This window comes from Jaculus jaculus, chromosome 1 (genome assembly GCF_020740685.1).
Source record: "Jaculus jaculus isolate mJacJac1 chromosome 1, mJacJac1.mat.Y.cur, whole genome shotgun sequence".
NCBI lineage: Eukaryota > Metazoa > Chordata > Mammalia > Rodentia > Dipodidae > Jaculus > Jaculus jaculus.
The window spans coordinates 327,594,776-327,651,113 of NC_059102.1; the positions used below are offsets into that span (position 1 = coordinate 327,594,776).

At 45.7% G+C, this 56,338-nt stretch overlaps 1 pseudogene; it reads right to left on the reverse strand.

The window, feature by feature from the left end:
- Positions 1 to 23,679: 23,679 nt before the first annotated feature.
- Positions 23,680 to 31,385, reverse strand: LOC101600027 (annotated as a pseudogene).
- Between the last annotated feature and the right edge of the window lie 24,953 nt (positions 31,386 to 56,338).

Sequence of the window (56,338 nt, forward strand, 5' to 3'; positions counted from 1 at the left end):
AGTGTGTGTGGTGGGCGGGGGCGGGGAATAGCCTGCAGGGGTATTTCCAGCGGAAGGTGCAAGGGAGGGAGGTGGTGATTGGGAGGGTGGTCAAGGTGACAGAGTGAGTCTTCTGGCTTGGGGACTGGAGAATGGGGCCCTTCAAGGACAGAACTGTGACCCATAAGTTCTGGTGTTCCAGAAGATCAGGGTGGTGGTGTGTAGGGGATAGTGGTCCTGTGTTGAAAACCATCTGTGTGCAGTCTTAGGTCAGGCTTTTACTCCCAGGGCTTCCTCTTAGAAGTCACATGACCATAGGTGAGCCACGAAGCTTTCAGCACCTCAGTTTGCATGCCTGCAAAATGGCACCAACACCTGTCTTCTCTCAGGGAAACATGAGGATCAAATAAAATCTGTTTCAGTGTTTTGAAAAGCACAGGAGCAAGGAGAAGGGCCCCCAGGAAAGGCTACACAGCTGACCAGCCCTCTGGGCCACTCCTGAGCCAGCCTTGTTTTCAGTGTTCCTCAAAGAACCTTCTGGACTGTTGTTGAGGCCTTACTGAGACACGGATCATTCAGACTGTCCTTCTGCAACACAGGACAGGCCAAGTCTGATGGGATTCTTATGGATGGAGGTGACACAATCTTCTGCTGTAGCTACCTTCACATTGCTGGGACAAAACACCCCACCAAAACAAACTGCTGGGAGGAAAGGTTTTATTTGGGCCTATAGTCTTGAAGGGCGGCTTCCTGATAGCGGGGAAGAGATGGTGGAGCAGAGGCCAGGCAACATCCCCGCTATCAAGTGGAAAACAGCAGCAAGAGAGTAAGCTCAGTTCTGGAGAGGGGGAAGCTGGGCCCTGACACCCCCATCCCCATGCCCAGCAACAGAACTCCTCCCGCAAGTTTCCACCTTCCAAATGGCCACCAGCTGGGGACCAGGCATTAAGAACACATGAGTTTGTAGGGGGACCTCTGACTCAGGCTACCACACCTTCCCTCTATTCATCTCCCTGGCTTGCTCGGTCTTAGTAGTTTGTCAGTTGGTGATCAGTGGGTTCTGGATGATTGGGGTGTCTGTCCAGGGCTTTGCCACAGCCATGGGGATGTGGACCCTCTGGGTTTGTCACCCTCCCTTACCTTTAGACCGTCTATTTGCACATATCTATGAACATCCACATTTCCTCCCTTGAGCTACAAAAAAAAAAAAAAATGCTAAGCAAATATTTAAGGATCAAGGGCTGTATAATGATAACAGTAAACACTGAGAAATACCAGCTACTATGGAACATAAATGTTTTCTTTAAAAAAAAAATCAAAAAGAAAAATAAATGGAGGAATGCTGCCCAGGACTACTTAGTCCACTTTCTACAATCACCAAACTGGTTCACAGCTCCCAGGCCAGACCTGCAGGAAGCTCTTGAAGAACCCGGATGCCAAGGCTGCTTCTTGATCATGTGAAGACACCTTCTACCTCCTCCTAGATCCTCAGAAAAAGTAGGGCAGAGAGCTCGGCTGGGCTTTAACCGGTATAGGGCTTAGGCTGCTCCCTTGAGAGAAAGATGGGGTGACATACCAAGAAGAAAATTGGGCCACCCCTGGCAGCCAGCGAGACTTCACCATGCAGAGGAAGCCCATGCAGATGCGAGCGGTTGCCATTTGGGAAGGGGACTTCACTCTTCCCATGTCCCAGTTCGCACATCCACTGACCCCTCAGATGCCGAGGCTCAAAGAAGGCTGTTTGAAGGAGTCTGTCTGGTAGGCCATTTGGGCCTATTTCTGCAGCTTTTATGTTTGCGACTACCACTGCCCTTCTAATTTCTGGTATTTGCCACTAAGACCGATACAATATATTTCTCTATAATCTTACTTTTTTTTTTTAATTAAAGTAAGATTGGTAGACAGTGAAACACACAGATACTTACTGTATAATTCAGGGTTCTGGTTTTCAATTGCTGATAACAAATCCCTCTGGGACTTAGGGACTGAGTGGGGATGCCACTCAACAGAAAAGCACTTGTTTCACGTCAACCTCCTTTTCCAATACCTCTGATGAAAGCTTACTTGCCTCTGGACTGGAGAGATGGCTTAGTGGTCAAGGCACTTGCCTGCAAAGCCTAATAACTTAGGTTTGAATTTCCAGATCCCACATAGCTGGAAACACAGTGACGCAAGTATGCAATGTCGCACATGCGCGTAAGGTGGCACACGTATCTGGAGTTCATTCACAGCCGCTGAAGGCCCTGGTGTGCCCATTCTCTCTCTCTCTCTGCCTCTTTTTCTCTCACTCAAAAAAAAAAAAAAATCTCAAAAAAAGGCTTACTGGCTTCCAACAGCATTTTATCAGGTCTCTTTGTTCTGAGCTGACTTTACCTGGAAGTTCTCTATGAAGGACCCTCCACGGATCCTGCTACACGTCACCTGAGGATTTAGGCACTTAAGGCTTGCTTGACTTAGACATCCCAACAGCTCACTCAGGACTGGCAGTTTTTGCTTTCTGTCTTCTGGAATTCAGGCTGAGGACTATTGAGCCTATCATGTCTCTTGGTGTGACATTGCTTTCTCACAGCAAGGTGGCCGACTTCTGAATGTCCCATCTGGAGGCATAATTGATAATAAAACAGTGCACACAATTAAATGTGTACAATTTGATGACTTTTGTTATCATCACCACAGTGAATTTCAGAAATATATCAAGCTCCTCCAACTGTTTCTTGGGGCACGTTTCTGTCCTTGTGTGTTAAGAACACTCCCCAGGAGATTGGCCCTCTCAGTACATTAGTAAGCACACACACACACACACACACACACACACACACACCTTACTGCCAAGGGTGGGCAGTAACTGCATCACAGATGGGGTTGTTTGAATCAGGTATTCCCCATATGCTCATGTGTTCTATGCCCAGAGGATGGCAGTTTGGGAGGTGGAGCCTTGCTGGAGGAGGCGTGCTGCTGCAGTTGGGTGGACCTTGAGGAATATTAGCCCCTAGTTCGCCAGTGTCAGTAGGCTCACTCTCCTGCTGTAGCATTCCACCTGCTATGACAGAGGTGATGTCCAACCTCCCCTCATGCCTGATTTTTCCTGCCATCAGGGAGTTTCCCCTCCAGACTGTAAGCCAAAAAAATAAACACTTTTCTCCCATAAGCTGATGGTTGTTAGGTGCTTCGCGTCAGCCACGCAAAGATCACTACAACAAAGATTTTTGGGAACATACTCATTTTGCGTGACTGTGACTTTGCTCCTGGAACCATTACCCTCATGTATCCTTACTCTGCATTCAGTCTCTTCTATGAGCATGTCATGTAGCAGGTGGACAGCTGGGGTCCAGTCCCGATGCCGCTGGCTGTCAGTCCCAGTGACTTACCTTCTGTGAACCTTGGCTTCCTCCCTCATCTATACAGTGAGAAACTTCTTTTCTTTCTTTCTTTCTTTTTCTTTTTTTCCCTGAGGTAGCGTTTCACTCTAGCCCAGACCTGGAATTCACTATGTAGTCTCAGGGTCGCCTTGAAGTCATGGCGATCCTCCTACCTCTGCCTCCCAAGTGCTGGGATTAAAGGTGTGCACCACCGTGCCTGGCTACAGTGAGAAACTTCTAGAGAACCTCTTCACTCATGGGGTAGGGAGGGTTAGTTGAGACACATATATCAGCCACTCTTCCCTGCCCTCCTTCCCTCCTTTCCCCCGGCTTTGAGCCCTCTACTGGGTGCTGATGGCCTTTGTGATGGCTGATACTGATTGTTAACTTGGACAGGGTCTAGAATCCTCTGGGCATGAGTTAGAAAATTTCTGGGAATATCTGTGAGGAAGTTTTTAAATTGGGTTAATTGAGGTGAGAAAATCCATTTTGTAGAAGCGCCATTCCTTGGAGTGGGGTCTTGGATTCAATAAAAAGGGAAAGACATGGACACTGCTCTCACTGCTAGCCTGACAACCAGTTCCAGTGTGGTGGCAACAGACACAGTGATCAATCAAAACCCATCAAAGCAAAAATCCAGAGGCTACAAAGAATTCAGCCCTAAACCAGACTTCCAACAGGCCTGCCATGGCTCAGGGATCATTTCAGAAGAGGAGGTGGAAAGATTGTAAGAGGCACAGAGTGCGTAGGAGCACCCGGAGGCACAGTCAAGTGCTGACTGAGGCGTGCATGGCCCCACAGTGAATACCATAACCCCACTGAGGAGGGCTGCCAGGGTAATGAGCTCTAGGGTGAAGGGGGTATGACCTGTTATAATTTATATAAAGTTCAATAAAATTAAATTTAAAAGAGAGAGCACACAAGCTAAGCAGCAGCATCCATCACTGTGCTTTCTGTGGATGCAGTGTGAGCAGCAGACTCCTGCTGCCATGATGGTAGGCCAAACAGTAAACCAAAATAAATCCTTCCTTCCTAAATTGCTTTGGTCAGGTATTTTCTCATAGCAACAAGAAAGGTAACTAATATAGCCTTGTTATTACCTAAGGTAGTCGTATTGACACATGGGCTCCTGACTCACCCCAAGACTCCCTGGGCTACCAATTTGGCTGGGCCTCTTTCCAAGCTGCTTGCTTGGCACCCCACACAATGCAGAAAGGTTAATGGCTTCCAGGGGGTCTCTTCGCCTCCCACAGAAGCTATCGCTCTGTGGAACAGTCTTAGGCACGATACACTTCATTAGCTTCTGGAGCTGGAAGGGACCTTTAGAAGCCATTTGCTGCACCACGGGCCTCTCCAGGAGAGGCTGACTCCAGACGGGCCATCAGCTCGTCACAGGAGCTTGCGTGCCGGGGAGTAGATGCTGTGTCACTCCGGAAGGGAAGGATGTGCCTCGCATGACATTTACTGATTTAGGAAGGCCTGGTGTGCTATCTCTGGGGGCAGATTTAGCTCTAACTAAAGGTGATGGAAATTTCTGGGCTGTTGGGTCTCTGCCTTCCTTGAGAGGTTTGATCTTGCGGGAAAGGGAAGGCTGGGTACAGAGGTTGGAGTTCACCGTAGAAGTGCAGAGAGAGCCTTTTCAAAACCCACATTGCTGCCTACCCTCCCCCCAACATGCCACAATACTTCAGAATCTTGACTTTGAGGGGAGAGTGATGACAGATGTCCCCAGAGACTCCAGCGTATGTTCCTGCCTCTGGCTGAGAAGCACAGGCCAAAGCTGAGGGACAGTGTGCTATGTGGCTGCAGCTGTTAAACCAGGTCGTGGAAAATAACTCTTCCCTGGCATCTTTATAGTTCATAACCTCACGTGGGCATCACTTCATTTTGAGTTCCAGCGTATGCTATGATGGTCAAGGTCAGGCTGCCTATCTCCATTGTTCAAGTCAAGGCCCAAGTAGCATAAATGCATACGGCAAAAGGTGAAGGATCCAGCCCTTCTGAAGTCTCAGTCTATGCTGACGGTATGAGCAGGGGAACTGTGGACAGCATCCAGGTACTTATCAGAGCACATTAAAAAATATATTTACAGGGATGGAGGGATGGCTTAGTGGTTGAGGTGCTTCCCTGCAAAGCCAAAGGACCCAGGTTCAATTCCCCAGGACCCACGTTAGCCAGATGCACAAGGGGGAGCATGTGACTGGAGTTCATTTGCAGTGGCTGGAGGTCCTGGCACGCCTATTCTCTCTCTCTCCCTCCCTCCCTCTCTCTCTCTCCCCTGATCTCCCTCTTTCTCTGCCAAATAAATAAAAATAAAATAGTAACATAAAATGTATTTATAGCCGGGCATGGTGGCGCACGCCTCAAATCCCAGAACTCGGGAGGCAGAGGTAGGAGGATCCCTGTGAGTTTGAGGCCCCCCTGAGACTACATAGTGATTTCCAGGTCAGCCTGGGCTAGTGTGAGACCCTACCTTAAAAAAATGTATTTATTCCTTCTCTCCCTTTGTTGCATTCACCGTGACAGAGTCCCATTTTCTTTGTTTGATTCTTTGTTTGCTTTGGGATGCATTGTCATTCTCTTACCATAGCTTCGTGGTGGGCAGCCTCTGGTTGTGGTGGATGTAAGGCATCTTTTCAACTCCCTAGCAAGTTTCTGGCAGTAGAATGCCTTGGTTGAGATTCCATTGCATCTCAGCTCTTCCCTCTGCATCCCTCCCTCACCCACCCAAGAACAGTGTCCAAGGGCTGGCCTCTTGCTAGGTGCCACCTCCCACAGTCCGCTTCCCAGAGATCCAAAGGAGGGCCACTCACCTTTGCCTCACGCCATCGCCCCCTGGTGGGAGGCTGGACGGTGACCAGAGTCAGAAATCTGCCGACCTGAGCCTCCATGTGCCCTGGCATGAGCGCTCCTTCAGAGCCTTGAAGGAGATATTGATAGAGTGAGTCTCCAGAGAGAGCCCTTCAGATACAGGAACCTGTTTTCTGTGTGTTCCTACCCCCAGGGTGGGGATGGGATTTGGGAAAAATAGACAGATTTGAATTGGGTGTCAGACACTATGGACTCTTTATCAACCCAGATGCCCACTGCATCCCAAGGATGAGCCGCGCTTGTAGAAGATTAGGGACACGTGGAGTGGAGGTGGAGGGAATAAGTTGGGGAGCGGTGACACAACATGTTCTCAGAGTTTGTAACTGAGTGACCTCACAGGGTGAACTCTAACTGGAGAAACATGTAGCTGAAAGAGGAGCTCGCCTTTCATTAGGGGGGAAAGTAGATGTGTTTACTCTCAAGGCTCTAGGTTGAAAGTTCAAGTGGTAGGGAAGTCAATAAGGATCTTGAAGAAAACGCATATGGAGATTATTTATGAACACTAACCATCAAAGGAGTTTATACATGAATGTCAGGACAGACTTACTCTGTGTAGGCAAAAAGCACAGAGGAGTTGCTGATTTTGAATATGAAGGCGGCAGAGCTTGGGGCTGATGTGTCTGTGTTTTAAACAGAACAGAACTGTAGAGAATAAATAAAGGCAGTATATAAATAAGATTGATGAAATGTGTCTACTCCTGGGGATTAGCGAGGTGCCAGCAAGGCAGGGCAGAGTGGATTAAAAGCTCAACCTTGAATCCCAACGCACATTAGTCTTATTTCTAGCCAGACATCAAGTTTTAGAAAGATTTTCCTATGGTTCTGCCCACTGGTGAGTCAAGTTCTCCATACAAGCAGTCAATAAACAGGATGCTGATAAGAGAGGGGATATTTATTTACTTGATAAAGGAAATGAGAGAGAGAGAGAGAGAGAAAGGGGGGGGGAGAGGGAAAGGAAGAGGGAGAGAGAATAGGTGCACCAGGACCTCCAGCCACTGCAAACGAATTCCAGATGAATCTGGCTTACGTGGGTCCTGGGGAATCAAACCTGGGTCCTTTGGCTTTGCAGGCAAGTGCCTTAACCACTAAGCCATCTCTCCAGCCCAAGAGAGGGGATTTACTCACATGGTAGCAGAAGCTGCTGAAAAGTCTAAAGTTTGCAGATTCTACTGACCGGCTGGGAGCCAGAGAAGAGTGAGCAACGCAGAGCAGTGGGTTTGAAGGCCACCTGTGGACAGAGGCTTTTCTTGCTCTAGGGAGGTCTGACTTCTGGTAAGACCTTTTAATGACTGGATGGAACCTACTCATCACATGGAAGTGTCTTCACCCCTTTTACATTGCTATGATGAGATCATTGACACAGGCTAACTTTATAAGGAAAGGAGGCTTGCTTTGATCCCCCGTTCTGAAGGTGCCACATTAGTATAATCCCGAGAATGATGCTTTCCATGGTAAGAGACAGAGAATACCCAGGGGCTTCTACGTCTGGTCTCATTCCATTTTCAACCCTGGGGGTTCTCACGATCTAATCCTAACCACTCCACACACCTCACCTCTAAACGCCACAGTCAGATTAAGTTTCCACCCTCCCCATAGCTTACCATGTTTTCCATGTCTACACATGATGTCGTGAGGGACACTAAGCAAACCACAGCAGGAGGGTGAGCTGACAACATCCAGAGTTGACCGAGTACCTGGATGTAAGGCCCAGTGTAGTAGAGACAGCATTGACCATTATACCCTCTTCCTGGTACAACCGCCAGTTCACTTCAGTCTGGGGAAAGTTCCACGCTCACGACCTTAACTCCACTGCCATCCATGGGAAGCAGGCAGGGCCCAGCCGAGCCTGTACAGGTGAGTTCATCTGTAACTGAAAATGGGTGTTTGTTTTCAGGGATTCTCGGTCTTTATTTTTACTTCTCTCTCGGTCTCTTTGCTTTTCTTGTTTGTTTGTTTGTTTATTTATTTATTTGAGAGCATCAGAGAAAAAAGAGGCGGGGGGGGGGGAAGAGAAAGAGAGGGAATGGCATGCCAGGACCTCCAGCCACTGCAAACGAACTCCAGACATGTGCGCCCCCTTGTGCATTTGGCTAACGGGTCCTGGGGAATTGAGCCTCGAACCAGGATTCTTAGGCTTCACAGGCAAGCGCCTAACCACTAAGCAATCTCTCCAGCCCTCTCTTTGCTTTTTTTGAGGTAGTGTCTCACTTGAGCCCAGGCTGACCTGCATCACCATGCCCTGCCAGGTCTTCCTTTGTTTCTTGTAAACCTGGTACATGTTCTGATCTACAGCACTTCCACCCACCGGAGGCTGGGATACTTATTGTGGAAAGTACAAAAGGATAAATATGTAAGACTGCATATTCATGGATATCTCCCCAGCACATTATTCTTCATCTTATAATCCTTAAAAAATACAAAAGCAGATGCTAGTTTGCTGCACATACAGAGATAGGCTGAGGGCTAGATTGGCCTGCAGGACACAGTTTGACAACCACTCATTTAAGCTGATCTTTGAGGCCCACCTGGATGCTTGGCATTCCCGGGCCACTGCAAATCTGTAAGTGCATGCCTCCAGTTGACTATGAGGCCCAGTTGTGCAACAGGAACGTAAATAGCATGAGTGCCAGGCGGCCCACAGGAAGAAAAGGGCGTGTCTCTCTCCCTGTGTGCTGAGCACCTGGTTGCCCTGAAGATGCTCCAAACACTTGCTTGAGGAAGGAAAAATGAACTGTGACCTGCTCATCACCAAAGCTTAATACCAGCCGGGCATGGTGGCGCACGCCTTCCATCCCAGCACTCAGGAGGCAGAGGTAGGAGGATCGCCGTGAGTTCAAGGCCATCCTGAGGCTACACAGTGAATTCTAGGTCAGCCTGGGCTAGAGTAACACCCTACCTTGAAAAACCAAAGCCAACCAAGCGAACAAAAGCTTAATGCCATGAGAACTAAGGGTGAATAAAGACCGCCATGGGCAGACAACATGCCATCCACCCTTCCTTCACCCAGCTGGTGGCTTGTCATAGCCACCTCTGATTCTGCACTCGGTTTTGGGTTCTCTGCACAAAGCGATACTGAGAGGAGCCTCCGAGGCTGCCCACAGCCAGGCAGGGAGAAGGAGAGCTGCCTGTGGCTGTGGCTGGGGCCACTGTCCTCTATCCTGGGAAAGAGCCACATCGGGCCAGAGCACCATCCACTGCTGAGGGCCACGGGGTGACCAAACCTTGCTCTCTAGTATATATTTGCAGGAAGGGGGCTGGCAAGGGTGAGAGCTTGATGGACCATGCTGAGAAGTGGCTGCATTGTACCATCTTATTGGGTGAAGACTTTGTGCAAACACGAGCTCTTTTGAAGATGGGTGATGGTTCAGCTTGTGTATGTTTCCCTCTCCCCCAAGAACTAAAGGAAGGGTTTTGGGGAGATGGCCCACCAGTCTGCCGCCAAATCTGTGGGTTATAGAGACCACAGAGTTGTGGGGACCTGCTGATCGATAGCAGTTCTGGGTTGAGGAAGACATCCTGTCTCAAGAAAATATGTGCTTGAGTGATAGAGAAGGCTACCAGACGTTCTCCTCTGTCTTCTGAACACACATGCACACTGCATGTGTCAGTGCACACATGTTCATATGTCATATATCACATAACACCACACACTGTATGCTCACATACAAGTGCCCCCCAAAAAAATAACAGAAGAAGAGTGAGACAGCTCTGTTCCCCACACCTCTGCTTCTGTATCTGATCTTTGGTTATGCAGAACTCTCTTCATGCAAATTGGATATTTCATTCTTGAGATTGTTTTTTCTTCTCTCATCTCTCTCTCCCTCCTTCCTCAATTGCCTTTCCCCTCCTTAACTTTCCTTCCACTATGTGTCTGCCACTACAGATGCTATAAGCCACCTGATTTTTTTTTCTTTTTTATTAATTTTGTACTCAGTGAATACAGTCAAGTTGGGACCATTGTTAGCCTCCTTCTTGACCACCCCCCCTTGCAGGGACCCTCCTTATTGGGGAATATGGGTCGTGCATTGTGGGGTTAGCCTTCAGTTTCAGGTAGGAGAAATGTCTCTGTGTATCATGCATGACCCAACGTGTGGCTATGACATTCTTTCCTCCCCCTCTTCTGCAAATTTCCCTGAGTCATGTTGGGTTCATTTTAGTTTTGCCTCAGTGATGAGGTCTTGGGAGCCTCTGTGTCTCTGTACACAGAAGCCACCTGATATTAACCCTGTCCTCAGGTAGCTCGAGGGAGAGCATGCATGTCTTCATCCATACAAAAGGCTCTTTGCATTTGCAGTCTTTCTCACTCGCCCAAAGGATTATTTCAGTGGTGCTAGCCACACAGAAGAGCTAAGCAAGAGTACTTAGCAGTGTCAGAGTTTGCAGCCCAGAGCTGAAAACTCTGGGTACGCGGTAGACTCCACCCCTAGGACCCACCACGGTGAACTGCCCTGGAACCAAAGGTCAGAAACTCAAGCTTGCCAAGCATAGAATGCTGAACAATAATAGGTAGGGCAGAATTAGGAATATTCCTTCCAGAACTCTGTTTGAGTCCCCTCATGATATCACTTTGGACTAATTTCCAGAAAGTGAAATCACATAGTTCAGGTGAATGCATTGGGTGTTTTATTTAAATAATGATTATTTCTCCTTAACTTTGCCTATATATTCTATTAGCAATGTATACTGTCCCAGATACAGCTGTTGGATCAATTGGAAGGAAACTTTAGCCCAGAGACTCTCTAAGTCTGTTTAGGGTCCCACAGTTGTCTGTGGGCCACCCTTCTGCAGGGCATTAAGGAGTCTCCCACAAATCCCTTGTGATCATTTGAGAAGCTGTCCTTCAGCCCTCACTGACACAAAAAGACGTTTTGCAGTTGTCCCACTTTATGGCTTTTTCTTTGTAAAGTAGGACATTCAAACTGGATCCTCTTATTGTAAGTCATCCGAAGCCAGCTAAAGCTCACAAGAGAAGCGGGTGCTCCGAAAGCCACTGACTGTGCCGCCAGAACTTGCTGCACAGAGGGACATTATTTTAATTTCTGAGCAACAGGCTCCACTCATGAGAACAATGACTCTCTGAAGACAGGCTCTGGATCGCAAAACTGTTTTCATCCTTTATGAAGTGCTTCAGGAACCTACTGCTTTAATCTACTCCCTCCCTCTCCCCCCACACTCTCTCCACATATATATATATATTCCTCTGACTTTTTAAGCAAGGTTTTATAATTCAGGAAAGTAAGTCATCTCTGCGTGGTAGAAAGGTGGGAAAAAATGGCCTTGTCACTTACTCACACACTCATCTCATTTACTTCTTCATTTTTCTTTTAGATCAGCAAAACCAAAAGAAGAATAAATACATTTTTTAAATTAGGTTGTGGACATTCTTAACTGAAATAAAACTTGCAGACTGTCCAGTAGGGCACATGCCGTGCAGAATCTAGCTGGCTTTCTGGTGTGAAGCTGGAGGGCGGGGGTAGGGATTGTGAACACGTTCTCTGGGACCCCGGAGGTGGGGAGGGTTTAACCCTGATGAGGCTTTTGACGTCTCACTGCAAAAGGACCACGATGTTACCAGGTAGAATCAGCTTTCCACTTCATATTCTAGCCCAAACACCACCCAACTGAGCTTTTCCTGATCCCCGGTCCTGTGCGGACTTGGCCTCTGCCTTCCAAGTCCCATAGCATTTGTTTGGCATCGCTGGCCGGGTGCTGCTGGTCACCTAGCTGTGAAATCCAGAAAGCAGGACGGGGCCAGTAAGCTCTCCTGCTGCGCTTGGCTGAGCAGAGCCAAGATTACACAGCCCTGGCTGACTCTAAAGCTTACCATACTGACTACCACTTATTGCAGCTTTTCCTGTGTGGCGAGCCTTCAGCCCAGATTTTTCTTTTGTCATTCTCATGATGAAGGACCCAGAAACTAGACTGACGCCATGACAGGCTTCAAAAGGGCGCTGCCCTGGCTAGGCCTGAGTTTTAAGCCAGCCCCTAGACATGCCCAGGACATGCCTGAGACTTACCCAGAACCTGTCCCTTCTGCCTTTCTGCCCCAGCCAATCAGAAGCACACAAATGTTACCGCTGCTTTCTTGGAAGTGCTCTCCTCATTTCTCCTTTCCAGAAATGTCCTTAGCCTCCGATATATGCCCAGGCCTCTTTCCCCTGACCTGACCCTGAGAATACCCCCACTCAGGATCCTTGCAGCATTCCGCCCACGTGGTTCTCTGGGTGGGGAATTTGCCATCAGCCACCCCCCAGGTTTCCACCTTCTTTTCCTGAGTCTTCTCAAGGCCAGGAGCCAGAGTTCCAGAATCACAGGCATCAGAGTGACTCTAAGCTTCTCCCTTACCCTGGCAGTAATCACAAGCAAGTAGTTTTCTCCCTTAGAATCTCAGTTTTGGACTGGAGAGATGGCTTAGCAGCCAAGGCACTTGCCTGCAAAGCCTAAGGACCCAGGTTCAATTCTCCAGATCCCGTATAAGTCAGATGTAAAAGGTGGCACATGCATCTGGAATTTGTTTACAGTGACTAGAAGCCCTGGTTCACCCATTCTCTCTGTCTCTCTAATAAATAAATTACAAAACTTAAAAAAATATTTTTAAAAAAGAAACTCAACTTCCTCATCTGTAAAAGGGTATGCCTCCTTACTCATGAGGCTATTGTGAGGATGTTAGGAAATGATGTAAGGGGAAACAGCTGTCATGGAGTGTGACATTTAGTTAGCAGTCAGTAAAGGGCTCTCTCTCTCCTAACCTTTCCCTTTGTCTCAGAAACCCCACCATCACATTAGAGCACTCCTGTGTGTATGCAGGAAAGAATCAGGAGAAATGGATCTGGGCTAAATTAGAGAAAGCCGTGAATACCACGTGAGGAATTGGGACTTTAAGCCATTACTATTGGGCAGCTGCTATTATAGGATGACTTGTGTCCCTTTAATGTTCATGCGTGGAAGACCCTCAGTTCCCCAGGATATGATCATAAATGGACTGGGCTGTTGTCAATGCTATTATTCAAGTTGGGTCGAGGTCATATGTAAGCAGGATAGGCCTAATCCAATATGATAGGCATTATGGCTTGAATATGAAACCCCCAAAGTCTCATGCCTTGAGGGTTTGATCCCTGATGTAAGAGTATTCAGAGCTGGAACTTTCGGAAAGAGATTGGGTCAGGAGAGCTCTGCTTTGGTTGACGAGTTCCCAGCTTGAACAGACTGTGAGGAGGTGGGCCTAATGGGAGGAAGTTTACTGGAAGGCTTGCCTTTGAAGAGTATCTTGCCCTGGCTTCTTTCTCTATCATCTGTCTATCTGTCTGTCAGTCTTTCGGCCTCTCTCTTTCACAGCCTTCATGATGTGGGAAGCCTCCTCCTCCACACACCCCTCCCCGATGCCATTCTGCCTCATCTCAGGTCCACGGTAATGAAGTTACATGTCCCCTTGGTCCTGAACTAAATCCACTGAGTCTATGAGCCCAGATCAATCTTTCCTTTTTTTATTTCATTTCTCCCAGGCATTTTGTCACAGTGATAAAAAGTCTAATGCACTGACGATTAAAAAGGAATTTGAGGGCTGGAGGGATGGCTTAGCAGTTAAGGCATTTGTCTGCAAAGCCAAAGGAGCCAGGTTCTATTCCTCAGGACCTATGTAAGCCAGATGCACAAGGAGACACATGTGTCTGGAGTTCATTTGCAGTAGCTGGAGGCTCTGGTGCACCCATTCTCTCTCTTTCTCCTCTTTCTCACTGCCAAATAAATAAAAATAAAATATTTTAAAAATGAAAAATGGAACTTGAAGGCAGAAATACACACACACACACACACACACACACACACACACACGCCATTGAAGACTTCAGCTTCCAGAACTGGGACAGCAAATGCCGGCGGTTTGGGCTTCTAGTCTATGGCCGGCCTATCACCACAACTCTAGTGCACTGTAAATAGTAAAGGGCAATGGGGTCAAAGAAATAGGCAGAGTGGGCCACAACAGGGAGCAAGAGGCTCAGGCACCACAGCCAGGCGGTGACGGGGGGCCAGGGGATAAAGGCATCAAAGGGCTACTGACAGATGGGCAGATAGATGGAAGCAGGGGAGGCAGGTGAAAACTCTGCGGCTGGGCCTGACAGGCTTTCACCAGCCCTGTGACAGCTTGTGGGGATCTCAAGGCCTGCCTAGGCAGCCTTGGGCTTCGCCTCCCCCTCCTCTGATGAAGGCCTCTCCTCAGAGGCCCCCAGGTCTGCCTTTGATGTGGCCCGCAGGGAGCCCTGCACCTGGCAGGGAGGAAGGTGCTTCTGTGAAACCCCCTGCCAAAGGAGACAGGTGAGCTGCAGAGGAGTCAAACCAGGTGTGACAGGGAGAAGGGTCCAGGGGGACAGTCATAATGAATCATCTCATGTTCCTCCAGCTTCAAGTGTCCTAGGGCCTGGCAGCCCTTTCCAAACGACAGTGATGGAGAACATCACCTTGTAATTAATCATCGCCGTCATCTTTGCAACGTAAAAGTGCTGGTTCTCCTTGCAGCCTGATCAGCTGGTGGGTAGGGCACCTGGTGCACAGGAAGGGGACAGCCTCTCCTCATGCAGGACATGTGCTCCTCCCCTGTACTTCCAGCTGGACCTAATTTCCTTTTTTTTTAAAAAAAAAAAATATTTTTGGGCTGGAGAGATGGCTTAGCGGTTAAGCGCTTGCCTGTGAAGCCTAAGGACCCCGGTTCGAGGCTCGGTTCCCCAGGTCCCACGTTAGCCAGATGCACAAGGGGGCGCACGCATCTGGAGTTCGTTTGCAGAGGCTGGAGGCCCTGGCGCGCCCATTCTCTCTCTCTCTTCCTCTATCTGTCTTTCTCTCTGTGTCTGTCGCATTTATTTATTTGAGAGACAGAAAGAGGCAGAGTGAGAGAGAGAGAATGAGTGCAAGCAGCTGCTTTCTGTTTTTTGTTTTTTGTTTTTTTTTTTTTTTTTTTTTTTTTTTTGGTTTTCTGAGACATGGTATTGCTACTTAGCCCTGGACAGTCTGGAATTCATTATGCACACCAGACTGCCCTCACATGTACAGTGAGCCTCCTGCCTCTGTCTCCCAAGTGCTGGGATCACAGATGGGTGCCATCACTCCAGGCCTGAGAGGACTGTCTGTTAACTTTCAGGCTCTGTGTAAGCCTGTGATCTTTGGCGGGGCCACCAGCACTGGTGGAGGTGAGGCCGATGCCCCGAGCATGAGCCTGAATATAAGGGTGGACGTAGTGCCAATGTGAGCATGCGTGTGACCCGGTCAGGCAGTGTGTCTCCTTCGTGGCGCCCTCCAGTGAGGCAAAAAGACAGTTATAAGAAGGCTAGCTCTCAGGCTGGAGAGATGGCTTAGCGGTTAAGCGCTTGCCTGTGAAGCCTAAGGACCCCGGTTCGAGGCTCGGTTCCCCAGGTCCCACGTTAGCCAGATGCACAAGGGGGCGCACGCGTCTGGAGTTCGTTTGCAGAGGCTGGAAGCCCTGGCGCGCCCATTCTCTCTCTCTCCCTCTATCTGTCTTTCTCTCTGTGTCTGTCGCTCTCAAATAAATAAATAAATAAATAATTTTTTTTTTTTTTAAAAAAGAAGGCTAGCTCTGGGATCCAGCAACTGAGAAAGACCATTTCTTAGACTACTCAGACACTCCAAAAATAGTACAGACCCCGACAGACAAAGAAAGACACCTATGGTAGCCTCAGACAGACCCACCCCTCCAGAGCGCCCCACGCTACCCTCCTGGACTACCGCACTCCTGGATGCAAGAAATGGGGCTCCTGAGGCCCTGCTCACTGAGCCTGCTCCCCTCTTCGTGGAGTGTACAGATGATTTCCTTCATGCTTCAATCAACCATGCTCTCACTACGGTTCTCATTCAATTCTTTGCCTGAGACTCAAAGAACCTGGACACAGAAGACCCTCAAGCCCCCCCCCCCCCCCGCCACAGCCTGCCACACAAGGAACATTTTGGCCACTCTGAGCCAGCTCGTACCCTTGGGAGCACCTGTCTGAGCCAGCACCTGCACAGGTGTGAGGCAGCCTCCCAGCACGACAGGGCTGTGAGGTCCTGTTTCTAGACCCATCTCTTCCCTGGAGGCTGCAGCTTGCTGCAAACAGGACTTAAGTGTGGAGAGCCAAGGGCGCTCCGGGCACTGCGAGGTTCAGGGAAGCAGTCTCATTAGTGTCACTGACATTTGTCATCATCAAAACACACTTATTAAGCATCTAACTGGGCCTGATCCTGGGCTTCTGCTTTATTTTTTTTTTTTTCTGAGTTCTTAAGGACTAAACAATGTACAAATGAGCAAAACAAATATCCACATAAGGCAAGTTATTTGTATCATTCATTTTCCTCTTTTTTTTTCCTCCTCTAGCTCAGAAGATGTGACTAATTCCAAATGACTCACACAGAAAATGTCAGCATGGAGCTGATGTTGAGCCCCTGTAAAAACCACCCCACATACGCCATGCCCCCTACCCAACACACACTCCCACACACTTTATTTCTAGTTATTTTTAATGAGACACAGCAAAAGCGACAGAGAGAGAATTGACATGTCAGGGCCTCCGGCCACTGCAATAAAACCCCAGATGTGTGCACCATCTTGTGCGCGTGTGCAACCCTGCACGCTTGCGTCACCTCGTGCGTCTGGCTCACATGGGATCTGGAGAGTTGAACATGGGTCCTTGGGCTTTGCAAGCAAGCATCTTTACCACTAAGCCATCTCTCCAGCCCGCCCCTACACACTTTTAACGCCTGAACACACACACATACCAGCTTCTACCATGCACATCCCAACACTTACACACATATTCACAAACATAGCATGTGATTACACACACTCCCAGAGCACACAGTCATATAGACCTCACGCTGCACATGTACGGTGTATTCATAGACACTAACACGCCACACCCATTCATTCTTCAAGGTGGGTGGAGGTGACTGCTCCTGTCGAGTGAGCTGTGGAGGAAATCGAGTATTAGCTGTGTGGAGTCAGAGGTGAAGGGAAAAGGGGCATCAGGACAGCTAAGGGCTGGTCAGCAGGAAAATAAAGAGTCCCTGCAAGGCTGCCTCATGAGTTAGGATCCCTCACGGACCTCACCTCCTCTTCACAGCACTTCATGCCCTGGCTCTGATTCTCGCTGGGCCAGTGCTCTGGGGCTGCTAAGGGCCTTAGGAGGGGAAGAGGGAACAGGCAGAGTGTGGCTGCTGTCCCCGTGCCTCTCTCTGAGGCTCATCCCCACCTCTGTCACTCTATCTATGTCCTCTTGCCTCCACCCCAGAGGCAGATTGAGATGGTGAGAAGGTACTTGGCTTTGTTGATCTGGGGTTCAGGGAAGTCATCAGCTGTACGTTGGAGAGTCAGTAGCCGAGAGTTCAGAGTTCTGACTCTGGAAATGCTCCATGGGGAGGAGACGATGGGCAAAGACAGACAAGAAGGCTAGGGATGGAGCCCAGGGGCTGCTCAGTGGGGAGGAGACTCTGGATAAAGCAGATAAGAAAGAGCTGGAAAGATGGCTTAGTGGTTAAGGTGCTTGCCTGCAAAGTCAAAGGACCCAGGTTTGAGTCTCCAGGACCCATGTAAGCCAGATACACATGTGTCTGGAGTTTGTTTACAGTGGTTAGAGGCCCTGGTGTGCGCATTCTCTCTCTCTCTCTCTCTCTCTGTTGCTCTCAAATAAATAAATAAAAATAAACAAAAACATTTAAAATCAAATGTAGGAAAATGGACTCCCCGTTGTTTGGTGGGAAGCGGTGTAAAATCGCTTGGGGCAGGGAGGGCATGCAGGAGGGCACACAGGAGGGCACACAGGGATGCACGGAGATTGGCACTGCTAGAGCAAAGCAGCCCCTTGTCGGGAGGCGCACTGCTTCCAGAAGGATGGAGCGCACCGTGTCGTGTCCCGAGAGGTCAAGGAGGAGGCACGTGGAAACTGAACTGCTGGGGTGTGTCAGCGGACTCTGGAGACCTTGATGCAGCGCATAGGCCCAGCAGAGAAGGAAGGAGGAGGGGTCTGGAAAGTGCACACAGCGACCACCAGGCAGTTCAAGTTCTCTGTGAGAAGCTGAAGGGCAGAGGTGTGGCTTCCCCTCTCCCCCCCCTCCCCTTCACTTCTTCCTCCTTCCCCTCTTCTTCCTCCTGTTCCTCCTCCTCTTCTTTCTCCTTTCCTTCCTTTCCCATGCTGCCTTCATGACCCCAGGAGTCAATATTAATAACTCTAAGTCAATATTACCCCAGAGTTCAGTGGTATGGATTAAATGAGACTCTCCAAGGTTTGCTATAGTAAGCACATCATTATTCAAAAGAGAAATTGTATCCCCGGTAACCAACAGTCAACTTATAAAGACACGCACTTTTAATTTGGAATTGTAATGTAGTGTGTAAATGTCTTAGAGGGGAGAAGGGAGAGGGGAGCGTAGTTCTGGGCTAGGCTGAGGGGTCCCCAGTACCAGGGGCTTTTCTCTGGTGTATCTGACAACAACGTGGAGGAAACCCTGTGATTGCCCATTTGTTTATGGTTTAGGGGTCCGAAGTGGGGGAGAGGATGAGAATGCTGAAGAGAAAAGAGCAAGCCAGGCCTGGGAGTGCAGCAAGCATCTTGGAGATTGTGCCTTCAGCTTAGTCCCAAGAGCTTCTTCTAGCTGAGGGGAGGAGCAGGAGAGAGAGAGAGAGAGAGGGAGGGAGGGAGGGAGGGAGGGAGGGGAGAAGAGAAGAGAGAGAGAGGAGAGAAGAGAGAGAGAAAAGAGAGATGAGAGAGAGAGGAGAGGAGAGAGAGAGAGAGAGGGAGGGAGGGAGGGAGGGAGGGAGGGGAGAAGAGAAGAGAAGAGAGAGAGAGGAGAGAAGAGAGAGAGAAAGGAGAGATGAGAGAGAGAGGAGAGGAGAGAGAGAGACAGAGGGAGGGAGGGAGGGAGGGAGGGAGGGGAGAAGAGAAGAGAGAGAGATGAGAGAGAGAGGAGAGAAGAGAGAGAGGGAGGGAAGGAGGGAGGGAGGGAGGGAGGGAGGGGAGAAGAGAAGAGAAGAGAAGAGAGAGAGAGGAGAGAAGAGAGAGAGAAAGGAGAGATGAGAGAGAGAGGAGAGGAGAGAGAGAGAGAGAGGGAGGGAGGGAGGGAGGGAGGGGAGAAGAGAAGAGAGAGAGATGAGAGAGAGAGGAGAGAAGAGAGAGAGAGGAGAGAAGAGAGAGAGAGAGAAAGAGAGAGAGGGAGGGAGGGAGGGAGAGAGAGAAGAAAAGAGAAGAGAAGAGAGAGAGGAGAGAAGAGAGAGAGAGAGAGGAGAGAAGAGAGAGAGAGGAGAAAGAGAGAGAGAGAGAGGAGAGAGAGAGAGAGAGAGGGAGGGAGGGAGGGAGAAGAGAAGAGAAGAGAGAGAGATGAGAGAGAGAGGAGAGAAGAGAGAGAGAGGAGAGAAGAGAGAGAGAGAGAAAGAGAGAGAGGGAGGGAGGGAGGGAGAGAGAGAGAAGAAAAGAGAAGAGAGAGAGGAGAGAAGAGAGAGAGAGAGGAGAGAAGAGAGAGAGGAGAAAGAGAGAGAGAGATGGGAGAAGAGAGAGAGAGAGAGAGAGAGAGAGAGAGAGAGAGAGAGAGAGAGAGAATATCTGAGGCACTTGGCACAGTGCAGGCTCCTGGGCTGAGGTGACAGAGTCAAGGAGGGCTTATATGAGGGCAATGACATCTGAGTTATGTGTGGCATGTACCACCCTTGTAAGCTGGCTTATACACATGGAAAATGAAACCTGCCCTTCACCTGTCCTTGTGCTCATCGTACAGTTGTTCCTGAGTTCTTTGTAAACTATAAAACTTATGTGTGTATATAATATATAATATATAGGCTATGTTCAATGTATCTTTGTTTGCATACCTGTGTAGGTTCACACACACACACACACACACACACACACACACACACACTTTGGTTCTAGGCTACCTTGTCCATTTCTCTAGCAATTCTAAATTTAAATAATCGAGTTTATCCCCTTACCTTAGAATGTCTCCAGCCTCACATCTACCACATGGAATCTCACCTGTCTTCTTTGACCCCATTGTTGAATGGTCCACTGCTCCTTGTGTGATCTTTCCTTCATCCTATGAACTTGTACAACTCTTTGCAACTTCCTGTGCGCATTCAGCTTCCAGTTCCTTGGCGGCTCTCTCCCGCCCCTGTGACTTAAGTCAGTATTTTCCGAGTAAATGAGTTCAGTGGGGATGCTGTGTTTATTTAGCAGACGCAGAAGGAGCACAGATTACACCTCAACAACGTGGACACAAGCTGGAGACGTGAAGCTTGGCGGACACGGCTCTGCCCCTAGGGGTTTATAATTTATTGGAGGCTCCAGTGAGTTGGTAACCACTCCGCTCTCTGGGACCCTGCAAAGGCCTGTATGTTCGGGGTTCTGGGTTAAGTTAGACCTTGTACTTTGCTGACCCTAGGCTGCCAGGGCAGCGGTTTAGAATCTGTGGATATAATCCAAAGAGGCCAGGCAACTGTGGACCCATGTAATCCAGCAGAAGGCCTTTGGGCTCATGCCTAGCCCAGCGCCAATCTCCTTTCCCGATGTCCCACATGCTCAGACCAATTTTCACCCCTTCTTTCCTTATACAGCCACAATTTTATCTCCATAAGCTTTCCCAGCTGGAACAGCACACTGCATTAAGGCTCTGCCTTCAACACATCACCTCCCTAATTCATCACAGAGCTCCAAAGGCTGGAGGCGCAGAGCCCCCAGAAATCACCCAGCACTTCTGGGCTCATGGCCTGATGAATGTAGAATTTGGGGAGCTCGTTCTTTGTCTCCCCACTTTTGAAAGACTCTTTGGGAGGAAAGACATTTACCCACATTGCAGTGTAGGGGTGGAACAGGGATAGGAAAGGGTGGAATTCAACTCTCGGTTTTCCAGATCTTCTTCCCCCCCTTTTTGTCTTTCTTCCTTTTCTCTTCTTCTAATGATTACATACGGAGCTCACACTACGCATCACTGCAAATACACCTGAAGTCCCAGGTACCAAAGGCCGAGCTCACGAACGCTGTCCTTATGTGTGCGCACCAGCCTGCAAGCACTGGCCACTGTTGTCCCCAAAAGCACTGGCCACTGTTGTCCCTGTTGGAGCGCAGCCTATGTAACTCACAGCGGTGGGAATGGGTAGACCAGCAAAACCTTCGTACCCAGTGGGTTTCTAAGAGGCTCAGCGGAGGAATAAATTGTGGATGGCTGAGACGAGGAGCTCTGGATGGATCAGCACAGTGTCTGTGTACTTCAGGGGTGTGTGTGTGGCGGGGCCGGGGGGGGGGGGGCATCGCTGACCAGTAAGAGTCTGGCTCTGGTAGACTGGAAGGGGCTCTGAAAACATGCTTTGTCAACTTTCCAGTCGTCTTTTCAGCCAGCTGGCCAACAATCCAATTTTGCACAGAGGAGTTTGGCCAAGTCACTTACTTCTTTGGGCCCCAATTTCCATCTTCATAACATGAGGAAGTCCTAAATGATCCTGCCTAAGAGAATTAATGGAAGACTATGCACAGCAACTCAGCTGCCAGGATGCACATTATTGAAAGTCATCTCGATGTCCAACAACACTGGAAAACCAATGAATTACATGGTGGTGCTCTGTATGATGATAGGCACAGGATGGATAAAATGAAGTCTTAAACCATGTGGCGACTCTCTAGATATGTCTATTATTCTGTCTATCTACCTACCTATCTACCTCTCTAACAATGTACCATCTATCTATCTGAGAAAGGGATAGGGCGTTACAGTGATACTATACATGATAAAAAAAAAAAGCTTAAAATAGTTTACATACTACTACATGATGCATTTTCCATCTTGTTTGCAAATATTGATGCATCTATGTAAGTATCTACTTTTATTTATTTATTTATTAGAGACAGAGAGAGAATGGGCATGCTAGGGCCTCTAGCCATTGCATGAACTCCAGATGCATGTGCCACTATGTGCATCTGGCTCACATGGGACCTGGAGAATCGAACCTAGGCTTTGCAGGCAAGTGCCTTAACCACTAAGCCATCTCTCCAGCCCTCTGTGTAGATATCTAGAAGACAAAGACAGCAGAAAAAGCTGGAATGTTCGGAAGGTAAACACTGACTATTCATAGTGGTTTTCCCTCCATAAGGAGCTAAGGGTTATTTTGGCTTGCTCTTTTAGACATACCATCTTGTAATTTTCCAACAACACTGTCGTTACCTATGCGATGAGGACAAACTCATAAGCCAATGTGTCTAACAGCTCTATTCACAAGAGCAGAGAGCGGACGTAATCCGACCATCCATCCACAGGTGAATGAATAAACAAAGCGTAGCGCATGCACGCAGCCTTAGGAAGGAAAAATGCTGGTGTTTTCTATCACATAGATGAACCCCCGAGGCAAGATTCTAAGAGAAATAAGCCATTTGCAAAAAGACAGATGCTGTGTGACTCCCCCTGTGTGAGATAGCTAGAATAGGAAGCTTCATAGTGCCGGCAAGCAGAATGGTGGCTATCAAGGACCAGGGCGACAGAAGGGCTGGAGTTTCAGGAAAGAGTAATGGGGACTTATTAATGAGCACAGAAACTCTGTTTAGGAAGGTGAAGGAGTTCTGGAGATGGGAACGGCTGGACAGCAAAGTGAATGTCCTTAATGCCACTGACCTATGACTTAAAAATGGAGAGATGGGTAAAGCTGGACTGAAGAAGCAGCTTGGTGGTAGAGGCCTGACCTGCTTGTGCCCACCTCTGGGTTTGAAACTCAGCATCTTCCCCATGCCCACAAAAGGGTAAAATTTATGTTGGATATATATATATATATATATATATATATATATATATATATATACACACACACATACATATATATACACACATATATATATATATGATAAAAATAATTTATAACATACTTGTGATACAGAAAATATTTAAACAAATCACACAACTGTGCCCCTTGTCCTTCACAAATACGGTTAAGCAGATGAAGACAGTAACACATTCAGGAGAGATAAAGTGGCTTGTCTCCCAGCGAGTGAGGGGAGCTCACAGTGACTGTTCTCTGAGAATTGTCAGCACTACTGGAGAAACACAGGAGACCACAATGTAGACACTTCTTTTTTTATATATACGGATTTTTAAATTTTTTTTTTGTTCATTTTTATTTATTTGAGAGTGGCAGAGAGAGAGGCCGATAGCGAGTGAGAGAGAGAATGGGCGCGCCAGGGCCTCCAGCCACTGCAAACGAACTCCAGACGCGTGTGCCCCTTGTGCATCTGGCTAACGTGGGACCTGGGGAACCAAGCCTTGAACCGGGGTCCTTAGGTTTCATAGTCATGCACTTAACTGCTAAGCCATCTCTCCAGCCCCAGACACTTCCTTTATCGAAGACAATGCCTAACATTGAGTGGTTCTCCTATTCCAGATAAGCCCGACTGGACTTTGTCCCTCTGGTGTTTTTGGAGAACTTCTGCTTCATATGTGGGCAACGAAAGCTCCTCTTGTGACAGCATCACTTGCAGGTCTTGCTGAGACTAGAGAAGCCTACGCCCACACAGTCATCAGTACTTTGTCCCCACCCTTGAGTTTTTCTACCACACGGCTGGCTTTCTATTTGAAACATAATCTGGAAAAGGCTCTTCAAATGCCATAGAAACTCTATTGTGTAGGGAGAGAGTGGTCCTAAGAGGATTTTGGAAACATCCTGCTGTCCCAGGGTCATGAGCAGCACAGCTGGACTTTGATTGGTCAAGTGCCCACCTCCAGCCCTGTAGATTTCTTCGAGCAGCAGCCGGGCACCATTCCTGCCCAGGTCCTCAGGAAGCACTGCTGCTCCCTGGCCCTGTGGGCTGGAGGCCAGCTCAGCACTAAGGAAGGTAGGTGCCTTTGGCGGTCTCAGCAACAAGCGAAAGCCCAAGGCCAGGAGACTTTCCAGAGCTGATGCCTTTTATGAGGTCTGTGTAGATATGGATATCTGGAATGAACTTGCTGAGAAGACTCCTTGCAGAATCCATGATCCAGAAGATGGTGGCGTAGGTACCAAGCCAAAGCAGCCTAGGGGGGAAAAAGACCCAAAAAAATTCAGCAAAATACACACTTTTATTAAAAAGTGAGGTGTATAAAAAATTGAAATGGCAGCGGAGAAGTAGGAGAGATCCAGAGCATCCAGAGCCTGCACAGGCAGGCAGAAGTGGCCCCAGAAGGTCTCCTGACCACAGTGGCGGTGCACCAGAAAGCCGCCAAGCTTGATTCGAGCCACAGGAAAAGCCAGGTGCAGGGAGCTTCTACTCACACTGGAGCACTCCGCAAACTCTAGAAACGTGAAGGGAGAGCAGCAGTGAGCAAAGGAGGAGCAGATCACAAGGTAGAAGAACACGTGGAACAGCGAGAGAACTAGAGCAGTATTGGCTCCCTCCCCTCCCCCACCACCTGAACCCAGCTCCAGTGAACAGAGCAGCGGCCCGGGACCCGGCCACGCCAACTTGAGCCAACAGTGGGACCCAAACAGGAGCAGAGTTCGGCAGCAACATCAGTGGCTCTGGCACCGGCAACAGTGCCCCCAGCAGCAGCAGATCCAGTAGTGGCAGCTTCAGAAGCAGCAGCAGCTTCAGAGGCAACAGTGGCAGATCCAGCAGCAGCAGCTTCAGCAGCAGCAGCAACAGACCCAGCAGCGGCAGCATTAGCAGCAGTAGTGACAGATCCAGCAGCGGCACCTTCAGCAGCAGCAGTAGCGGTTCCAGCAGTGGGGGTGCCTAATTGCAGGGCTACAGTTTCCAGGCTCAGTTTGCCCCACAGGAAAAGCCAGTGCCCAGCTCCAGAAATCAGAACAGCAGCCCAACGACCCAGCCAGCAATTTGACTGAGACCAAAATCATCCAAGATAACTAGGATTGCACCAGGGAAGGGTCTCACTTGGTCACAAGCTGACTTGGATCCCTCAACAGACCGGAAATATTAACCTCTTTGTTGATAGAGGATCTGGTTGTTATAATAACTACTCTTGCATAAGTACTTGGTGCTGTTTTTGATTGAATGTGTACAGTGTTTAGTTAAATTTTAGAATCTACCTATATTTTATTCCACTCAGCCTACTTGAATACTCCCATAGCAGGAAAACTCAACCCCTAGGAACACCTTTGTAGATACTCTTGAGAGTCTTAATAGCCACACCTAACACCTTAAGCTCCTACCCTGAAAATATATTACATCAAATCAATTGATACAGCTAAGAATACCCAGCTAGCAAGAAAATCCAAGCATTAACTTAATCCAAGATGCAAAAATCTATACATAATAACACAAGAAACACTAAAAAGCAAGACAATATAAATCCACCTAAAAGTATTAATGCATCAGAGATGACCTCCAGTGAGAACAAGTTAGAGGAAATGCCTGAGAAAGATTTCAAAAGAATGATTGTAAATATGTTCAAAGAAGTCAAAGATCAAATAAAAGGAATCAAAGAGGAAATGAAAGAAGATGCAGGACACCAATTTAATGAAATAAAGAAGGCAATACAAGACATAAATAAGGAAATAGAAATAATAAAGAAAAACCAGTCAGAATTACTAGCAATGAAGAACACAGTTAATGAAATAAAAAACTCTGTAGAAAATCTCACCAGTAAATGGATGAAGGAGAGGACAGAATATCTAAGCTAGATGACCAGGTGGCAGATCTAATACAGGCCAACAAAGAGAAAGACAAACTAATAGAAAAGTATGAGTGGGAATTTCAAGATATTCGGGACACTATGAAAAGATCAAATATAAGAATTCAGGGCGTAGTAGAAGGAGAAGAATTCCACTCCAAAGGCATAGTAGGCATCCTCAACAAAATCATAGAAGAAAACTTCCCCCAAATTGGGAAAGAGGTGCCAATGAAGATACTGGAAGCCTTTAGAACCCCAGCCAGACAAAACCTGGAAAGAACCTCTCCTCGCCATATTATAATCAAACTACGAAACACACAAACCAAAGAAAAAATATTGAAAGCAGTCATAGAGAAAAATAAAATTACCTACAAAGGCAAGCCCATCAGGATTACAGCAGATTATTCAACACAAACTTTGAAAGCCAAAAGAGCTTGGAGTGATATATTCCAAGTTCTGAAAGATAACAACTGTCAACCAAGGTTAATTTATCCTACAAAGCTATCCATTCAAATAGACGAAGAAATAAGGACATTCCCTGACAAAAGCAGGTTAAAGGAGTAGTTGAAGACAAAACAAGCTCTACAGAAAATACTTGATAGAATCCTCCATGCTAAAAAAAAGGAAAAGCACACATATAAGGGACCTGGAAAAAACAAGCAATACTCAAATGCTAGTTAACACAAGAGAGTAAAGGTAGAACCGGTACCACACACACACAAAAAAAATGGCAAACATAAATACACAGCTTTCAATAATATCTTTTAATATCAACAGCCTCAATGCCCCAACCAAAAGACATAGGTTTGCAGACTGGGTTACAAAGCAGGATCCTACAATTTGTTGTCTCCAAGAAACTCACCTTTCTACAAAGGATAGACATTATCTTAGGGTGAAAGGTTGGAAAACGGTGTTTCAAGCAAATGGGCCTAGAAAACAAGCAGGGATGGCTATCCTAATATCTGACAAGGTAGACTTCAGTCCAACGTTAGTCAAGAAAGACAAGGAAGGTCACTTTATGTTGATTAAGGGCACACTCCAACAGGAGGACATTACAATCCTAAACATATATGCACCTAACATGGGGGCTCCCAAATTCATCAAACAAGCACTATTAGAACTAAGGTCACAGATAACATCAAACACAGTGGTGGTGGGTGACTTTAACACCCCACTGTCATTAATTGACAGGTCATCCCAGGAAAAAATAAACAGAGAGGCATCTGGACTAAATGAGGTCATAGAAGGAATGGACCTAACAGATATATACAGGACATTTCATCCAAAGGCTGCAGAATATACATTCTTTTCAGCAGTACATGGAACATTCTCTAAAATAAACCATATATTAGGACACAAAGCAAGTCTTAACAAATTCATGAAAATTGAAATAATTCCTTGCATTCTATCTGACCACAATGGAATTAAACTACAAATTAGTATCAAGAAAGGCTATAGAGCATACAGAAAATCATGGAAACGAAACAATACACTACTAAATGATGAGTGGGTCAATGAAGAAATCAAAAATTTATAGAGTCAAACAATAATGAGAACACAACATACCAAAATCTCTGGGACACAATGAAGGCATTTCTAAGAGGTAAGTTTATAGCCTTAAGTGCCTATATTAAGAAATTAGAAAGGTTGCAAGTAAATGACCTAATGCTTCACCTTAAAGCCTTGGAAAAAGAAGAACCAGGCAAACCAAAAATCCGTAGATGGGAAGAAATAATAAAGATTAGGGCAGAAATTAATGAAATACAAACAAACAAAAAAAAAACAATCCAAAGAGTTAATGAAACAAAGACTTGGTTCTTTGAAAGGATAAACAAGATTGACAAACCCTTAGCAAATCTGACCAAAAGAAAGAGAGAAGAGACACAAATTAATAAAATCAGAGATGAAAAAGGTAACATCACAAGAGATTCCAGAGAAATTCAAAAAATCATAGGGACATAGGAACATATACTCCACAAAGGATGAAAATCTAAAAGAAATGGATGATTTCCTTGATTTATATGACTTACCTAAATTAAATCAAGATGAGATTAATCACTTAAGTAGACTCATAACAAACATGGAGATCCAAACAGTTATCAATAATCTCCCAACTAAAAAAAGCCCAGGCACAGATAGATTCACTGCTGAATTTTACCAGACCTTCAAGAAAGAGCTAACACCATTGCTTCTTAAGCTTTTCCAGGAAATAGAAAAAGAAGGAATTCTACCAAACTCTTTCTATGAAGCCAGCATCACCCTGATACCAAAACCAGGCAAAGATAGAACAAAAAAAGAAAATTACAGACCAATCTCCCTCATGAACATAGATGCAAAAATTCTCAACAAAATATTGGCAAACAGAATCCAAGAATGTATCAAAAAGATCATTCACCCTGACCAAGTAGTCTTTATCCCAGAGATGCAGGGATTGTTCAATATACGCAAATCTATAAATGTAATACATTATATAAATGGGTTGAAAGACAAAAATCACATGATCATCTCATTAGACACAGAGGAAGCATTCGACAAAATCCAACATCCCTTCATGATAAAAGTCCTACAGAGACTGAGAATAGAAGGGACATATCTCAATATAATAAAGGCTATTTATGACAAACCTATAGCCAACATATTACTAAATGGGGAAAAACTGGAAGCTTTTCCACTAAAATCAGGAACCAGACAAGGGTGTCCACTATCCCCACTTTTATTTAATATAGTACTGGAAGTCTTAGCCATAACAATAAGGCAAGAGACACACATAAAAGGGATACAAATTGGGAAGGAAGAGATCAAGTTACCATTATTTGCAGATGACATGATTCTATACATAAAGGACCCTAAAGATCTACTAGCAAACTGTTAGAGCTGATAAAAGCCTACAGCAATGTAGCAGGATACAAAATAAATACACAGAAATCAGTAGCCTTCATATATGCTAACAACAAACACACAGAGGATGAACTCAGAGAATCACTCCCATTCACAATTGCATCAAAAAAATAATAATAAAATAAAGTACCTTGGAATAAACCTAACCAAGGAAGTAAAGTATCTCTACAATGAGAACTTTAAAACACTCAAGCGAGAAATTGCAGAAGACACTAGAAAGTGGAGAAACATCCCTTGTTCCTGGATTGGAAGAACAATATTGTGAAAATGGCAATCTTACCAAAAGCAATCTACACATTTAATGCAATCCCTATCAAAATTCCAAAGGCATTCTTCATGGAAATAGAAAAAAAAAATCCAAAAATTTATTTGGAATCACAAAAACCTCAAATATCTAAAATAATACTGAGCAACAAAAATAAGGCTGGTGGTATCACCATACCTGATTTTAACCTATACTACAGAGCCATAGTAACAAAAACAGCATGGTACTGGCACAAAAACAGACATGTAAATCAGTGGAACAGAATAGAGGACCCAGATGTATGTCCAGGCAGCTATAGCCACCTGATATTTGATAAAAATGCCAAAAATACTCATTGGAGAAAAGACAGCCTCTTCAGCAAATGAGAAAGTTGGGGAAACTGGATATATATCTGTAGGATGAAAATAGATTCTTCTCTCTGTCCATGCACAAGAATTAAGTCCAAATGGATTAAAGACCTTAACATCAGACCGGAAACTTTGAAACTGCTAGAGGAAAAAGAAGGGGAAACCTTTCAACATATTGGTCTTGGCAAAGACTTTCTGAATACAACCCAATTGCTCAGGCAATAAAACCACAGATTAATCACTGCGACCTCATGAAATTACAAAGATTTTGCACTGCAAAGGACACAGTGAAAACAGCAAAGAGGCAACCTATAGAATGGGAAAAAATCTTCGCCAGCTATATATCTGATAGAAGATTAATATCTAGGATATACAAAGAACTCAATAAGTTAAATAATAAGGAATCAAACAAGCCAATCAAAAATGGGCTATGGAGCCAAATAGAGCATTCTCAAAGGAAGAAATACAAATGGCATATAAGCATCTAAAAAAATGATCTACTTCACTAGTCATTAGGGAAATGCAGATTAAAACTACATTGAGATTCCATCTCACTCCTGTCAGATTGGCCACCATCATGAAAACAAATGATCATAAATGTTGGCGGGGATGTGGAAAAAAAGGAACCCTTCTACACTGTTGATGGGAATGAAATCTGGTCCAGCCATTGTGGAAATCAGTGTGGAGGTTCCTAAAACAGCTAAAGATTGATCTACCATATGACCCAGGCATAGCACTCCTAGGCATATATCCTAAGGACTCATCTCATTTCCTTAGAAGTATGTGCTCAGCCATGTTTATTGCTGCTCAATTTATAATAGCTGGGAAATGGAACCAGCCTAGATATCCCTCAACTGATGAGTTGATAATGAAGATGTGGCACATTTATACAATGGAGTTCTACTAAGTGGTAAAGAAAAATGAAGTTATGAAATTTGCAGAAAAATGGACGGATCTGGACAGGATTATACTAAGTGAGGTAACCCAGGCCCAGAAAGCCAAGCGCCACATGTTCTCCCTCATATGTGGATCCTAGCTACAGATGATTGAGCTTCTGCGTGAGAAGGAAAATACTTAGTAGCAGAGGCCAGTAAGTTAAAAAGGAGATATAAAGGGAAGAGAAAGGAAGGGAGGAGGGTACTTAATAGGTTGGTATTTATATATGTAACTACAATGATTGAGATGGGGAGGTAATATGATAGAGAATGGAATTTCAAAGGGGAAATTGCGGGGGGCGGAGGGAGTGTATTACCATGGGATATTTTTTATAATCATGGAAAATGTTAGTAAAAATTGTGAAAACAAAACAACAAAAAAGAATCCACAATCCGATTTGCCACCTGAGGCGATGCATGAACAGAGGACGCCATTCCTGGGATGTGCCTGATTCTCCCTGGGTCAGTGAGCTGGACAGGCTTCGGCACCTTCCTCACAGGACACGAGAAAAGCATGTCACATCTGCCTCCTGGAGGCATTCCCTGTTGCAAAATCTTTAGCTCAAATGATTCTCCATTAATCCCCTAATGTTTCCATAGAGGTAGTGTGGTTGCCTTAGGAATATCAGCTGAAGGATCAACTGGGTCACTGGTCACTCCTTTTTATTTTTTAATTTTTATTAACATTTTCCATGATTATAAAATATATCCCATGGTAATTCCCTCCCTCCCCAGTCGCAGGACTATTTTTAAAGAGTGCCTCATGAATGGTGCCAGGCAAAGAAGGGCCTCCGGGTAATATCCAATGTTACGAAGAATACTGCAGTCATGTTCGAAAGACCCACCATACAGGGGGCCGGGCCGGTAATATAAGGTCGTTCCTGTTTGGTTTATTTCAGTTCGTGAACCATTAGTTATTTTGTCCAGAAGCGTTTATGAAGCTAGCTTCAAAGTCTCGAAGGCCCAGGTTGTCTCTGGCCCGGATCTTCCAGATCTTGACCGGGCATCCGCTCAGGGTGGAGAGGACCAGTCTCTGGCGCAAGAAGTTGCCCCCAGAGTAGCTGAGGCAGCGCGCCCGCCAGCCGGGCACCGGGATTGCAAGTCCAGCCACGGGGGCGTCCATGTGGTTTGGAGCAGGAAAACAGAGAGACTAGACACTGGGTCAGAGGGGAGCGAGGCAGGGCCGCCTCTCCACCTGCCTGGGTGGGTGGGGGGCTTGAATATATTTTTATCACAATAAAGATAGATGCATAGACAGACAAGCAAATGATTAATCAATGATGTGCGTGGAAAGTAGATGTTATATGATAGACAGTCATAGATGATAGATTATGGTAGATAGGATGATAATTGATAGATACATAGATGATAGTAGATGAATGGATAGATAGGTGATAGGAGATAGATAGATAGATAGATAGATAGATAGATAGATAGATAGATGGAATCACACCCACGTGCCTCTATTAGATGTCTCCCAGTGGTCTCTCTAGGCTTGGCTCTGTGACTGCTCACCTGCGACAGTGTGATCAGCTCAGCACACATCCCCTGGAGCAAAAGTGGCAGCAGGGCTCAAGGGACCAGCTCCTGTTTTCAGCGTGCAGGGGCTCTTGACTCTGTCTGGGAAGCTGAGTGCCTGGCTACCTAGTAAAGAGACCTGGAAGCTGGAGCAGAAGCGAGGAACATTGTCTCCGCAAGGCTAATTAACCAAATGCGTTTTCCTCCACCGTGTCTGTGTTTCGCGTTAGTTTTTTTTCTACTACAAAGAGGTTATTAAAGCTAATTAGATTCATAGCTTTGGACAGATCTCTGAATAACCAATAAGCTGTTTCTTATGGGAACATACTAGTTGGCATTAGTGTCCTGTACCTTAGCTCACATGTCCCTGTGGCTCATGGCGCACCAAGGCTTCATGGTTAGGAACTTTCTCTCTCTCACATAAATAAATAAATAAATAAGGCTATCTTAAAAGAAGACTTAATGGCCAGACCTGGGCATCAGGGTCCCAAGAGCTCCAAATACCAAGTTCGTCACCGCTGCCCCTAGGATGGGAGAAGCCTGCTGTCTATGCCCTTCCTGGCATTTCTTACCTTCTTGCCAGTCTGGCTCAGGAGACAGCTTGCTCACATTCTCTGCAAATCACCAGTAGCTGTGGCCTCATGGGAAGAATAGAAATGCCCCAGGGAAGTGGGCACCAAGTGTGTGGAGACACGGAGCGATGGCTGACCACTGGCCACACCTCTGAGGCGTGGTCCAGTGGAGGAAGCAAAGAGCAAACATCTTCTGCTCCAGAGCTGCTGAGGGCCACGTGCACGTCAGAGAGGGCCTGACGGGCCTGGAGATGGAGCCAGTGAATCTGGGGAACGTTCTAGAAGGATATGATTGATTTCAGAGTACATCCTGGAGACATCCTGGGTGAACAAAGGGATCCAACCTCCACATAACCTGACAGTGGCTGCAAGGGCCCTGTGCAGAGTGTACCAAAGTAGACCAGAACTGGTCCCTGGGAGGCTCCCTGAGGGACACTGTGGAAACAGCTGATTGGCTGCAGCTCAATATGGAGAGAAGGTGTGACTGCCATATGATGCACTGACCACTGACAGGGAGAAAAAGACAGGAAGCTGAAGTCAGCTATGGACCAGGGCACTGGGTATGTCGGAACCAGACCTCTCCAGGACCAGAGTGATTGACTGCAGGATGTCAGCGATGGGACCAGGACTGAGTAGAGGGAAGAAACAATACCAGGGCCTGAGTAATGTTTAGCAGTGACCTAGGATAAGATGAAGAGCTGGGAGAACTGGACTTCTAAGACACTCTAGGACAGCATTTAGTCCTCCTTTGATGATAGTGATGGGTTCCCGGCAGTCGTTCTGTATAGAAATGACCCACTGGCCCACTGACTCTCTCAGGAGCTCTCACCCTCTGCAGTCTGATCTGGAGAATCCTTCCTTGAACATTTGGGATGGACTCTGGTGATTCCCACTTCTGTCTGGGTCATCTCCTTGAACAGAACGATTGTAACTTAAATACCAGAACTGTTGGGTCAAGTGGAAAGTCTGTTTAGTCATCTCTTTCCAAGGCAGCTGTGCCATTTTACGTTTTCACCTGCCATGCATGCGGAAGGCTGAGTTTTCACCTTCTTGCCAGCACTTGCTTTTTGCAGATGTGAGCTTTCTTAGTAGGGATGCAATGGTACCTCAGCACAGCTTTGCTCCAGGGCAGTTTTCAGGTAAGAGAGGGTAGCGGGGCGGGGGGAGGGTGCTGACTGTGCCAGAATACTCGCGGGTGGGCAGAGAATACCTACTGCATAACTGCAAGTGGTCTGTCCCTTGTGGGCAAGTGCTTAGCCAGGGTGGAGGGACTAGGAAATTCTGTCACCTTCCACAAGAGAGGTGGAAAGGACTTGGGGCTCCAGTGAGGTAGGCTAGGGATCACACTGGACATTAGAATTGGGAACGAATCAAAGTTTATTTTTACTTTTTAGGTAAATGGAGGTAGGAACTTCATGGAATGGATGGCAAACACGTAGCATACAGACCATCCCTTCCCCTCTGCTGCTCTCAAGGCAGGCATTACTAACTGATTATATATATTTTTTATTTTTATCCAAGAAACAATCTCAGCACTACATTCGAGCCACCTCCCACCATGGATAAGGGCTGGCATAAGATATAACACGTACTTGTCGTTCCAAGACCAGGAGTAAGAAGGAGGAGGCAGTGACACGTGATGCTTTTGGGGCTCAGACCTGGTGTCTGGGCCAGTGGGACCCCACTGGAGAGAAGGACAAGGTTTCTAACGGACACCTTGTCCTGCTCAGAGTGCTGCAGACCTGGTCACCCCAGCCAAGCACAGGCGGAGGACAAGGAGGAAGGAGGTGGGTCATTCTGCTAAATCCCTAAGGATGAAGTGGGAAGGAGGCTAGGAATGAAAACAGGACATGATGCTCCTACCAAGAGCACTGCTGGACTGATGGCACCGTCTGGCCTAGTCCTTGGTGCATAAGACGCTCTTGGTGGGCATGGGTGTCTCTTGGCCATAAGGGGCACCACTGATGCCAAGAGCACAGTAATCCCCAGGGCCAAAAGCGATGGGCAGAGCAGGGCAAGTAAAGGCATTGTGAGGTCAAGAGTCAGGTGACAGGTGTTAGCAATGGGCCAGGCAGGTCAGGTACAGGGCTCAGATGTCAACTGAGTATCCAAGATCAGATGATCACAAGGAACCAAAGCGAGGTGCTGGGGAGGACTGGAACTAATGCCCAGAAATGCAGGTACCCCGGCAGCTCCAGGGAAAAAGATGTGGGTGAGATGTGGGGATCCTGCCAGTCTTAGATTGGGGCATCAGGAGCCTGGCATAGAGTCAGCAGGTAGAACGCGGGAGAGGGGTTGTGTGTGAGGAACTGCCCAATTCCCGAGAGACAAGCAGAGCTAATTTGGGGACAAGGAAGGTACCAGCAGAGAGAGGGAAGTTTCCCAAACACAAACCATCAGTAGCTCGCAAAGCACTATTCACAAAGCGAATTTCTGGTCAGGGAAGGCCAGAGATGAGGCCCACCTATGCTCTGAGCTGGCACCCATGGAACAATGCCTGAGGATTCAAATCTCTGGGTCTTTGAGCTAAAATGGCAATGAGGGAAGGGACATGGTGACCAGCCACTCTTTTCTCTGTACCATTGTTTTCCCCTCTGGGTGACCCTGTGTTGACCACAGGAACATGTTTGATAGGTATTCTACCAATGCTCTAATAGAACTCACTGGACCTCAACCCAATCAGGGTTTTCTTACTACACTGTAGTCTCTCTTATCTGAAAAAAAAAATTTTTTTTTCAAAAATCAAAATTGAGAGCGAGAATTCTTGCCTTTGTATTCATTTCTCCAGCGAGCATTTGCCAAAGTGCCAGCCAGGGATCTTAGAGGAGAGCTGGCCCTCAGCAAATACTGAGAAATAAAATAACAAAATGAAATCCCACTCAAGTTCCGCACTAAGTGAAAACTGCAACAAGCAGAGAGAGATGTCAAAGCCCGCAGTACTCTTGGAGACCGGAGGCAAGGCACAGTTCAGAGACTTGGAGCAACAGCAAATGGGCCTGGTGACCACTCAGCATTGAAAGTGCTGCCGTGGGCCTACTTCCTACCAGAGCAGAGCTGGCACATACCAGTGGGCACCCTGGCTACCCAGAAGAAAAGAGGAGCGTGCCCAGCTCACTTTTAAATAAAGTCACATGTCCTTGTCTAGAGTTAAACGAGTTGAAAGGAGAGGGGAGAGTGATGGATGTCCCACATTTCCAGATGACAGAAACCTTCAGGAACAGATGCGAATAATAAAAGCAGCTGACCTCTACTGAGAAATCAACATACGCTTGGCAGTGTCAGTCAGCTTTTGCTACTGTGACAAAGTACCTGCAACGATCAGCTTGGAGGAGGAAAGGGTTATTTTGGCTTCCAGCTTCGCTTTCAATCCATGGCTGGTTGGCCCCTTGCTTTGGGGCCCATGGTGAGTCAGGGCATCACATTCATGGTTGCGATGGGACAAAGCTGCTAACCCTAATGGGGGGGGGAGCGAAGAGAGAGAGAGAGATAGAAAGGGCCTGGGGTCCACATAACTCCCTTGGAGAGCATACCCCGCTAACTTCCTCCCGTTCCCATCAGCACCGCAGGCTGGGGAACAAGCCTTCACACACACCTTGTGGGAAGCTGACTTCACCTCCAGCTCTAGCACCAGGCACTATTCCAAACCCTTTCGTGGCTGTCATACAATTCAGTCTTTAAAAGGGTCTCACAGGGAGTATATGTTTAATGGCCGCATTTTACTGAGGTCACACCGCTTAAAGAGGGTGCGCCCCTCTTAGGCTCTAATAAACAAAACACACGTCTTTGAGGAGACAATACTGGCTCATAAGTAGCCATGACATGAGCTGGGAGGTAAGAAGTGTAGACAAAATGTTATAGATGAGGACTGGAGACATGGCTCAGCAGTTTAAGGCACTTTCTGGCAAAGCCTGATGGTGTGGGTTCAATTCTCCAGTACTCACATAAAGCCAGATGCACCCAGTGGTACGTGCATCTGGAATTTGTTTGTGGCAGCCGGCGGCCCTGGTGTTCTCTCTCTCTCTCATAAATAAATAAACACGTATTTTTAAAGCTATCAGTGAGCCTGAGGAGATGGCCCCACAGTTAAGAGGGCTGGCTGCACAGGCATGAGGACATGAGTTTGATTGATCCCCGGAACCCAGATGAAAAGCGAGGCTGGCCACACACACCTGTGATGTCAGTGCTTGTCAAAAGGGGCTCTGTTTTTCAGGTAGTGGGTGGCCATGACTCTGGATCCTGAGCTCAACTTGGAGTCTTGCATATGTTCAAAGTTCAAAAGAAATTGTCTTAGAAGGTGATATTAAGTATGATGGGTACTGAGTTCAAGCACACAGCAGTATAATATAACCTAGACATCAAAATGACCTACATACAACCCCTCTTAAGGACTTGCCTACTTCAATATTCCATCAAAACACAGGATTGCTCCCTACAGAGTTTCTTGGGTTATCAATTTGACAGGATCTAGACTCACCTGTGAGGACTATGTAGGTTAGGTTAGGCTGTGAGCATGTCCAGGAGGATTATCTGGATTAGGTGAATTGAAGTGGGAAGACCCACCTTAACTGTGGGGGCACCCCTACGCCCATGGGCTGAGGTCCCAGACTGTGTAACAAGGAGAGAGCTGGCTGAGCACTGGCATTTGAGGTGAGCAGCTGTCTCAAGCTCCAGCCGTCCTGCGGACCTCCCAATGATGGACTGTGACCAGGAACCAAACGCTGAGAGAAAGCCCCCTTCCTTTGAACTGAGTTTTGTCAGGTATTTTGTCCCAGCAATATGACAGGATTTGAGGTGCACACTGGAAAGTTTGCATTTTCACAAGGAAATCTGGCACAGGTAGGGCAGACATGGGAACTTTTTTTTTTTTTTTTTAACTAAGACTTAAATGGCATTTAGTCACTATATATCCCAATGTGCTTTTTGAAGCTGTCACTATAAAGTGGGAACATCTGACCTCTCTGGCTGTGTAGAAGATGAGCTTGGCGCCTGAGACACACTTTCAGACCTAATTGGAACCATTTGTATTCCAAATTTGAGTTCCGACTGACTTAGCCTGCAGGGGCCCTTGAGTGGCTAAGCATTCACGTGGCCCAGCCACCATCCCCAAAGAAATAGCAAGGTTTTGCTGGGGGAAACCAGCAAGCGGTTCCAGTACTAAATTGGGGACAGAGAGGCATGAATGGCTGAGCTGACTGACTGCCTTTTGGGCCATGGGAGAGCCAACCAGTACCTAGATTTCTCACTATGATAATAATGATTGAAGAGCTATTGATTTCACTGTCTTTTATCCTCCCCCCCCCCCCTTTGGATAACAGCAAAATATAGGATTTGAAATATACGCTACCCAGGGTAGCATTGACACAAATAAACTAGGCAAGGCTAATGCTCTGTGGTGACTTTTCAGGTAAGGAAGATGGAATAAAGAACAGTGAATGCTAATTAGCTTACATTAATCAAAATTGCCTTCATTTCCTTTCTTTTCTTTTCTTTTTTCTTTTCAGAGACCTTAAGTGTGCAGAAGCAGGTTATTCAAATTTCACCCCTGTTTTTCAGAAATTAATAAGGGCCATATATTAGTGTAACATTCTGCCTGCTTCATAGAATATATTAGTAAAGGGTTTAATTACTGAAATTATACAGTCATAAAAGATGATTTAATGAAAGCAATCGTATCATTTGCATTCCGAGCCTGCCTGCACACAGACACCGTGAGAAGCAGAAAATTACACCGAAGTGCCGTGAATAATCACCAGCATTGTAATCCTGCCCCAGGACCCTGAGCTCAAATGCCTTTACATTCCAAGGAAATACCTGTCCGCAGACAAGAAAACCAGCTTCGTTTGAGAAGAGGGATTAGCCATGACAATGGAGTCCCCAAATCTCTTTTCTTTTCCAAAACCCAGAGCCTATCTTTCCCAGAGGAACCCATCATGACCTGGGCTCAGATAAGGGAAAATTAATTGTCAAGCTCTCTTGTTGAAGAGGGGTTTTGTGCCGGTTAAGATAATTAGAGTGGAGTCTGGAAATGACAGCCTGGAGGTACAAATGACAGATGACTATATTCACGTGTGGCAAGACCACAGGTGAGCCAGTGAACCTGCTCAAGGCAGGGTTATGTCAATGGGTTGGCAAAAGGAGACCCTAAGTGTGGACAGGTGCAGAGAGGTCTGCCCCACATCATCCTGAGCTGTCACTATGCAGGGGCCCAGAGCTGGGGAGAAGGCTCAGTGTGGTTAAAGGCATTTGCTTGCCAAGTCAGCTGGCTCAATTCACAGCCACCTATGTAAAGCCAGATGGGCATTCGTTTGCAGCAACAACCATTAGCAGCAACAAGAGACCCCAGTGTATACACACACACACACACACACACACACACACACACACACACACACCCCTAACTTATATCAGACTGACTTCTACTTGTGCAAACAATTATCAAAGTGGGACAAAAATATACTGATTAATGACACCGGACAGGACATGATACAGACAGACTTGAGCTACCACGATCACCAAGAGCAAGCCAGTGCCATATTCAGCTGAGCTCTCCTGTTTTATGTTTTGAGACAAGATGCCATCGTATAGTCCAGAACTTGCAACACTCCTGCCTCAAGCCCCCACCACGAGTGCTAGACATCTAGTTACTCTGCTCTTTCCAAAGAGATTAGAGCTCTTACAGAGTTTGACACCTGACCAAGTAGAGGAACAAGAGGTCAGAATTCCCAAAGTGGTTGAGACTTAAGAGTAAAACACCAGGAGAGTAGAGAACTGCAGAGGAAGCCCCAAGGGTTTGCCTCAAAATTCTCCTGGAGCCTTTGGTGACTTCTAAGCAGACATAGTGACTGAGAGGATAAAAAGGTGGAACAGAGGGCTGGAGAGATGGCTTAGCGGTTAAGCACTTGCCTGTGAAGCCTAAGGACCCCGGTTCGAGGCTCGGTTCCCCAGGTCCCACGTTAGCCAGATGCACAAGGGGGCGCACGCATCTGGAGTTCGTTTGCAGAGGCTGGAAGCCCTGGCGCGCCCATTCTCTCTCTCCCTCTATCTGTCTTTCTCTCTGTGTCGCTCTCAAATAAATAAATAAATAAAAATTTTTTTAAAAAAAGGTGGAACAGAGGTTCCAGCTTTTGTGGGTACTGGGACAACAAAGGCTGGAGTTCAAGTTCTGCCAAAGTGAAGGACCTTGGTATGTAACCCCCCCCCCCCGCAGCTTCCTGTTGAGATTCTGGAAGGATTGCCTTTAGAAGGAAGGATTGTGCATTAAGAATTGGGAAAATGTCTTGTTTGTGAAATGGACATAGTGGTTCTAAAGTTTATGAAATTTTTTTAAAAAATCAAGACCTGTCAAGGTGCATCTTAAAGAAGAACAAGGCTAGAGGATTGATGCTTCTAGTTATTGAGATTTCTGCCATGGCACTGGCATGAATAGGCAAATAGACCAATGGAACAGGACTAAGAATTAGGAGACAAACTTATATATATGTCACCTGACTTAAGTCAAAACAATATGGGAATTCTATATAGGGGAAGGCTTTTCCATGAATGGTGCTGGGTCAATGGGATGGCAACATGCATGCATATATACAAATGGATCTTGATCCTTACCTCACACTATACAGAATGTAATTTGAGATAAATCATATATATAAACATGAATTAAAAACCAATGAAGTTTTTAAAAAATATTATTCATTTGTAAGGAGGGAGAGAAAGAGAGAGAGAAAGAGAGAAAAGATGGGTGTGCTAGAGCCTCTAGCTTCTTTAAACGAACTCCAGATGCATGCACCACTTTACGCATCTGGTTTTAGGTGGGTACTGGGGAATTGAACCTAGGCTGTTAAGCTTTTCAAGCAAGCTCCTCAACAGCTGAGCCATCTCCTTAGCCCCAAACCAATGAAGTTCTTAGAAGAACAATGAAAGATTATCCTCATAATCCTGGGGGAGATATACAGGGTGACTTTTTTCTGAGGTAGCTCTCACTGTAGCCCAGGCTGCACTAGAACTCACTCTGTAGCCCAGGCTGCCCTGGAACTCACAGTAGTCCCCCTATTTCAACCTCCCAAGTGCCAGGATTAAAGGCATGTGCTTGATAAACAAGATTTTAAAAACTCACTGTATTAACCATTTAAAGTAGATTTATATCAAAAGACTTATATTCTTCAAAACATGCTATTAATAAAGCAAAATTCTGCCATAGAGATCAGAAGATGGTATCTTTAAAGTAGGTATCTAGGAATTCATATGTAGAATATTTTAAGAACATCTGTGATCAAAAGAAAAGTCAGATAACCCAATGTAACTTTTGAAAGAAGTAAATAAAAGACTTGAACAGGTACTTCATAAAGGAGCATCTAATGGTCACTAGCAGAAGGAAACGTGCTTAGCACCATTACTTATCAAAGAAATGCCAGTCATACTCACAAGGCTCTACTGTGCCGAGCGGGAGAGCTACGACTAAAGATGAGAAATGTAGATGTTAGTGTGCTTGCAGAGCCATTGGGACTCTCCTGAATAGTTGCAGCCACACTGGTTAGCTATTGACAGCCACAACTAAAACTAAATACAGATAAAATCTATAACTCAGGGCTGGAGAGATGGCTTAGCGGTTAAGCGCTTGCCTGTGAAGCCTAAGGACCCCGGTTCGAGGCTCGGTTCCCCAGGTCCCACGTTAGCCAGATGCACAAGGGGGCGCACGGGTCTGGAGTTCGTTTGCAGAGGCTGGAAGCCCTGGCGCGCCCATTCTCTCCCTCTCCCTCTATCTGTCTTTCTCTCTGTGTCTGTCGCTCTCAAATAAATAAAAAAAAAAGTTAAAAAAAAATCTATAACTCAGTAATTCCATACTTAGGCATACATAATAAAATTGGGTGCCCATGTCCATTAACAGTCACAAATAAGAATGCTCATCAATTCTTTGTTGATCATATCTGAGTGAGTGGAAAGGCACGTAAGCATTTTATGTATAGTAGCCAAATACCAAATATAATAGCCCAAAAGGACAGAGAACAAAGCTATCCACCAACGGTAAATGGATAAGAAATAAATAACTCACTGCTTCACTCAGCAACCTTGTATGAAAGTTACTGCAATATTCCATTTACATGATGCTCCAAACCAAACAAAACTAACTCATCTACAGGCAGCTGTAAGAAGTCAAAGGAGTAGTTCTTACCTGTGGTGAGATGTTCCTGGGGGTGGGAAGGCAGGCTTCTGGGGAGCTGTAAATCTTCTCCATGTTGGCCAAGGCGGTAGTGACAGAGGTAGATACGTGCCCAATAGCTATATTTAGATATATTTATACTCTTCATCTCTTCATTCTATGCTCCCTCTCTTTTTCTGTATGCATGCATGTATGTATCTGTACACACCATTGTGCTCAATGATAAAAAGTACAGTTCTCAATAATAAAAAGTACAGTTCAAGACTGGCATCTTTTTGGGTGGGTGCAAAGAGACGATAGTGCACTATGGTTTGCAAAATGCCCTCGTGAATGTAATGCCTCCTGTCTCAGAGGGATGATTCAGACACAGCCAGCTGTTTCAGCACCTTGACAGTTGTCATATTCTGGACATGGCCGTGGTTGTGCCCGGCGGTTTCAGGAGAAAAGGACTGGGGCAGATTCCCAAGTTTAAGAGAGACAGCTGTCTCTCCTTCCCAGAAATACGTGGAAGTATACTATAAGGGACAGGGGACACTTTCAGTGAGTTTATATGAAGCAAAGCAACCAATTTTTCCCGGTCTCCTGAGTTTTGACCACACTGACTGGTGTAAGCTTGTCACAGGAGTGGACACTTCCTTCATTTAGGGAAGAAAGTGGGCCTCACATTTCTTAACCCACAGCACTGGGCCCAAGCGTTTGCTAGTATGTGCTTATTTATGACATGGGCTGTGGGATTCTGGCCAAGAGGAATTCCACAGCTGTGAAAGGTGTCATGCTTCACTGCCCAAATGCACCCTTCAGGAGAGAAGGGGCTACTTACTGTGCCAGCCACTGCCAAGTTACAGCTATGGGCAGTTCCCTAAGCAGAGAAGATCTGCATTTCCCAAGTTCATGCTCATTTCCAGGACTAGCCTCTATCCAACCATGGGGTGTTGCAGGAGTACAAAGCCCCGTGACTCTTGTCTAGCTGAGGGCTATCCTAACTCCAGAACCGGGGTGTGATCAATTTCCTGTCATTACTCCATTTTCTAGTTACATGTGACAAGGATCAAGAGATTAATATGTGATTCTATTTTAAAGCTATAAAAAAGGTGTGTGGGGGTACATTTGAAGTGTAACAGCCCTTGTGCCTACCCTACATTTCAGACTTATGGAATCCTAGGGCTCAGAAATACTGTAATGGCCAATTGCTATGTTTAATTGCTAGGTGAACTTCTTTATTATTTTAAACATATTTTAATTTATTTGCAAGTAGACAGATATAGAGATAAGAGAAACAGAGAGAGAGGATGAATGGGCATGCCAGGGCCTCCACCTACTGCAAACAAACTCCAGATGCATGTGCCACTTTGTGTATCTGGCTTTACATGGGTACTGGGGAATCCATCTCTGGTCATTGTGCTTTGTAGGCAAGTACCTTAACCATTGATCCATCTCCCAAATTGCTGGATGTATTTAAAAAGAGTAAAACCTGGGCTTGAGAGATGGCTTAGCAGTTAAGGCACTTGCCTGTGAAGCCTAAGGACTCATGTTTGACCCTCCAGATCCCACATAAGCCAGACGCACAAGGTGGCACAAGTGTGCAAAGTCACACATGAACACAAGATGGCACGTACATCTGGAGTTCTATTGCAGCGGCTGGAGACCGTGACACACCAATTCTCTCTCTTGCGCACGCTTTTTGACTCTCTTATAATTTTTTTGAAAGAGTAAAATCTTTGAAAAAATACTATATCTAATTTGACAATTAGGCAAGTGTGTTAGTTGCTCTTTTCATTGTTGTGATCAAATACTTGACAAAAAGCAACTTAAGAGAGGCAGGATTTATGTTGCCTCACAGTTTATGGGACTGTCATGGTGGAGAAGACATGATGGCAGTGTAGCTCTTGGCTGTGGTGCCAGGAGTGCAGGCTGGCTCTCTTTTTCTCCCTTTTTATTCAGCAAGGACCCCTGTTCGTAGGGCGGGACTGCCTACATTCCGGGTGGATCTCCTCCCTCCGTTCATCCCCTCAGGAACCACACTGGTAGAAACACTGAAAGCTGTGCCTTGGTAATGCCTTAGGCGTTTTTTAAACCAATCGAGTTGCCAACCAAGACCAGCCATAAAACCAAGCGATTTAAAAAATAATGACTTATACAATCTAAACCAATCATAGGAATGGTGTACTTAATAACAAAACATGAGGCTAGATATTCCTTAAAAAAAACAACAGGAAGCCACAGGAAAGATACAATAGAGCTAAAGTTAAAATGATGAAAGTTTTCTATTAAGAAAAGAAGTGAAGGTCTGTTTATAGGTTTATCAAAATTCTACGCTGACTGCCTCCTGGAGTAGCTGCATAAGTCAAATGATTAGAAGGCTGAAGTGTGTGTTGCCCTCGTCCTCGCTGAGTTCACTTTTCCTCTGTGTCCCCATCTGCAGGCAGGGTTAAGCAAACATCAGCTGCTCTAAGCTATGTTCCACAAACCACTGCTAGCCATAGGGCATGAACAATTGTTACCTGCAGGAAGAATTCTATGACCGAATGGCTTTGGGGAAAAGTGACATACCATAGTACCCTTTTGAGTATACACATCGCATAAAGTATATTAAAACACTGCCTCCCAGAATTTCTGACATCATTATACATAAAAAGCAATGGCAGTGTATTTCTATGGCTCACTGGAGAAAGCAGGAGGGGTTTTATATTTACATATATTACCTTTTTTTTCTATTACATACTTATGATTAGAAAAATAACAACAAACAAAATTTTGCTTTTCAAAAATGATTTATGATGGGCTGGAGAGATGGCTTAGCAGTTAGGTGCTTGCCTGTGAAGTCTAAGGACCCCGGTTGGAGCCTCGATTCCCCAGGACCCACGTTAGCCAGATGCACAAGGGGGCGCACGCATCTGGAGTTCGTTTGCAGTGACTGGAGGCCCTGGCGTGCCCATTCTCTCTCGATCTGCCTCTCTCTCTCTCTCTCTCTCTCTCTCTCTGTCACTCTCAAATAAATAAAAATAGAAATGAACAAAAATATTCAAAAATGATTTGTGATGAGAAGCATGAGCTTGTTTTCACAAACTTTTATTTTTTAGAGAGAGAAAATTGGAATGCCAGGGCCTCAGTCATTACAATCAAACTACAGATGCTCACACCACCTAGTGGGCGCGTGCTACCTTGCGTTTGTCTCACCTTTGTGCATCCGGTCAACCTGGGATCTGGAGAGTTGAACATGGGTCCATAGGCTCTGCAGGCAAGTGCCTTAACCCCTAAGCCATATTCAGCTCTCACAATCTTCCCTACATAACAGAATTTGATATTTGAAGTATTTTATATTTGAAGCATATTTAATATTTTAATAGGTAGCTCTCTAAATAAGGTCTATTTGTACACTTACGTGCTAGCAAAAGGAAGAATTGTGTCTTATATTCTTCAACTGGATGGAACTTCTTTACCATTAAGTCAGAATTTAGATAATTTGACCTTGAGATTGTGCTTTAAGGATGAGATGATTGTTTAAACCCAACATCCATTCCTTTGCTATCATTGACAAATACAATGTTTTATGATAATGTGTATGGATCTAGGATGCAATCAAACCTGATCATATTGAGTATTTCTCAGTGATTTTTCTAAAGCCTACACAGATGTTATGTGAATCTTTCCTTTGAAATCTTATTTATTTATTTACTTATTTATTTATTTATGAGACAGAGAGACAGAATAGGCATGCCACAGCCTCTAGCCCTTGCAAATGAACTCCAGATGCATGAGCCATCTTGTGCATCTGGCTTTACATGGGTACTGGGGTATCAAATCAGGTCTTCAGGCTTTGCAGGCAAGCATCTTAACTGCTGAGCCATCTCTTCAGCCCCTCTCCTGTGAATCTTTAATTATTTTTAGGATTCATGTGCTATCCCAATTATTATCACTGACAAATCATATTAGATTCACTTATGTCAGATTAAATTTCCATTTTGAACACATGTACATTGTCCATATGCATTTATATGCTTTCTGCAGTTCTGGTAATTTCTACTTAATTTCAATCAGATCATCCAACATGATCATTTAAACCATTGTAAAGTCATTAACTCTTCGTTAGCGTATCTGCACACTGTGAATGATTCACAAAATAATTTTCAGCATTTCCTTTTGTTCCTAAGTTGTTGATACATTGATACATTGATACATTGATACATCCTTCAGCTAGCCAGTGTGCCTCAGAGTGGTCAGTGTGGTCCATTAAAGTAGAAATAATGGCACCATTCATTTAAATAAAGCCAGAAATAAATGAGTCTTGCAGCTTTGGTTTCATTAAATTCCCCATTTTATAGCATCATTCAACAAAAAAAAATTCTAATCTCTGATACACTTGTCTGCACGAGGGCCCTCTGTGAATGGAAGTGATGTGTTCTTTTGCATCTTGCAGTTTCCAGAATGAACTCTTTTTTTATGGGGGGGGGGGGAGAGGGAGAGAATGGGCATACCAGGACTTCTAGCCACTGCAAACAAACTCGAGACTTATGTGCCACCTTGTGTATCTGGCTTATGTGGGCACTGGAGAGTCAAACCTTAGGCTTCACAGGCAAATGTCTTAACCACTAAGCCATTTCTCCAGCCCCAGAATGAACTTTTGATCTTGATGCACTTTTACTTCTTCCTGTTATAGGGGCCATATCATCACTGCATAGATTTGCACAAGACACCATAATATGTTTCAATGTTTCTATTTATCGCTTTGAATACATTATCACCTGTGGTTTATCTTGGTACTTCATGGCAGAGCAAATAAACTTCTCTCAAATCTTTTTCTTCTGGGATTCTAACCAATGCCATCACTGAACGCTGTGGCCAACATCTGTAGATGCATCCGCTTGCCATGGGAAGAAACATCTGGATTCAGAATTCACCTCAATGCAACCCTCAATGCTATGAGACACTTGCTAATGGCCTTCTTCAGAAGTGGTTCTATTGCCGTTGTCACATTGGTCCCAAACCCAGGAATGACCACTCAGGCAGCCCCAGACAGCAGGCTATTGCACAACTGTGGAGGACCTTTGCCTTTTTGCATGATGCTGTACCAGGTGTTGCACTGGATTTTCCTAAGGATATGTGAATAAACACCTCTTCTCCCCAGATAGGGCACCAACCACAGACCAAGGGAGTAATTCCACCTGAGTCCAGCTTGGTGGACCATTATGTTTGTAGGGAGTACTTCCAGGAGCCACAGGTGACTCAAAACTAGCTGCATCTCTGCGGAGTCTCATAACAAAGCTCTCATGAATGAAGCTGCATAGAGGGAATCCTCCCTTAATCAGGCTCCCACTCCCTGTGGGCTCTAGCACCTCCTGAGACCACACACTGCCTGACAGGAGAGAGGAAGTGGCTGTCGTTTCTCTGGGAGGGTCTAATAACCCTCCCCCTACTCCGTCTGGGGGGAGTGTTGACAAGACCAGCCTTGTACGGGTCTCACATGGGTAACACAGATGTTCCGATCAAGGGTAATGCCATGCCCTGCCTGGAGAACACCATTCCACATAGTGGCTTCTTCAACTCTACCTGAAAATGCCATAACTGGTCTTTGTAAACTCTTTGTATCTCACATTGCACTTAGAGATGGACAGAGCTGCATTGCTTTCTGATGATATTTTGAAATAATACACTAGCTTGGTTTGCTTGGCATTGATACATTCTTTATTTTTTAATTGCTTTATATATACATATACATATATATATATATATATGTATACATACACATGTATATAACATAAAATTTTTGACTTTAGCCATCTCTAATTGTATATGTTAGACATGTTAAATATATTCATATTATGGTACAACTGCCCCCTCCCCAACTTTTGCATCTTCCTAAACTGGAACTCTGTGCTCATTAAACAACTCCCAGTTTCTCCTTAATTCTAGGGCCTGGTTATCATCATTCTACTTTCTGTCATTGTGGTTCTGATTATTCAATATATGAGCGAAATCATATAATATTTGTCTGGCTTATGTCACTTAGCAAAATGTCTTCGAGATTCATCCATATTGGAGCCTGCATCAGAATTCTTTCTCATTAAAGTTGAATATATTTTATTGTCTGTGTAGACCATACTTTGTTTGTCCAAGCATCACTTGACTGGCCCGTGGGATCCCTTCTACCTTTTGACTACTGGGAATAATAACACCATGAACAGCAAAGTACAGATATCTCATTTTTCAATTCTTTGAAGCATATACCCAGAGACGGAACAGCTAAGTGCTATATTCAGTCTACTTCTCAGTTTGCGAGGAACCGTGATACTGTTTTCCACTGTGGCTATAGCAGCTTGCATTCTCACTAATAGCAACAAGCAAACTTTCCAATTTCTCCTTTTTATTTTTATTTGCAAGTGGGGGCGGGTAATAGGTATACAAGGGCCTCTAGCCTCTGCAAACAAATTCCAAATGCAGATGCCACTTTGTACATCTGGTTTTATGTGAGTAATGGGGAATGGAATCCAGATCATTAGGTCATTAGGATTTGTAGGCAAGCACCTTAAGCACTGAGCCATCTCTCCAGCCCCCAATTTCTTTTTCTTGAGGCAAGCCCAAACTGGCATTTTTTAAATGAGAGAGAGAAAGAGAGAGGAGGAAGAGAAGGAAAGAGAGAGAGAGGGAGAGAATTGGTGAGCCAGGGCCTCCAGCCACTGAAACTGTGTAGGGAGCCAATGCAGACGCCATTACAAGATGATGCTGGCTTCCCGCCAGTCTTGAGGTAAATACTTCCTCATTTAGGCAGCAACCTCCCTTGAGGTTGTGCATGCGCTTGATGCACCTTGTCCTGAGCCTATCCCGTGGCTCCTGTGGGCGGGTGAGCCTATGGCAGCCAATCAGCAGGCGTCCCATAGTATTCTGCCCTATAAAAGCAGCTACACTCCTGCGCCCCTCGCCCCTCGCCATCAACTTTCCTGTTAACCAAGAGGCTCTCCAATAAAGTGTGATCGAGAAGGATCTTCGTCTGGTGGTCGTTCTTTCCCTGCAGGACAGGGGCTCGCCCCATAACTGAACTCCGGGGTTGTGCGCCTCCTTGTGTGCACTTGCGACACTGCATGCTTACATCACTGTGTCTGGTTCATATGGGATCTGGAGAGTCGAACATGAGTCCTTAGGTTTCACAGGCAAGCACCTTAACCACTAAGCCACCTCTCTAGCCCCCCTCCCAATTTCTTAACACCTGTGACTTTTTTAAAATAATAGCTGTCCTAACAGTAATCAAGTAATATTTCTTTTTGGTTTTTATTTGCATTTTCTTTTCTTTTTTTCTTGCTTTATTTTGATTTTTCAAGGTAGGGGCTCACTCTAACTGAGGCTGGAATTCACTATGTGGTCTCAGGGTGTCCTTGAACTCATGGTGATCCACCTACCTCTGCCTCCCAAGCGCGTCACCATGCCTGCCTGCATTATATTATGATTAATAATTCTGAGCACCTGCTTAAATCTGGGTACCTGTCCCCATGGCCTATGGTCATAATCTTGGTCCAGTCTGTGGTGGAACTTTTAAGATGTGGAGCCTAGCGGGAGGATGTCGGTCCTTAGGAAGTAACCTGCAGGGGGAGATTTGGGCCACTGCTCCCTTCCTCCCTTTGCTGCCTGCTCACAAGCTAGGCACCTTCCATTACCATGTGTTCCGCACCATGAGGCACTGACTCATAGGACCAAGTAGCCACGAACTGACACCTCTGAGACCATGAGCCAATACAAACCTTCCCTCCTTATGGGATGTTTTTCATAGGTATTTTTTATAGCAAAGAAAAGCTGACTAATAAAGCATCTCTGACCATTTATACATCTTTGGAAAAATATCTATTCATGTTCTTTTTAAATCTACTTGAAAATTTTTGATTGATAGGAGTTCTCTTGGTGTGTATGATACGTAGTGTGTCCATGTGTGTGTGCAGATGTGTCTCTCATGCACAGGTGAGGGCAGAAGGAGAGCATCAGGTATCCTTTTCTAGGGCTCATCTGCAAATTCCCTTGAGATGAGGGCTCTCCCTCAATCTGGAGCTGCTGTTCGTCAGTGAGCCCTGCCCTGCATGGACTGGGGTTGTGGACATGTGTGGGCACGGCCAGATGTTTTACATGGGTTCATGGGAACTTGGCAGTCCCTGACCCTGATGCTTAGGTAGTAAGGACTCATAACTGCTGAGCTATTTTCCCAGTCATGCTATGGGAGTGGATTTTTTTTTAATATCATTTGGATTTTTATTGGCTGCTTAGCAGGTAAGAAGTACAGAAATTTTCTCCCGTTCCATGGGCTGCCTTTCCACTTTGCTGAGTGTGCCCTTTTATGCACACAAGTGTGAAGTTTTGGTATCATCTGCTGCGTCTACTTTTGCTTCCTGTGTTTTGGCATCTTGGTAACTTGTCCATGCTGATAGGACGTGGGTAAAGAAGCAAAGCTTTATCATATGCTTTAACCCGTATTTCAGGGAATACGCATTTAGGGCCTAATGAGTGTCTTCAACTTTTTTCTTAACACTGTGGTTCTGCTCATTTTCTTTCTTTCTTTTTGATCCTGCTCATTGATCTGAGTTTTAAAAACTATTTATTTATCTGCAAGCAGAGAGAGAGAGAGGGAGAGAGAGAGAGAATGTGTTCACCAGGACCTCCAGCCACTGCAAGCAAACTACAGATGCATATGCCACTTTGTGCATCTGGCTTTACGTGGGTACTGGGTAATTGAACCCGGGGATCAGGCTTTTCAAGCAAATGCCTTTAACCACTGAGACACCTCTCCAGCCCTGACTTAAAAAACAAACACTAAACAACAACAACAACAAAAAAAAAAAAAAAAACCCCACCTTTATCACATAGGACTACATGGCTCTGTGCTGTAATGACTGAGAAGTTTCCAAGGAAATAAACAGATTTAGCTTTACTTTAACAGGCTAACGTGGAATTTTCTGAATTGACATGAAAATGTTCATTATTTTAAACAACGCGAGTGGTTCGTAAAGTTTCATGAAAGATAGTTTGACAGACGAGATTTGCTGGTTTCTCTGAATTCCTGCATCCAAGTCAGGTTGGTGTCTGCTGGTCTGGGCCATGCTTAGAGCAATCCTATCTGTGGGACGTTGCTGGTGGTACAATGGTGGCCTCAGCCAGAATGCTCCAGCCTCTGCTCTCTCTCTGTCTCCTGTGTGTGTGTGTGCGCGTGTGTGAGGTGAGTGGCAGTGAGAATACCATGAAGCTTCTGAGGGCCAGGGTTTCCCCTGACACATCCCGAGTCAGAGGATGGTATAAGGACAACCCTGATCCAGGTGGGGACAGGGCCGGACTCCATCTCTTGATGGGAGGGACTGAACTGCACAGTCATAGCAACAGGGAGACAATCAGAGCCATTTCCGCAATCAGCCTTCCCCACTGGTGCTCAGGGTGACTTTTTACTGGGAGGCCAGGTTGCCTGACTTCAAATCAGTCTACAAGAAACATCAACATCATCTTATTCTTCCAGAGTCACAGAAAACCTGGACCTCAGATGCACAGCCTGGGGCATGTCATATCTGGTGTCTGTCCCCTTCTTCACCTCCCCAACACACCTCTCTCTCTCTCTCTCTCTCTCTCTCTCTCTCACTCACTCAACATGCAAGCAGTTGCAAAAAAGATTAAAACTGAACATCCAGAACAGCCCAAAAGGGAAAAGAAAGCATCAAACGCCAGCACGTACCATGAGAGCTCTGAGGTGCAGGAGGCTGGGAGGGAGAGGGGCCCTGGGGTATTCCTGATGCTTGCAAGGTCCAAAGCAAGAGTAGAGATGTCTAAATAGGCAAACATTCTGAATCGGGCCAAAGCACTGGAACGTGGGATGCATTTTAACTGCCCACTTGACAAACAGGCCTTCCTAAGAGTGCCCAGGCCTGGCTTGGACTGACAGCTCTTGACCTTTGAGTTCTGAACTTGGAGCCTGGGAGGAAATGGATTCCATAGATCCTAAGCATCTTGGATCTTGCTAGAATCACATATGCTTAGGGTCTCTAAACCTGAACCTTGTTCTGTCTCTTTATCCCTTCCTTCCTGACCAGTAAACACCATGAGGACCTTGTGGGCACACACATGTGCATACACTTATGAACACGTGCACACTCTGGTCAAATTTAGCATGCAGCTCTCTGCCTTTCAGGAAGCTCAGTTTGGGGAACAATACCATGAACAGCTTACAAGTGAGATAGGTCCATTGGAGCAAGCAATTCTAGGGTCTCGGGCATAAAGAGAATGAGTGAGATGGGTGATGAAGGCACAGGCTCTGTGTGGGGCTTTTGTGCTGTGCTGGGTGTGGTTGGAAGGCAGCTAGTCAGAGTCTAGGATGGTGGCTGCTCTTGCCTGGCTCTGGGTGGCTTTAAAAAAAATTTTTTTGTTTATTTTATTTATTTGAGAGAGAGAGAGAGAGAGACTGAGAGAGAGAGAGATAGAGAGAGAGAGGGAGAGAATGGGCACTCCAGGGACTCCAGCCACTGCAAACGAACTCCAGACACGTGCACCCCCTTGTGCATCTGGCTAACGTGGGTCCTGGGGAATTGAGCCTCAAACCAGGGTCCTTAGGCTTCACAGGCAAGCACTTAACTGCTAAGCCATCTCTCCAGCCCAAGGGTGGCTTTAAAAATATATATATTTTATTTATTTGTTTGAGAGAGAGAAAGAGAGGAAGAGAATGGGCACTCCAGGGCCTCTAGCCACTGCAAATGAACTCCAGATGCACATGCTACCTTGTGCATCTGGCTTACATGGGTACTGGGGAATTGAATCTGGGTCCTTAGGCTTTACAGGCAGGAGCCTTAACTACTAATCAAACTCTCCAGCCTTCTGGATGGCTTTTTGGAAGCCATTTGGATTGCTTGATGAGGATGGAGGATTCAAGTTGATTTTTAAAAGGTCCTATTGAAGTCCCGTCTTCCTGATGTCTATTTTCCCTTTGGCAGTAGTAGGGAACTAAGGAGGAAAGGAGATTAAGAGGAAAGCCAGAGAACATTCCTAATGAAGAGGCCACCAGAGATATCAGGCATTGGTAGATCGTGCCAGAACTACTCAGGCCTTAGGGTCTTCTAGAGTGGGACCACAGCCCACAAATGGAAATAAGTTCCCACCAAGCAAATATCCCACTGGTTAGTGAGCTTTCCATCACTAGGACAAATATCTGAGATAGAACCAAGTCTAGAAGAGAAAAGGTTGGGTTGGCTCTCAGTTTTATAACTTTCAGTCCATCATCAGTTGGCCCTGCTGCTTGGGGGTCTGGGTGGCTATGTCATGGTGGGAATATAAAGTAGACCAGAACTGTTCATCTCATGATCAGGAAGTTGAAAAAGGAAGACACCATGTTCTCACACTCCCTGAAGACTCCCCACTCAGTTCCGCCTTTTAAAGATTCCACCATTTCCCAATAGCATCACGCTGGGAGGCAAATCTTTAACGCGTGGATCTCTGAAGGACAATTATACAAACTGAAGCATCTCTCCCTGACCATGTGCCCTGTGTTCATGGAAGAGCTTTCCCACCAATGTTCACAACAGCTTAATTTATAACAGCCAGAAGCTGAACATGCTCCACTGTCTACTGGCAAGTGAATGCTATATGAATTGTAGTTCATAGGTGAGGTAGTTTGAACATGAAATGTCTCCTATATTGGTTCTTGGCTAATGGTATTATTTAGAAGGTGATAGAATCTTTCATTTTCCTTTTTTTAATATATATATATATATATATATATATATAATTTTATTGACAACTTTTATACTTATAGACAACAAACCATGGTATTTCCCTCCCCTCCCCCCACTTTCCTCTCATAACTCTGTTCTCCATCATATCCCCTCCCTCTCTCTATTAGTCTCTCTTTTAATTTGATGTCATCATCTTTTTCTTCTACTATGAGGGTCTTGTGTAGGTATTGCTGGGCACTGTGAGGTCTTGGATTTCGAGGACAAATTCTATCTGGACAGTTGTATGCAAGGAGTGGTACCCTTCCTTTGGCTCTTACATTCTTTCCACCCCCTCTTCCGCAATGGACCCTGAGCCATGGAGGGTGTGAGATGGTTCAGTGCTGGACTCTCCTCTGTCCCTTCTTCTCAGCACTCTGCCTTTTGTGTCATTCCAGTGGTCACCACCATTTTAAAAAAGACACTTCTCTAACCAGAAGTGAGAATAGCATTAATATATGAGTATGAACATTAAGTGTAGTGCTTTCAGGGCAATTTGGTGAGAGTAATATATGTATTTATCCAGACAAGATCAGGCTCTATAACCCTAAGGCTCATGACCTCCCCCGTCATAGGCTTTTGATTAGGTTTTCAGTACCAGGCACATATTCCGTCCCATAGAATGGACCTTCAGTCCAGTTAGAGAGCAGTTGGTTTCCCCCAGAGCAGACATTCCACTATTGCATACGTTCAGTCATTTGGCCTGTCTGGTCAAACTTGAGGTTTCCAGGGCTGGAGAGATGGCTTAGCGGTTAAGCGCTTGCCTGTGAAGCCTAAGGACCCCAGTTCGAGGCTCGGTTCCCCAGGTCCCATGTTAGCCAGATGCATAAGGGGTGCACGCGTCTGGAGTTCGTTTGCAGAGGCTAGAGGCCCTGGCACGTCCATTCTCTCTCTCTCCCTCTATCTGTCTTTCTCTCTGTGTCTGTTGCTCTCAAATAAATAAATTAATTAATTAAAAACTTGAGGTTTCCAGTGTCCACTGTTTTCACTGTTGATGACTTCTGTCTCCCTAAGATTGCATACAGTGTCGCCTTTTCTAGCTTTCAGTTGGCGGGCTACAGGGAAAAAGTTTTCTGCTCAGCACCAGCTTGATTTCTCAGTGACTTTGCCACTCAGGCATGTGAAGCCTTCAGTAATAGGGTCTTACCATCTCTTTCTCCTGGGAAACCAAAGGCCTTTGCAATAGCTTTTAATGTTTTGGAGGTAACTGAGACCTCCCTGGCCCACAACTCACTGGAAGGTATTCTATCCCTGGCACTGAAAATTTTCTAGTAGCAATCTATGGCTTCTGGATGTGCCATCATTCAAGAAAGTAGATTTTCACATGTCTTATTCAGAATATCTTGAATTTTGATTGACCCTCTCTCCCCCATCTTTCTTTTATACAGTCTCTTCCCCTGACCTCGTTTAGGCCTTTCCCCTCCCTGCAATCTGTTCTTCTACTTACATATATACAACACCATCCTCTTAAGTCCTTCCCTCTCCTCCCTCCCTTATAGCCTTTTTCTAGCTTGTGGGCCACTGCTACTGATTTTTAGTTCCAGGTCACACACAAGTCTATACATTTGTAGCTAGGATCCACATATGAGAGAGAACATGTGATGTTTGGCTTTCTGGGCCTGAATCTTTTTAAAAAATATTTTATTTTTATTTATTAATTTATTTGACAGAGGAAGAGGAAGAGAGAGAAGGAGAGAGAGAGAGAGAGAGAGAGAGAGAGAGAGAGAGAGAGAGAGAGAGAGAATGGGTGTGTCAAGGCCTCCAGCCACTGCAAATGAACTCCAGAATCATGTGCCCCCTTGTGCATCTGGCTAGCTTGGGTCCTGGGGAATTGAACCTGGGTCCTTTGGCTTTGTAGGTAAACACCTTAACCACTAGGCCATCTTTCCAGCCTTGGTTGTGGAATCTTTAAGAAGTGGAGCCTTACTGGAGGAAGTAGGTATGTCACTAGGAGTGAACTTTAAGGTAGGTTTTATAGTCCAGCTCTATCTCTTGACCACTGTCTAATTCTTGACTGTGGACACAATGTGACCAGCCACTTCACTGTCTTTCTGCCATGTCTTCTCCATGATTGACTGTATCCAGTCAAACTGTAAGCCAAAATAATCCTTCTTCTGTGATGTGGCTGCCTGTCAAGTATTTGGTCACAAGAATAAGAAAAGTAGTAACAATAGACACACAGGCAATGGACAGCCACTCAACTATGAAAAGGAATAAATTCTTGATGCATACAGCATGGACAAATCTCATGATACTAATCCCCCCAAACAGTACTTACTGTACAATTCAAGTTATAATAAGTCTAGAAAAGGCAAACCACGCTGCAGTGACAGGAAGTAGATCAGTGAATGCCTGAGGACAGGGTGCATGATGGGAAGGAAGGAGGGGAAAGACTCTTAGAAGAGATAGATATATGCACTAACTTGATGATGATGAAGTTACAATTTATTACATGCCAATCATACCTTGACAAATTGTTTTTTTTTTTTTAAGACAAAGTAAAGTAAAAGGATCCATGTATCCCACCCAACTTTCCTTTTGAATAGAACTTGAGCTCTGTGTTAGGAAGATTTTGTGTTTTCAATTTTTTAACTGTGGTTTTCTTCATAAGATTTTCAGTCTAGCTATCTTGTGATCCAAGTGGCAGTGTTTTCTCTGGCTGGGTTGAAGGTGCTTCTTTGGTACTCTGGACATGTCTATATGCTCCAGTTCCCCCGTGATCTCCAGGTCCTCCCAGCCATGTGGTCTTATCTGACATAAGAGAAATGTCCTCACATGAAGGACAATGCCACTTCTGTAATCCCATGGACACTTCCACCCATGCTTCGCACTGTTCCTTGATCTCTAATGCTGAATATTCGAGGCCACATGGACAGCTTCAGTCTACTCATATCTGGACATTTCTACCCCACATCTCCTTGAGTGAGTCTTCCTTCTCTCAATCAAGTTATATCTCCTGGCACAGATTAACTAGGTAATGTCAGAAAGAATCAGGCAGGATCTCACAGGCTAAATAGCATGAGAGAGAGAGAGAGAGAGAGAGAGAGAGAGAGAGAGAGAGAGAGAGAGAGAGAGAGGGAATCTGTGAACTGAGGATGTGGATGGCAATGTGATG